Source organism: Sinocyclocheilus grahami, unplaced genomic scaffold (genome assembly GCF_001515645.1).
Source record: "Sinocyclocheilus grahami isolate Dianchi unplaced genomic scaffold, SAMN03320097.WGS_v1.1 scaffold211.1, whole genome shotgun sequence".
Taxonomy (NCBI): Eukaryota; Metazoa; Chordata; class Actinopteri; order Cypriniformes; family Cyprinidae; genus Sinocyclocheilus; species Sinocyclocheilus grahami.
This window is the reverse complement of record NW_015505390.1, coordinates 846,944-919,032: the sequence shown is the minus strand read 5'-3', so window position 1 is coordinate 919,032 and position 72,089 is coordinate 846,944. Positions and strand designations below refer to the sequence as shown.

At 36.6% G+C, this 72,089-nt stretch overlaps 4 protein-coding genes across 4 annotated transcripts in view; 3 read left to right on the top strand and 1 right to left on the bottom strand.

Moving 5' to 3' along the window:
• Window positions 1-19,179, top strand: part of LOC107595928 (ARF GTPase-activating protein GIT2-like) — a 31,029-nt gene extending 11,850 nt beyond the window's left edge. The window contains exons 7-21 of the mRNA XM_016286526.1: window positions 273-367; window positions 644-689; window positions 922-927; window positions 1,057-1,108; window positions 2,211-2,283; window positions 2,395-2,492; window positions 4,625-4,736; window positions 4,831-4,973; window positions 5,055-5,204; window positions 9,090-9,368; window positions 14,445-14,527; window positions 14,754-14,945; window positions 16,559-16,714; window positions 17,828-17,891; window positions 18,770-19,179. Coding sequence (XP_016142012.1) covers window positions 273-367; window positions 644-689; window positions 922-927; window positions 1,057-1,108; window positions 2,211-2,283; window positions 2,395-2,492; window positions 4,625-4,736; window positions 4,831-4,973; window positions 5,055-5,204; window positions 9,090-9,368; window positions 14,445-14,527; window positions 14,754-14,945; window positions 16,559-16,714; window positions 17,828-17,891; window positions 18,770-18,979 — 1,759 coding nt within the window. The 3' untranslated portion in view covers window positions 18,980-19,179. The remainder of the gene's footprint in view (window positions 1-272; window positions 368-643; window positions 690-921; window positions 928-1,056; window positions 1,109-2,210; window positions 2,284-2,394; window positions 2,493-4,624; window positions 4,737-4,830; window positions 4,974-5,054; window positions 5,205-9,089; window positions 9,369-14,444; window positions 14,528-14,753; window positions 14,946-16,558; window positions 16,715-17,827; window positions 17,892-18,769) is intronic.
• Window positions 19,180-22,212: 3,033 nt separating this feature from the next.
• LOC107595960 (trichoplein keratin filament-binding protein-like) lies at window positions 22,213-26,538 on the bottom strand. The gene is made up of 10 exons (XM_016286560.1): window positions 26,273-26,538; window positions 25,909-26,167; window positions 24,991-25,201; window positions 24,648-24,704; window positions 24,087-24,155; window positions 23,679-23,852; window positions 23,377-23,463; window positions 22,838-23,023; window positions 22,604-22,747; window positions 22,213-22,508 (listed from the first exon to the last, which is right to left on the bottom strand). Exons 2-10 carry the CDS (start codon window positions 26,097-26,099, stop codon window positions 22,476-22,478), a joined length of 1,152 nt encoding a protein of 383 aa, XP_016142046.1. The 5' UTR covers window positions 26,100-26,167; window positions 26,273-26,538; the 3' UTR covers window positions 22,213-22,475.
• A 5,078-nt stretch (window positions 26,539-31,616) lies between these two features.
• Window positions 31,617-40,533, top strand: LOC107595968 (glycolipid transfer protein). The gene is made up of 5 exons (XM_016286567.1): window positions 31,617-31,881; window positions 36,753-36,811; window positions 36,906-37,039; window positions 38,756-38,906; window positions 39,073-40,533. The coding sequence occupies exons 1-5, from the start codon at window positions 31,779-31,781 to the stop codon at window positions 39,253-39,255; spliced, it is 630 nt and encodes a 209-aa protein (XP_016142053.1). The 5' UTR covers window positions 31,617-31,778; the 3' UTR covers window positions 39,256-40,533.
• Window positions 40,534-41,593: 1,060 nt separating this feature from the next.
• LOC107595959 (transient receptor potential cation channel subfamily V member 4-like) lies at window positions 41,594-59,632 on the top strand. Its single transcript, XM_016286559.1, has 16 exons — window positions 41,594-41,803; window positions 44,993-45,092; window positions 46,738-47,165; window positions 47,233-47,243; window positions 49,098-49,238; window positions 52,276-52,574; window positions 52,680-52,859; window positions 53,158-53,316; window positions 55,229-55,321; window positions 55,522-55,595; window positions 56,083-56,248; window positions 57,250-57,316; window positions 57,405-57,709; window positions 58,153-58,280; window positions 58,378-58,490; window positions 58,850-59,632. The coding sequence occupies exons 2-16, from the start codon at window positions 45,084-45,086 to the stop codon at window positions 58,960-58,962; spliced, it is 2,286 nt and encodes a 761-aa protein (XP_016142045.1). The 5' UTR covers window positions 41,594-41,803; window positions 44,993-45,083; the 3' UTR covers window positions 58,963-59,632.
• Window positions 59,633-72,089: the final 12,457 nt, after the last annotated feature.

Here is a 72,089-nt window from a genome sequence, read left to right as displayed (position 1 = left end):
TTTAAATTAAGTTTTTCATCTAATACTTATATTTTATTTTGTTTCAGCGTTATTTCAATTACCAAACACAGTTTTAATAGTTTAATTTTAGTTAACAATAACATCACTGGTCTGTATGGTTTCCCATTTGTTATTTTATGTTATTGGTGCTCAATTCCACGGAAGACTCTTGAGAGGGACCACAAGGGCTGAGGGCAGCATTTGGCACAGGACCTTAAAGTTCAAAAATAAAAACCTATGTGTCATAACATCATTGTGTTGTTTGTAATCAGGCAAGCTGGCCATCAAGACCTGGCAGACAGACTGGTGGAAATACAGTATGAGCTCACAGACAGGCTGGCCTTCTATCTCTGTGGGCGGAAGCCTGGTGAGTCAGAGCGCAGAGCGATGGTGTGCTATCATGATGAGAGCTGATGTTTTGATATCCAGCTGTGGGGCTGCAGATGCTGATGAAGCCAGTTTATAGCACGCTCTTACTTCAGTGGGTTATGGTCTTGAGAGCGCCAGATGGTTCAATAAAATATCACAGTGATGTCGGAGTCAGCTTAATGTGTTTTATTGCTTTAGTGTGCATCTTTATCAGTGGATTGTCAATTGAAAATGTTAAACTATGTCAATAATGTCAATACGTTCTGTGTTTTAGATCACAAGAATGGACAGCATTTCATTATACCACAGATGGCGGACAGGTAGTAATAATCTAATTCATTCTAATGTTTTCCTGTGTGAACTGATGCCATTTTCTTCTAGAGGAATATTTTGGGATGTGCTTAGTCATGTTTTGGTCATTGGATAATACTGATCGCATCCCAGAATACTTCCCTGCATGGCTATGATAGCAATCCAAACAGGTTTTTAAGATTAACATAATTTAAACTTAATATCTTGCCATTTCCTTTTTTGCTGTCTTTGATGGAAAAGAAATGTGTAAGTATTTGATATTGAGAATGGCAATTGAAAATTTAATTTCACCTTTTATCTTTTACCATTAGTGTTTATAATAAATCTGTTTAATAAACAAACTAATATTATTTACCATTTTATTCCGTTTTATAGCAGTCTGGAGTTATCAGAGTTCGCAAAAGCTGCAAAAAGAAAGCTGCAGTCTGTAAGTCCTCTTATTTTATGCAATGCAATGCTGCTAATTTAACTACTTATTTCAATACAGTAGCTTTGGGAAGTCTGATTCTTTTTAGTGAATCAGCATGTTCAGACAGTTTATGTAAAACAATAAAAAAAAAATTAATGATTTATTTAATCAAACTATTATCAGAAGTCCCTCAATTTATTTATTGCATCTTTTTTTGCATAGCAAAATAATAAACTAACTTCTGCTTAATCATGACAAGTTGATATATTAAGCAGAATATTGAATTAAATAGTTAATGTTGTTGACCACATTTTAGAAATGACAGTGTTTCAGGTTTTATTTAGTGAGTTTTTCTGTTAAAATGTTATCACCATAACTGAATACAATCTACAGTCTGCTAAATTAATACAATCTACAGTACTACCAAAGTCCAAAACCATATCCTTATTGTTTAGTTGAGTACCAGATAAACACTACTGTGATTGGAGAGATAAATGATGCCATTTGATAGATGCATCTGATTCTGAAGATTACCCCTTTAAATAATATTAAGCAGAATATTGAATTAAATAGTTAATGTTGTTGACCACATTTTAGAAATGACAGTGTTTCAGGTTTTATTTAGTGTCAGTTTTTCTGTTAAAATGTTATCACCATAACTGAATACAATCTACAGTCTGCTAAATTAATACAATCTACAGTACTACCAAAGTTCAAAACCATATCCTTATTGTTTAGTTGAGTACCAGATAAACACTACTGTGATTGGAGAGATAAATGATGCCAATTGATAGATGCATCTGATTCTGAAGATTACCCCTTTAAATGGCTACATTTTGCTAGTAGAGTGTGGTGTAGGTTAGCTTAGCTTAACTGTAGTTTAACTACTGTAGCTTGTTACTTGAAAAGCCAACACAGCTAAGCACTGAGGAAACCGTTGGGCTTCTCTGAAGCAGATGTCCTTTTAAGTGCCGCAACACCCCCAAAACCGTTATCTGCCAGTCATTAATATAAAAGACAGCGTTTATGCTATTTAACCTGTCTCCAAACATGATTTTAAGCTGTTTTACAACCATTGAAAGCACAGATGGCTGATGCAACTCTGCTAATATCATTGCAGCTCAGCGATCATTTGTTTGAGGAATTGGCAATGGATGTGTACGATGAAGTTGATCGAAGAGAGACTGATGCAGGTGAGATGATCTGCATTTGATAAACAATGGAAAGAACTGACTCATGAAATGTACATTATACGAGTGCAAAGCGTGACACTTTGATGAGCACTTTCTTTGTATCTGGTGTAGTTTGGCTGGCCACTCAGAACCACAGCACCTTGGCAACGGAGACAACAGTTGTGCCTTTCCTTCCTGTAAACCCAGAGTACTCATCAACACGAAACCAGGCAAGTTCTGAACAGAAAGTTGTTATGCTTTAAGTCTTTTTACAGGAAATAAAGATATTGCACTTTGACATGTGACGTTTTATAACAGCTTTTATGTAGTTTGCAGCTGAAAGTGCAACATGAAAAAATGTGCCAGATGAACATGGAAACAGATGTCACAAAATTAATAAAAAAGGAAATTACATCAAAACACTATGCACTGAAGCATAGAACCAAACCACAAATGATAGATTTTGCATATTATAGATTTTAGAGAAGTTGTGTCTGTTGAGGCGCTGCCACTAATCAAGAAAGTTGTGTTTTTGGAACAAACCTCCACTTTCAACAATAAAATTCAAGGAAATTACTATAAACTTACTATAGTAGTTTCTGATCAGTGTACACATGCAGATGGGTGTCTTTGTCCATTGCTTTTTAAAGGGGTGGTTCATTGCGATTTCACTTTTTTTAACATTAGTTTGTGTGTAATGTTGCTGTTTGAGCGTAAACAATATCTGCAAAGTTACGAAGCTGAAAGTTCAATGCAAACAGAGATATCGTCTTTTAAAATTCTGGCAGTTTAATGCCTACAAAAACGGCTGGTAGGGACTACAACAAGTTACAAACCCAGATAAACCCTGCCCTCGGGAAAAGGCAGCAAAGGGGGCTAGGCCATGCTGCGCTGCTTTAGAGAAGAGGAAGAGAAAACTAGAGGTGCACGTAAAAATCTATTCATATATGAATTGTGATTCTGTCTTCTTACGATTCTAATGGATTCACAAGCTTCAAAATCAATGTTCTAAAGCAGCCATTCCCCTTAATACCGTTCCCCGTTTCCCTCTGCTCTGCACACGCTCTGCATCTCTCTCTCTCTCTCTCGCTCAGCTCAGCTCAGCTCAGCTCCAGCAATGAACTGTTACAATTATACACTTATTTTCACATAGCTATGAGAAGCATTAAACATGGACGTGCGTGCAGTTGCCGTATCAGGATAAAACTGTATATTAAAGGCTAACATAAGCAGTAACATTTACAAATAACAGCGTATCTAAAAGTATGAGACGACAACAAACAAAAAACATAGGCCTACCATTAAAAGCCGTGCTTGCACAGGTTCTGCACGATCCTCTTCAATAATATCCTCTACTTCTCAATTGGGCTCAAACTGATAAGCGATATTAACGATGCCTTTGTTTACAATACAACCGGAGCACATGCCGCTGAGGTGAGGGGCGGGACCCTTAGACATGCACTAGAGGCGATTTAGCCAATCACGACACACTGGGCTAGCTAACCAATCAGAGCCCATCGCCTATTTCTGAGGGAGGGGCTTCATAAAAGCAGGAAATGATCAGCGCGTTTCTCAGAAAAGGGACAGAGCGGTGTGGAATAAATGTAAATTATGTGAAAAATAAAGCTTTTTTAAAAAAACAAAGTATTAATACATGTTATGCACCCCATAAACACAATCAAGCCTAGAAAAAAAAACAGTGAACCACCCCTTTAAGGAATATCAAGTTAAAGGAATAGTTCACCAAAAATGTAAAATTACTGAATATTTACTCACCCTTCGGCCATCCAATATGTAGATTATTTTGCTTCATCATCAGAAAAGAACCGATTTGGAGAAATTTAGCTTTGCATCACTTGCTTACCAGTGGATCCTCTGCAGTGAATGGGTGCCATCAGAATGAGAGCCCAAACAGCTGATAAAAACATCACAATAATCCACAAGTAATCCACACGACTCCATCAATGAACATCTATCTATTAAAGGGGTCATGAAATGCAGTTTCAGATTTTTATATTACATTTCTTAGTTTATAAAGAGGTTCTCCCAATTTCAAATCTGGGCGTTTCAGAATAATAGAAAAGTATATTTAGATTTTAATCCGGCTTATTTTTGAGTTCTAAAACTTGCAAATGTTTTTTTTTTTTTTTTGTAGTGTAACCGCTTATATGTTTAAATATAAAGAGCATTTTGATTGGACTGGAATGTGTTGATTATTGTTGTTTTTATCAGCTGTTTGGACTCTCATTCTGACGGCACCCATTCACTGCAGAGGATCCATTGGTGAGCAAGTGATGTAAAGAGCAACTAGTTGTTCAGGCAATGAACATGCAATGAAATCATCACTTAATTCCTTTGACAGGGAAGACAAAAGCTGGCAAGGTTTAATGCTCATGAATTTGCCACACTTGTGATTGATATTCTAAGTGATGCAAAGCGACGCCAGCAGGGGAATTCAGTCTCAAGCCCTAAAGGTACAGCCTGCATACAGACACACCAGCCTTATGCCTTGATTTCTTTTAAAGTTCTTATTGATGTTTCATGATTGTTGTGTCTACTTTTTCATAGACAATGTTGATGTATTCTTCAAAAGTATGGGTAGTCGTCATGGAAGTGAAAGCCAGGAAATTGACCAGCCAGACTATGACAGTGTGGCATCTGATGAGGACACTGAAACTGATTTACGAGTGGGCAAAGCAGACAGAGCTAAGGTAGACCTGTAAAGATTTAGGAACTTTGTCTTGTGCCATTCTTGCCATCACAGTGTACCCAGCTACTTCTTTTCTCCTCAGAGTCTGGACTCTGATCTGTCCGATGGATCGATTTCAGTGCAGGAGTTTCTGGAGGTGAAAAATGCGCTTTCAGCCTCGGAGGCCAAAATTCAGACACTGATGAAGGCCAACAGTAATCTGAGTGAGGAGCTGAGATTGATGCAGAAAAAGGTACCAGAGATTCAGCAGTGAGCGCTGAATGCCCTGGTCAGAGCAGCTAAACAAAGCAAGACTGTCTAACCCCTACACCTGCACCTCTTCTCGCACATGAGGGGGCAAATTTGACTGAAAGATTAAGATTCTTAAAATCCCCTGGAATGCTGATGTCAAAATAATACAGTTATACCTGCTGTAGTGTTCAAATAACCAGCATGACGTTGACTTCTAAACCACTGGAAAAGACATACAGTATTAGAGACATGAAACCAAAACATACTGACTGTTTGGCATTTGAATGCAGATGATTAGTTGGCATGCTATCCTCCCTAACCACAAACCTGATTTATAAGCTGGCTCTTGCATCAGCATGACTCATTTTAATTGGCTGTGTTCTATATGTATTTACATTATACAAGGGTTTCCAGAATACAAATCAGAGCTAAAATTGATTGACTATAAAACAATTATTATGAATTGAATTTGGAGCCTTTCGGGCCTTTATTGTCATTTCAGTGTGAAAATCATATTCTATATGAATATTTATTTCTCTTTCACATTGACATTAAAACCCATTTAAGGATTATTCTGTTAGATGATAAATTGTAATTTAGTTGGAGAGAATTTCCTCACACTCACTGAAGTGTGTTTAATATAGTCATCCATAAATCAAACTCTAATTGTTTAGTAATGTTTTCTCAAATATAAAATAAGGTCAGTCCCTAAATGGCTCGGCATTTAAAGAAATTACAGTTCCAGCTTTCCTGTGGCATTTCTAATTGAATTCTAGCCAAAAATGGTGATTGATGTATATTAAAGATTTGGTTATGGATGGTTTTGACTGTTTACCACTTTCAGTCCTCTCATAAAAGAACATGTAACTAGTTTAGTTGTGTTGTTAAAGATTTGACAACTTGCTTAAAATGTATGACGATTTGAAAGTGGTTTTGGATTATATCTATGTCCTGCACAAAAGGTTATGCATGATGTTTCTCGGATGCTATTATAAATGTTTGTGATTTAGAAAAATTAGGCAATTGTGACATTTGTATGATAAACTGTGTGGCTTTGCATTGGATGAACATCTGACTGGATAAAAATAGAAATGGGCAAAATCATTTTATCATGAGTGAAGTCGTTAGGCTTTTTGTTACTCTCCGCATTTCCTTTCTGATCCTAGCCAATGTGTCTGACTCAAGCTCTTTGGCTTTTCTCTGAGCTGCAGAGTGAGCTTGAGAGTCTCTCTTTCTCTGTAGACTCTTAAGCATGTCTAACTTGCGCTTGTTCTGTGAGCATGTCTAGACATTGCATCTGCCAGTGCCTGCATGCTAAACTGGACTTTTTGCTGTTAAGAAGTTTGGATTTATTGAGCAACTCCTTATAATGGTTTCCTTGAACTTGATTTGTACTTCAAAATTATGATGAAAAAATAATTACAGAGTTAATTATTTGAATAAGATATAAGTAAATGTCTTAATTTATAGAACATTTTAAATTGGTTTTAAAATAAAAAATATTTAAAAGTTTAAGATGAATTTTAATTTGTAATTTGCTTTTTTTATTACAATATCACAAGCCCCCTGCAGTTTCATGGATCAGAAATTTTCTTCTAAAAAGATGGATATTATGCTAATTAGTATTAATAATATTCATTTCTCATATGCCAGATTTGAAAGCTATTACATCAAACTAAATAGTAGAAAATATTATGTTCATTTTTATTATTTTTTCACTACAATTTAGTAATTGGATTTCATTCACTAAGAATGTTTACACACAAATTTGTGCATAAAATCTGCATACAAACATTTTCACAAACAAATCATTTACAAAAATGTTGTACTAAAATGTATTCAAAAATTTACAAGAAAATGTATGAACAACTGAAACTACACATACACAAAAAGCACATACTTTTGGAGGTCTTACAAATGTGTTAAGATAATTTATATATAAATTAAATATATTTCATATAAACTGAAAGAGTAGAAAAAGCTGCATTGTAGCTCGAGCTGCGAGGTTTCTCTGAATAACAACTCTAATATCGAGTAGGAGAAAACATTTCTCTGAATCAGTTCCATTGTTTTGATACAAATTTTATTTATCAAATGGAAAAGGCAAAGACTGGTTTAATCTTTTTTTTTTTATTTTTTTTTTTTTGTGGCAAATATAAAAATTTTGTAGGCCTGTAGTGGGCGACACACACTTTTGAAACTGAACATTATTTAAATATTGATTAAGAGTTTTTCTTGTAGGCTCAGCTTTGCTACAGTTTCTGCTTTTCTCTGCGTTTCTCTGGCTTACTCCTGTTTCTCTTCAGCTGCAGTCTCTGCAAAGCGAGAACAGCTCTCTCAGGCGGCAGGTCTCCGCTCAACAACCCTATCAGGCCCCCGGCGGCCCTGACCACCCCAATCCCTCCAGTCCCTCCTCCTCTTCCTCCTCTTCCTCAGAGATTTGGTTATGGATGATTTTGACTGTTCAGTCCTCTCATAAAATAACATGTTACTAGTTTCGTTGTGTTGTTTGGCTTCTTGCTTAAAATGTTTTGTGAGTTGAAAGTGGTTTTGGATTACATGTATTCCCCATTTGAAATGATTGTGATTTGAAAATTTAGTCCATTGTGACATTTGTGGGATAAAACTGTGTGGCTTTGCATTCGATGCACATCTGACTGGGTAAAAATAGAGATGGCCAGAATCATATTATCATGAGTGACGTCTTTAGGCTCTTTTGTTATGCTCTGCATTTCCTTTCTGATCCTAGCCAACGTGTCTGCTCGAGCTCTTTGGCTTCTCTCTAAGCTGCAGAGTGAATCTCTGTTTCTCGATCCCTGTAGATTCTTAGGCATGCCTAACTTGCGCTTGTTCTGTGAGCATGTCTAGACATTGCATCTGCCAGTGCCTGCATGCTAAACTGGACTTTTTGCTGTTAAGAAGTTTGGATTTATTGAGCAACTCCTTATAATGGTTTCCTTGAACTTGATTTGTACTTCAAAATTATGATGAAAAAATAATTACAGAGTTAATTATTTGAATAAGATATAAGTAAATGTCTTAATTTATAGAACATTTTAAATTGGTTTTAAAATAAAAAATATTTAAAAGTTTAAGATGAATTTTAATTTGTAATTTGCTTTTTTTATTACAATATCACAAGCCCCCTGCAGTTTCATGGATCAGAAATTTTCTTCTAAAAAGATGGATATTATGCTAATTAGTATTAATAATATTCATTTCTCATATGCCAGATTTGAAAGCTATTACATCAAACTAAATAGTAGAAAATATTATGTTCATTTTTATTATTTTTTCACTACAATTTAGTAATTGGATTTCATTCACTAAGAATGTTTACACACAAATTTGTGCATAAAATCTGCATACAAACATTTTCACAAACAAATCATTTACAAAAATGTTGTACTAAAATGTATTCAAAAATTTACAAGAAAATGTATGAACAACTGAAACTACACATACACAAAAAGCACATACTTTTGGAGGTCTTACAAATGTGTTAAGATAATTTATATATAAATTAAATATATTTCATATAAACTGAAAGAGTAGAAAAAGCTGCATTGTAGCTCGAGCTGCGAGGTTTCTCTGAATAACAACTCTAATATCGAGTAGGAGAAAACATTTCTCTGAATCAGTTCCATTGTTTTGATACAAATTTTATTTATCAAATGGAAAAGGCAAAGACTGGTTTAATCTTTTTTTTTTTATTTTTTTTTTTTTGTGGCAAATATAAAAATTTTGTAGGCCTGTAGTGGGCGACACACACTTTTGAAACTGAACATTATTTAAATATTGATTAAGAGTTTTTCTTGTAGGCTCAGCTTTGCTACAGTTTCTGCTTTTCTCTGCGTTTCTCTGGCTTACTCCTGTTTCTCTTCAGCTGCAGTCTCTGCAAAGCGAGAACAGCTCTCTCAGGCGGCAGGTCTCCGCTCAACAACCCTATCAGGCCCCCGGCGGCCCTGACCACCCCAATCCCTCCAGTCCCTCCTCCTCTTCCTCCTCTTCCTCCTCCTCTGCCCTGAAACGCCACCTGTCTGCATGGGCGAGCCGCCCAATGTCTATGTATGAAACCGGCTCTGGTCTGAAGCCCTTTCTCCCCAAGGGAGAGACCCCTTACCCTGAGGAGACCTTCCCCACCCTGCAACCCTTCCCGACCTATGTAAGTAAAAACCTGCCTCTCACCTTCTCTCCTTTTTCTTCACCTTTCTTTTCAAAAGTTGCAGCATGCTGATGGTGCATTTCCAATTCTCAGCGCTTTATGAGCGATTCCAAAATACACGTTTTGGACTACTCAATGTATTTCTTCACTTTGTATCCTGTTGGCTCACATAGCAGCTATTTCACCATATTTTCTGTTTCCCTTTTTCAATTTCCTGTGTCAGTTGGGAGATACAAAACCATGGCCATGGTCTTTATGGCCAACTCAATGCATAAGTCACACAGTCTTATTCTCGTTGCTTTATGTAACTTAGTTTGTACATATAATTTTAATTTTTAATTTCAAGCTAGAAGGTGAAGGTGCACTTAGCTATTTTTTTGTGTTTTACTGGCCAGTATGACTGATAATGTTGTACCTGTGTTCAATAATTGGGATTTACTGAGATAAAGTGATTTTTATTTTAAACCATACAAATATCTGTTGTACATGTCACAGTTATTCAAGCTCACAAAATTCATCTTGATGTAAAATGCCCAGTATTTTATTTTCAGTTGTCTTTTTACAATGTATGTTCCTATATTCATTTCCCTTTTCACTTTTTCATTGACCTTTTGCATGTTGATATTAAAAAAATGTTTTAACCCTATGCCTTTTCATCGCTTTTACTGCTTATTAATGAAATGTATTATTTTCCAATGCATGTAAATGTTGCAGCTGTTCAAACTTTATTCATCAGTCGTTATTATTCAACACTGGGTTTGTGCTGGGTCCTTTAAAAATGTTTCTTCATGATTGTTCATAATAATGCAAATAACTAATGTGACCCTGGAGCACAAAACCAGTCTTAAGTCTCTGGGGTATATTTGTAGCAATAGCCAAAAATACATTGTATGGGTCAAAATTATAGATTTTTCTTTTATGCCAAAAATCATTAGGATATTAAGTAAAGATCATGTTCCATGAAGATATTTTGTAAATTTCCTACTGTAAATATATTAAAACTTAATTTTTGATTAGTAGTATGCATTGCTAAGAACTTCATTTGGACAACTTTAAAGGCGATTTGCTCAATATTTTGATTTTTTTCCACATGCAAATTCCAGATTTTCAAATAGTTGTATCTCTGCCAAATATTACATCAATTTACATAAATGAAAAGATTATTTATTCAGCTTTCATATGATGTATAAATCTCAATTTTAAAAAAATTGACCCTTATGACTGGTTTTGTGGTCCAGGGTCACATATTAATATATAATGTTAATAATGTATTGGTATACACTACCAGTCAAAAGTTTGGGGTCAGTAATATTATTAATTTTATTAATTAATAATAATATTAATACTTTTAGAAAGTGCATTAAATTGATCAAATTGGACAATAAATTTAATGTTACAAAATATTTCTATTTCAAATAAATGCTGTTCGTTCGAACCTTTTGTTCATCATTGAATATTGAAAACTGTATTGTGGTTTACATATTAATATAAAGCAGAACAACTGATTTCAACATTGAGAATAATAATAAATGTTTCATGAGCAGCATATAAGAATAATTTCTGAAGAATCATGAGGCTGCTGAAAATCAGCTTTGCCATCACAGGAATAAAACCCATTATAAAACTGTATTCTAGTAGAAAACTGTTATTTCAAAATGTAATTATATTTCACAATATTACTATTTTACTGTATTTTTGATCAAATAAATGCAGCCTTGGTGAGCATAAGACACCTCTTTCAAAAATATTCAAATATCTTACCAACCACAAACTTTTAAAGGGGTCATATGATGCTTTTTTTAAAGATCATTATTTGGTGTATTTGGTGTAACAGAATATGTTGACATGCTTTAATGTTCAAAAAACACATTATTTTTCAAATACTGTACATTATTGTAGGTCCTCTATGCCCCGCCTCTCTCAAACGCTTAGTTTTCTACAAAGTCCCTCCTTCCGACAAGCGCAGTCTGCTCTGATTGGCCAGCTGACCCAGTGCATTGTGATTGGCCGAACACCGCAAGCACTCGTCGGAAATGTAACGCCCCTTACCATAATCGCGAGCTTCATCTTTCAAAATAAATGTAAAGGCAGAGCCCGAGAGGGGAAGAGGGTCGCGTGACAGACAGTGATGAAGCTGGTATGTGTTTGCAGTACACAAGCCACGGTTAAGACAGCTGACTCCACTGTGATGTGACTCTCTCTCTCTCTCTCTCTCACTCTCACTCTCTCACTCACACACACACACACACATGATGTCTTAGTCTTTGCAACTTCAGGGATCTTATCTATGCACAATCAGCTTGTAACACTCCAAAGAAAAAAGAAAACTTGAAATCGCATCATATGACCCCTTTAAATGGTAGTGTGTATAAATTAATATTCAATTAGATTATTGTAATTTCGTGATAGCTTCTGCATTAATGGTAAAGAATCAAATCTTATTGTGAAATGTTATCAAATTATTACTATTGACAGACTACTATTTTGTTAGATTGTTACTGTTGATGACATGCTGCTTTACAAAAGTCAAGATTACTCTATCACCTTGTTCTCTAGTCCAGGCTCTCCATCATACACTCTAAAAAATGCTGGGTTGTTTCAACCCAATGTTGGGTCAAGTATGGACTAACCCAACTGTTGGGTTAAAAAGCTAATTTAAAAATGTAACCAAAATTTAACCCAACAGTTGGGTTAGTCCATATTTGACCCAACATTGGGTTGAAACAACCCAGCATTTTTTAGAGCGTAGCAGAGTATTTTAAGAATTTTGCATTTGTTTTTTCGTCAATTGTCTTTCATTCTCTGTCTTAAGTCTAATTTGCACCCCTTTTTAGATCAGAAAGGGTGTGTTTGTGGCCACCTCCTCTTCCCTCCCCTTCCTCCCCTCCTCCTCCTCATCCTCCCCATCCTGTTTGTGGGATGAGAGTGCGCAAAGGGTTAAGTACATCCTCACATGCTCCGTTCATCGTGGGAGCGGACAGAAGCACCAGGATCCCTTTACCTGCTCGCCACCCTCCTTCACAAACTCATCCTCTGCCTCCACAACTCCCATCCATCCCTTCTCGTCTTACACCTGTTGTGCTCCACGCATCACCATGTCCCTGCACCAACCCTCCAGGGGCTGCTGTTTTCAACTGATACGTATTTCTGCCTTCATCATCACCATCATCCTCATAGATAGCACAAACATTTCATGGCTCGTGTCTTCATTCCCAGGATGCACTGCTCAGGGCTTGTCCACTGCTGCTACTGCTTCTGCTCGCTCATCTCTTCAGGATGTCTTGCAATGCTACGTGCTCTGGGCTGAGAGTAGAAAGAAGAAATACACAATTATGAAACACTGATATGTAAATGGTTTGGATTAGCTTGGTCACTTTTGTGCGTGCAGATTGCAACCATATTTAGATTCATGTTTCTGTTGTCACTGAGTGTGTGTGTGCATTTTGGGCCTTGTTTATGGCGTTTTTTTTTTTTTTTTAATGCATTTATCTGACAATTAATCAATTTCCTTTGCTTTTTTTTTTACCCAAACGGTTAAATACACTACCATTCCAAAGTTTGGCATTGGTAAGTTTTTTTTTTTTCATTATTTTTGTTTGTGAAAGTCTCTTATGTTCACTAAGGCCGTGTTTATTTGATCAAAAATACAGTAAAATTGTGAAATATTATTACAATATAAAATATTTTCTATTTTAATATATTTTCAAATAGAATTTATTTCTGTCATGGCATAGCTGAATTTTCAGCAGCCATTAATCCAATCTTCAGTGCCACATGATCTTTTAGAAATCTTTCTAATATGCTGAATTGGTGCTCAAGAAAAATGTATTCTGACTAATATTGAAAGCAGTTGTGTTGCTTAATGTTTTTGTGGAGTCACAAGGATTCATAAAAAGTTCAAAAGATCAGCATTTATTTGGAAAATAAATCTTTTTAAATGACTTTTACTGTCACTTTTGACCAATTTGAATGCATTCTTGCTAAATAAATGTATTAATTTATTTCAGAAAAAAAAGCATTTGAATGGTAGTGTACTTGTAGTGTCACTTGAAGTCATCCGAGGATCTGGAATTTTTACAGCTGAGAATGTTAACAATTATATTGTGTATGGAATAGAATCTGCAATGCAGTACATCGGGCATTATTAATATAATCAATAATTAAATTGTATTGAACTTTTTTTAATTGTTAGATCAATACATCACAAATCGATGCATTTTTACATACTTGTGTACAAGGAGACGTGTGGAGAGCAGAAGCATAAACAAGTGATTGTGGAACATTCATTTGATTATTCTGACATGATGTGGCGGTTCTCCAAGCATCATGACCGGTGCTGCCTGACAAGAAATTGATAGAATACTCTGTTACACTAATTTAGTAATGCCCCAGGTTAGAGTGATGCTGGTATCTGACCCCATTACCGTATTATCCTTTGGCACAGTGAATCATGCTCCAGTGAAGCTGTCAAATATCTTTACTGTAAATGCTTTACTACACTATGAAGGAATACACTGATCAGGGCCATGATCTAGATTCAATTGTAATCCTAAATTAAACCCCTAAGGACACACAAGTTTTTTAATAGCTAGTTCACTTTAATTTTTGCATTTGCTGGCCATTGCTTCAAAACAGATGACCTACCACTGGATTCAAAAGTGCATTCAAGGTACAGTTGTAAACTTACTACAATGATTTCTGTTCAAATATTTTCAAAATGTAGTTTATTCCTGTGATGGCAAAACTGAATTTTAGTAGCCATTACTCCCGTCTTCAGTGTCACGTGATCCTTCAGAAATCATTCTAATAAGCTGATTTGGTGCTCAGGAAACATTTCTAGTTATTATCAATGTTGAAGATAGTTATGCTGTGATGCTTCTCAAAGATTAGTGCCTGAAATATCTAATGTATCTCAATACTAAAAGCTTGCTTATACTCTGCTGACCATTCAGTTAATGCAGATTGTTCAGTTTAATTTCATATGAACCACCAGACATGTTGATATTTCCAATGCCATCGCAGCAATATCATTGTGTGTTTTGTGTTATTTTACTCTATCCTTTCCTGTCTCTTTAGGTCTCCAAATTTGACAAGCAGAGCAGTGTGTCTGATGGTGACTACGATAACACTGTCAACGAATCTGATCTGGACGACTCCGGGTATGTGTCCATTTTCCTTTTTTATGACTCCTGGCTCAAATCCTGCTGGCAAACAAAACCAGCCTTTTTTCCCTCTGAAAATAAGAACTGCCTGTCCTCCACTTTTGGCCAAGTAAAGTGAGGAAACACACTAATGATGCTCTAAAGGCATCAAGTAATTGTGCATCAAGCATTACTCATTCCTGACGCCTTGGTTCCATTTATATGATGTCCTCCCTCTCTGCAGCTTTGGCCGAAGATGTCGTTTGCGCAGCAGTGGCTGGATGGGAGACAGTGGCTCTATACCCGAGCTGGATGATCACGAATGTGAGCCTGACCCCAGTCTGCCCAGCACTGAAGACGTCATCCGTAAAACTGAGCAGATCACCAAGAACATCCAGGAACTGCTGAGGGCTGCGCAGGAGAACAAGCATGAGAGGTGAGAGGACATCCAATGTCAACATCTCCAATCTCCTATTTCTTCATATTTGGCAGCAATAAATCTGAGGTCATTTAATTCCCTTCTTCCTTTTCTTAACTTCTGCCACATATTTAACAATTTCACATGTAAATCGTTGGCACATTCCATGAGTAGGGTACAAATTGTTTTCGCATTACTTAATTTAAAGGGATAGTTGATCAAAAGAAATCAAAAATCTGTTATCATTAATTCTGTATTCACCCTCATGTCATTCCAAACCTGTATGACTGACTGACTTCTACGGAACATAGAAGATATTTTGAAGATTGTTGGTGACCAAACAGGTTTGGTTCCGATTTACTTTTATTGTATGGACAGGAATTACAGTGTAAGTCAATGGGAACTGAAACTGTTTGGTCACCAACATACTTTAAAGTATCATCTTTTGTGTTCCACAGAAGAAAGAAAGTCATACAGGTTTTGAGTGACATGAGGGTGAGTAAAAGATGACAGAATTTTAATTTTTTGTTGGACTACCCCTTTAAAGCATTAGAGACACAAATCCATGTTTTTAGTTGTGAGAACATTTAGATATTTCAGATGAAATCTAACAATACCAAAGCATGAAAAGTTAGCACTTTTTTTTTTTACCTTTCCAACCTTTACCTTCTCAACTGTTACCAACAATTAACATCGTACCACAATGACATCATTTTGAAAAAGTGTTGAATTAATATCTAATTCACTATAGTAAAAATATTTGTTTAAAAATAAAAATGTTTAGATTCTTTTTGCAGCATGGAGGGGTGGAAAATAAATGCTTTTTACACAAATTTTAGTGTTGACGGCAAATCAAGGTATAATAGTATGATAAATATGGGAAACATAAGCCAATAGATCCAAGATTTAGTCTCAAACTGGCTAGTGTCCACTGAGTGATAGTTTAGTAGTTTAGACTATATTTAGTCAGCTTTAGTAATATACTGTACAGTATAGATTTATAATATTGAATTTATAATTTATACACATATATATATTTGTGTGTGTGTGTGAAATATTATTACAATATAGTTAAAAGAAGTTAAAATAACTTTTCTATTTGAATTTATTTTAAAATTGAATTTATTCTTGTGATGGCATAGCAGAATATTTGAGTCTTCAGTGTCACATAGTTCTTCAATAATCGTTCTAATATGTTTATTTGGTCAAAAAACATTTCTTATTATGATCAGTCTTGAAAACTTAAAAAGAACAAAAGAACACAATTTATTTAAAATAGAAATATTTTGTAAAATTATGTGTTCACTGTCAATTTACTGTCATTGTGGAATAAAAATATTAATTTATTTTTTTTAAATCTTTCTGACCCCAAACCTTTGAATGGTATATGTATGTATTTATATATTAAATATATATTTCTGGAAAATAAAAAAAAATAAAAAATCACAAATGAGGCTTTTTTTGTACCCTATCCATGGAAAGTGCCTGTTTATGAAAATCACTTCTTTTCCATTCATTGAATTAGTTTTTCCATTCGTACCTTCTCCTTTTTCTGTCTATTGTCAATTGTCGGTGTTCATCATTTGGGGTCTGTGCTATCGGGGGCCACGCTCTGTCTCTTTCCCCACCAGTGCACCATGTGAGCAGAGGGAGAGTGTCCGCAGACTTAGACACAGTCTGGGTTGTTTCAGCACTCTGGTGCCTTGGGCAGACAAGCCCCCGTCTCCCATGCAGTCCCTCGGCCTAAGAGCTGCCCACCCAACCAACCCCAACAACCCTGACTCCTGGTACTCTGGCCTCTGTCCCTGCCTCACAGGCACAGTGTCTACCTCTACCTCTCTCTTCATAACTTCATAACCCATTAGTCTGAACATGAATGGAATATGCATGATTACTAGTGTGCCGTAATCTAATGCCGAAGGCTTGTGTCAGTTTGCATTGTCTTCTGAACTTCACTTTTATTTGCAGGAACTCATGTTGGTGCACTTGGTTTCTCTTTTAGGAAAAGGCTTTGTACTGACATCCATTTAACTTTTGGCCTTTCTGTTTTGCACTGGTTTGTATTTCATTGCAAAATAAGCTGTGTGATTTTCAAGATATTTTTCGATTTGGTGAAGGGCGTCAAGCCCAGTTATTTTAAAACAAGTTTTACCCTCTTAAAAATGTATTAGCACTGGGGATGCATCATGTCTGCTGCACAACTAACATTTCAAACTAATTTGCATGTTTGTTTGTTTTTGGGTGGATTATTGCACAGAAATTGTAACACTTGTAGCATTTACAGCAACACTTAGTTAAGCCAAATGTATTCCATATATTTTCTATTTTTCACTTTTCTGTGAACTGTAATGTGAGTGGAATAAAAATCACTACTATTCAACAAAAGGTATTTTTAAAAAACAGTATGTATCTGTATACAATACAATATTTTGGACAAACTGTATTTTCCATGATAGTGTAAATGTCCAGCTTTAAGGCCCAATCACACCAAGAACAAAAACTATAATGATAGCTATATTAGCGTCCACATCAACTCACTATGTTTATTATAACTCTGCACTGCAGTTTTGTCATCTGCCGCTTTAAATGCTCAAGTTCTTTAAAGCAGGATGGATTCTGATGTCGATGGTTTTGCTATTCATCAGCTGTAAAAAATCTTTTTGAAAGTTATTCCAACGATATCATTTCTCTGTGTCATTATTGTTATAGTAGAGACTGCTATTATTTGACATTTTAAAACCATACCTTTATCGTTACAGTTATCATCTTTGGTGTGAACGGGCCTTTAAAGCTTTACCCTCTGATTGCTCTGTGGTTAGCTTGACTTTTCACTCTTCAAACTCTGATGGTTTTAATTTTGAGATTTTAATACAGTATCTTATCATTTTCTCCTCCAATAGCTTTATACCCTGCGCAGAAAGAATATATGTGGCTGTGAGTGAAATGGCTGCCCTGTTCCCCAAGGTGTGCACTGTCTCTCCACACTTCATAAATGCAAGAAAAATATCTGTAGGGTGTTTTTTAGATTTTTATTTGGATGTGTATTGGCCACAAAAAGTATTTGGACACTTAGGTCACACTTGTGATAAAATATTATTTATAAATTACATATATTTTTTTACATAATAATACAATTTATTTAAATATTATGTTTATTTTAATGTTATTGCAATTCTAAAATTCACTAAAATAAGTGACCCTGGACCACAAAACCAATCACAAGGGTCAATTTTTCGAAATTCGAGATTCATACATCATCTGAAAGCTGAATAAATAAGAAAAAATAAGTACAATATTTGGCTGAGATACAATTATTTGAAAAAGTTGTCCGAATGGAGTTTTTAAGCAATGCATAATACTAATCAAAAATTAGGTTTTGATATATTTATGGTAGGAAATTTACAAAATATTTTCATGGAACATGATCTTTACTTAATATCCTAATGATTTTTGGCAAAAAAGAAAAATCGATCATTTTGACCCATACAATGTATTTTTGGCTATTGCTACAAATATACCCCAGCGACTTAAGACTGGTTTTGTTCTCCAGGGTCACATATAAGTGTCCAAATACTTTCATCGGGCCTTCTGGACATTTATTTACTAGTTTATAGAGCCATTACAAAAATCACACTTTTGATCAAATATTATTTATAAACTATTTATATACATTATTATTAGTTGTAGTAGTAGTATTCACTAAAATATTTATATACATTTAAGTGTGGCTTAAGTGTCCAAATACTTTCTTGTGTAGTTTTTGTAGTAGTCTTGAAGTACTATAAAATAGTCTTAATGTATTTTCTGTATATTTATTTCTGTATTTTCACCTTTGTCCACAGAGACCACGCTCTGAGACGGTGAAGAGCTCTTTACGATTATTAACGTCCAGCGCAAACCGGCTGCAGAGTGAGTGTAAGAAAGCGTCTCCTCTGGAGAGCAGCCCCGCAGCCGACATGCAGTTGGTCACCCAGCAGGTCATCCAGTGCGCTTATGACATCGCCAAGGCTGCTAAGCAACTTGTTACCATAACCACCAAAGAGAACAACTGATCCAGCTTCCACCCATTTCCACCTGTAATTCAACCTGAACTCTTTCCCCCATTTGTTATTTTAGCAATAATTATTGGGTATGTCACATGAGTTTTTTGTGTATTTGCATGTTTTTATTTTTAATTTAAGGTGTCTGTTATCAGTGTTGTTTGGCTTAAAGCCATAAGATAAAGCCTGAAATGCTCTCAAGGGTTCGTGTATATGTTCGCAGCCTTATGAGGATTGTCAAGCAAAATCGATTCAAGAATTTGAGTGAACTTCACAAGGAATGGACTGAGGCTGGGGTCAAGGCATCAAGAGCCACCACACACAGACGTGTCAAGGAATTTGGCTACAGTTGTCGTATTCCGCTTGTTAAGCCACTCCTGAACCACAGACAATGTCAGAGTCTTACCTGGGCTAAGGAGAAGAAGAACTGGACTGTTGCCCAGTGGTCCAAAGTCCTCTTTTCAGATGAGAGCAAGTTTTGTATTTCATTTGGAAACCAAGGTCCTAGATCTGGAGGAAGGGTGGAGAAGCTCATAGCCCAAGTTGCTTGAAGTCCAGTGTTAAGTTTCCACAGTCTGTGATGATTTGGGGTGCAATGTCATCTGCTGGTCTTGGTCCATTGTGTTTTGTTTCCCCTCACTTTATTTACAAATTTTCAAGTATTACAATTTTTTTCAATATTTCAACAACACAGTTTAAATAACATTTTAACACTAGGTATAAAGAAAAGGGATCCGAATAAGAAATAGGAGACTAAGAAACTATCAAAATAACAGATACAATCAATTATCCCCAAGTAGTAAAGCGCAATTAGTTATCCCTAAAAAAAAAAAATACACAGATTACCCTCAGCAACCCCCCACCCCACCCAAATAAAAAAAAAATAAATCTAAAATAAAAATAAATAACACATTCTGCACTTGTGCCAGTTAGTAAGAGAAAATTAAACACTACCTAATACAAGTGTGGTCACCCACTAGGGGGAAATTGAATAAAATCATTATTTTCAGTTGAGCAGGGGGGTATACGTTTCCATATACTCAAGAAAAGAGCCCCAAATTTTATAAAAGTTCTTTGAAGAGCCCTTCAGTGAATGTCTAATCAATTCCAGTTTGATAAAGTGAAAAATCTCTTTAATCCACATTGAGTGGGTAGGCGACGTAGATGATTTCCAATGCATTAGAATCAAACGTCTAGCCAGAAGTGTTACAAAGGCCACAAAATCTGCCTTGTAACCTATGTGATGAACTGGTAAGGGAAGTGTACCGAAGAGTGCTGTTATCGCTACAGGTTTGATTATTATCCCAACTACCTGAGTTACTGTCTCAAATATTTGAACCCAATATCCATGTAAACTTGGGCAGAACCAGAACATATGTGCCAAGGTTGCGGGACTCTGACGACAACGGTCACAGATAGGATCAACATCTGAGTCAATTTTAGATAGTCTGACCTTAGTCCAATGAGTGCGGTGGAGTATTTTGCATTGGATCCATCCATGATTGGCACATAAAGATGAGGAATGTACCCTGTATAAGATACTTTCCCATAATTCCGTCTGTGTTGTTTTTAAATGGTTAAATCAAGCCTATTTTTCAGTAATCTCAGTTAAATCTATAATGTATAATAAAATAATCTGTTGTACAAAACATTCAGTTATTGTGGTCAGGTAGGCCAAGTTTAGATCCAGGTACAATAAACTTGTAATTATAACGATGTCATATTAAATATGATTTTAAAAAGATGCCCGAGGTTAAATACCTTTTTCTCAGTTGGATAAACCAGGTGGCTGTAATTCAGATTTACAGTCTGCATTAAAGAAAAAAATATATATATAAAGTGAGGAAATGTTAATTAACCTTCGTTTAATTATATTTCATCAGGTATTTGGAGGTCACAGTACAGTATTTAATGACATCTTTTTTTTTTTCAATACACTGCAGATGCTCAACCTCCACCAGCAGATACTTTTTATGATGGTTTAGATGTGTGTGTGTGTTTAGATAGGTCATCTTATGGTACATTCAGTTCAGTGTTTGGGCAGCTCTTTGCAGATCTTTTTATTTCCTCTCTAAGTATTATGTTCTAACCTGATCAGGTTAGTCTTACCAAACAGTTGTGCAGTGGACAGGTAGCTCAGTGTTATTAGAGCTTGGAGTCAGTGTGACTTGCAGCTCAGTGTTAAAATTCCCTTTGAGTGTTTGTAGTTGTTCAGATGAACTGGTCTTCCACTCATTAATATTATTGCTATGCCTGTGGTTAAGAAGAAAATGTGTTCTTTATTTTCTAAATAAACTTAATTTATAATTTTGAGCTTCAATTGATGCTCCAGGGTTTTTGCTAATATCAGAAACTGAGTCATATGAATAAAGTGAAACATAAAAGACCAAGACCTCATCTCAAATGATTTCAACTATCAAAAGCTTCTGCTTGTTCTTTTTCTGTTCGTGATTTTAAAACATGTTGTATGCCAAAATACATTCTCTTAACCCAGTTTATTGTTCATTGACTACTATAAGTATGCCATGCATGTGTTTATCTCACCCCAAAGTGTAAACAATCAAAACATTAGAGCAGGTCTGCTAAGATCTCTTTCCCGCTCAACCCTCAGTCAGAGGGTGTTTAGCTGGTGTGGGAATATATGTGGGAACACACTACATGGGAAACGAAATTCAGGTTTGGTTACAGAAGTGCAAGCCAAAATACCTGAGGATTATTGAATTGTTTTTATCAGCTGTTTGGACTGTCATTCTGACGGCACCCATTCACTGCAGAGCAAGCGATGTAATGCTAAATTCCCAAATGTTCCAATGAAGAAACAAACTTACCTACATCTTAAATGGCCTGAGGGTCAGTACATTTTCAGCAAATTTTCATTTTTGGGTATTCCATGATTTAATTAGCAGTCTTACTTGCATTTTTAATCTTAAAACTGATATGCACTATAACTGTAAAAAAAAACAAAGTGTCCGTCAAGAACACAAATGTAATAATTGAATTTTAAAAACGTATTACAATAAGTGTTAATTATAATATAAGCAACCCACTCACCAAATCTCTTTCTTGCAGTTTTGACTGGGTGTTAATTTTATTTAAATAGTTTTTTACATATTTATAGCATTACTTTTTGCACACATTGCTGTCCAGTTAAAATTTTTAATTATATATGAATGCAGGAGACAATGGATAACGTTTTCTTTATTGAAACCCTTATCAGCATTGAAATCTATACAAAACAATCTACATATAAAAACAGACCTACTGAACATGCAAACCTCAGCACTAGTGCAATGGAAATTTGAGGTTTAAAACGTACCTATATAATCATTTATGGAAACCATAATGTAAATCATAAACGTATATTAAAAGCATCTCTGAGGGGGAACCTGGTTATCATTTAACCACAAAGTGGCCGAGATCAACATGGACATGGATATCCCCAATTCTTAATGAAAAACAATGCATCTGATAGGGGATGTGGCACAAAGACTCTTCCTGTGAAGTGCTCTCACGTCCATGCTGACCGGGGTCTGCTGTGTATCTGCCATGGTGAAAAATAGATCAGTTATTATTATATTACACGGCGCTTAAGGTCTAATTTCATATAATTTCATTTACACTTTAATCTTCACTCACTCTCTCCTTGTAGCCCTGTCCAATCATTCTCTCGGTCTCAAAACGAAGTTCCTCCTCCTGCTGTCTACGCTCCTCCCTCTCTTGTAATTCTTCTTGCTCTTGTTGTTGCTGCTCCTCCCACTGTTCCTTGCGTCTGTGCTCCACCTGTTGGACAAATACATCAGTTGAAGACATCCAGAATTTATACTTTATAACCCAAGTAAATCTAGTACGTAGTGTTAACTCTATACAGACCTGTGCATTGATCTCCTGCATGCGAGCTGTGCGGGCTCCCTCCTGCTGCTCCCTCTCCTGGCGTAGGGTGAGTCTCTCTTGTTCCAGCTGCTGGATGAGCTCTTCTCTCCTCTGCAGAGACTCCTCCCTTGCCAGCCTGTTCTCCTTCATTCGTTCCTCCAACTGCTGTTGACGTCCTGTCAAGACCTACCAAACATTGATTAAAAATATATCATAGCATCTAAACGCAATCTAACTGTCAGCTATTTAACATTTCTTAAAAATGTACATAGTATGAATTATATTATCATTACATAACTGTAGTGTATAATTTAAAATCCAACGTAAAGATTAGGGGAGTCATTTTTCTGCCATTGCAAAAATAATGACTGTTTTCAAACACAGAGGTCCACAGAGGCTATAAAAGAAGTCATGATTTCAATAAAATAAAATAAGTAAACCATTCATCTTTAAAGGGGTATTATCATGCATTTTTTTACCTTATTTTATACACACTAACAAAACACCATCAAAGGTTTATGGTCAGTACAATTTTAATTTTCCATCCTCTTCCTCTCATCCTCTAGCTTCTCAAGCTCCCAGCGTTGAGACATTAGAGCCTCCTGTTCCTGCTTAAGACGCTCAGCCTGGAACAAGAACAAAATGGAATGAAAGCCTTACATTTGTGCAATATATATATATATATATATATATATATATATATATATATATATATACACACACACATTAATAAACACACAAAGTTGAATTTACTTGATCTTTATGGTGTTTGTTATTTGTCACATGGTTGTTGTTGTAGCAATGCATTACAAGTATAATCTATTTTACAGTAATTCCATACTTCCTGTTCCCGTAGTTTGAGCTCCTCCATCTGTTTACGGAGATCTTCAGCTCGATTTTTTTCCTCTTGTTTTCTCTTCTCCTCTTCTTCTTTCATTCTTTCCAGAGCCTCACGTCTTGTCCTCTCATACTCATTCTCAAAATGCCGTTTCTCCTCCTGAGTTCTCTCATCAGCCTGAATGATACAGAACAGAGTTACATTTCAATGCGATAACATTACAGAACACTGGCCATATTAAACAAACAAAAAAAGTCAATTTCTTAAAAAAATGAAATGTCCTTCTCCAAGGACTCAACTACTATTATTTGTACACAAAAATTCAAGATGTTAATGTTACATGATGCTCAACTGGTATGCATGAGCCAACATGGCAGCACTGGCATTTAACACCTCCTGTGAACATCTCACCTGTCTTTTCTCCTGATGTTGAACCTCCCACTGGCTCACAACATGATCTTTGTGCAACTCTGACTCCACCTGTACGCACAAACATTTGAGACACTGAGATGTCTGATTAAAAAATGCTCCAGAAGTGGTTGCGTGTGTGGAACCAAATCCCCAGCTTAGAGTTACAGATCAGTCATGGAAGAAACGCATCCCACGCACTATTAACTTACAGTCATGTCTGGTTCTTCTTAAAAGAAAGTTTTTTTCGTAGCAGGAATTCTGTCGATTACCACAGAAATTCTGACTCATCTCTCATTTTTTTTTAGTAACAGTAAGGCAATTTTATTTGAGGTATATAGGCAAAATATGTAATCTGAGGGATTTAAAAGCAGAAATGTGAAGCTCTGAAATAAGTCTCTTAAACTCATCAAGGCTGCATTTAATTGATCAAAAATACAATAAAAACAATAATATTGCGAAATATTATTACAATTTAAAATAACAGTTTTCTATTTTAATATATTTTAAAATGTAATTTAAAAAGATTCCTATATGATATATTTTATTTGATATATGACTGACCTTCCGCAGTCCTGGGTTGTTCTGCTTCCAGTGTTCCCTCAGCAGCTCCTGTGCAAGCTAAAAAAATTTTTTTTTATAAAAAATCAGACACTTTCAACTGTATAACACAGGGGTAGGCGAGTTCGGTCCTAGAGAGCCGCAGTCCTGTAGAGTTCAGCTCCAACCCTAATCAGACACACCTGAACAAGCTAATCAATGTCTTCAGGATTACTAAGGCTATAGGCAGGTGAGTTTTTTTTTCAGGGTTGGAGCTGAACTCTGCAGGACTGCGGCTCTCTAGGACCGAACTTGCCTACCCCTGGTATAACATAACATCATTTTAAGACAAGAGTTCATACTGTACATTTTTCCTCCTCTCTTCTCTGGCAGACCGGAGGGCATCTGTTTTTCCCTCTAGCTGTCTGGTCAGTGTGGCTCTGTCTGGGCGAACATTTCTGAGCTCGGCCTCCAACTGGTCTCTCTCTTCCTGGAGCATTAACCTCAGACGCTCCCTGCGTTCCTCCAGTTTCCGCCGCTTCTCCTCCTCCATTCGCTCCCGCTGAAATGCTGACATACTAAAAGGCCAAGAAAATAAGTTTTGTAACTTTGTTATAGATACCAGTATTTCCTCTCTCAATCAGTAGAAAATATGGTTAACACCCGGTCATGCATGAAAAAAAATACCGTCATGTACCGTGAAACCGGTATAATTTTGAAAAATACCGTGATATACATTTTTGGTCATACCGCCCAGCACTAATACATTGTCTTCATAATTGGATGCAAAAGCCAGTTCATATATATGGATTTTTTCTGATAGTTTTATCCACTGTATTAGTGAAATCAGCCAATCATAGTAATATTCATATTAAAGTAATAATAATAAAATCGTAAACAAATTGATTCCAAAATGCAGTTTCACAATTAAACCTGTCCATTAAATCACATTGTCTTCTGATTGATCCATATATTTACATTAATAACTTACTGTAATAAGTGTTCCAAAGATTTTACTTCTCAGAAGGAGTCTTAATAGAGTGAAAAGTACCAAATAATTCACATTCCAACATGTCACATTTATTAACTTTATGAATGACTTTAATACGTGTTTTCTGCTGTTCTGAAATGTTTGTCTTAATCTTAATGTCTTGATGATTTGAAAACTTGGCGGCAAAATTATCACATAGACTGATCCCAGAACAGGCCATGCATAAGCTCAAACAAATAGAGGGAATAATGAAACAAATTCATCACCGGAGCCAGACAGATTCACCATCAGTACCTGCGCTGGAAGGACTGCCGTGAGCTCCATTGCGCCTGTTTGCTGCTGCGGACCTCCTGCTCTCTGAAGTACTGAGAATGCAGCTCCCACTGCTGCCTCCAGCGAGCCTCCTGCTCCCGCTGCCGCACCAGCTGCCTCTCCAGAGCCCGCACACGACCCGGCCAATGCGCTGAAAGCGTCGGTAAAGCCATGGAGTGACAGTCGAAGAGTTTAGTTCTGAAGCTTGATTTCTAACCGGACCTTTATGATAGACCTTGACCTGCAATCATTGAAGCAGTCGGGTTTGATTCACAAAATGCTGTGATTATAAAATATGATTACTGCAGATGAGATGACATGCTCTAATGCTGCGTTTGAAGCTTACTGTAATCGCTGGCACTGCAAAAGACGTAAAATAGGCTCTGCTTGTTTGAGAATTTCCGCTGAAAGCTTTTGAATTTACCGCACTGAAGCGTTTAGCTTCTGGTGCTGTCCTGATTCAAATGATTAATATGAAAACAAAAACTGTAGTTAAGAAGAAAGCAGTTAACGACAGCGGACGCTTAAACAAAACACCATAAGAGAAGCGATCCACTTGGTTACGGCGCTACTTCCTGGTTACCTACGGCGAGTAGTGAGGTACAAACAGGTCTGAGTTGACAGAGCGAAGCGGAGGATAAGCTGTGGATTTCTACGCGGGCTGTGTCCGAAATCGCCCCCTTATACCCTCATTCACTATTCTCTACATTAGGTCACTACTTCAGTTCACTAGAAGGAGTGAATGGAAACGAGTAGTGAATTCGGACACTGAGTGCACCGGAAGGAATAGTAGTTTGTGCTTGCTGTTTATTAAACACTGTTTTCCTACCAAATTATATGTAATATCTAATTATTATATTAATATTTAACTTGCATTGGAAAGGTTTCCGTGACCTCTCGCGAGATCTCGACAAAAAGTCTCACGATTTATTTCCAGAACAGGATGCATGATGGGATACACTAAGCCTCGAATAGCGCTCTGGAGCGGTATTCGAGATAGTGTGGGTTTAGTGTGCTTTAAGGGCACTGCGCTCTGGCGTTTTTAAGACCTGGGACAGTCTTGCGCACTTACTTCCTGTCGCGCGCACGCGCTCTCAAGTGGCCAAGACCGCAAGTGTGGGTATTTGGACAAGGGGACTGCAGAGTCAAATGATTTCCAGCTCCATCTCTCTGGATGTCTAATGGGGTGGAGGGATAGAGTTGTGGGTAGGGTTAGGGTGTGGTTGGCTATTCTAGCTCCACCTGTTAGGCACAAATTACATTCGCTCCTCCCCGCTGGAGGTCTAGCGAGGGGGAGCTACACGTAAGCTCCACCCATTTGCTCTGCAGCGAGCAGCCTCTTGTTGAGCGTGCACCAGTTGTACATTCGTTTTTGCAGTGCATTGTGGGATTGAATGAGTGCACTCGAGAACGTCCACTATGGTTTCGGACACCACTAAAAATGGCTGTTCCCTCAAATAGTGCCCTATTTAAGGGTATGGGGGCGATTTCGGACACAGCCACTGATTTGTAGCCTACAATATGACATCAACACTTACAGTAGCAGATGTTTAAGAAAAATGTGGTAAATCAAGTTTAAGTTTCAAAAAGTATCAAAAGTTGTTCAAATACTTATAATTCACAATAATAATAATTAACAATAATATACAATAATGGCTTGTTTTGTTTACTGTGTGGAGACGTGCTGATATCGCGTTTGGTCTCGTTCTGTATCGCGTATCTTGTCAGTGTCTGCGCTTGCTTGGCCATTTGTTGTGGAGAAAATAAGGAAAGTGTGTCCACCTGAATGAATTTAGTATTTTGTTAGACGGGTATAAAAATTAGTTTACCGCGGCAGCCGTCGCGTGAATGCCTCCTCGTGTGAAGACCAAAGAGTGTAAAGACTGCAGGGACACCGGCAAAGGATACGTAAGTATCGCTTTTTATTTCTCCTCTTTCCTATTACTTGTTTCGCTTCTGTTTCAGTTTTTATAACCATTTCTTACTATGTGTAAGTAAGTTGTTGTTTTTTAGCATGTGTGTTTGGCTCAGTGTTATTTTTCAGGATTACTGATAAACTATTGTCATTTGATTTGTATTATTTGTATTTGTTTATTTTAATTTTAGTTAAATTATGTCTGAATTTATTATTTTAGCAAATGGCTGCAATATAACAAAGAGTGAAAAATTTAAGGGGGTCTGAATACTTTCCGTACCCACTGTATATGTATGTGTGTGGTTGTACATACAGTATGTAGTTGTTTTTTTGGTGTTTGGCTTAGTGTTATGTTAGAATCATTATTATACTTTATACCCTTTGTTCTTTAATATTTTGAATCGTTTTTAGCTTTATTTTTTGTTTTTCATTTAAATGTTAAGTTTTTAAATTTTGTTGTATGCATTTGTAATTTTTATTTTTAAAATGTGTATAGGTAGTATTTATGAATTTTTAGCTTTTAGTTTTGGATCTATTTTTAGTTGTTTTAATACTACAATTGATTGCTTCTGTTGTCCTCATTTGTAAGTCGCTTTGGATAAAAGCGTCTGATAAATGACTAAATAAATAAAATTCAGACATGCTGGCCCTTCAGTAATATTCGGAAGGATTTTCAGGGGTATTCCTAAAATGATCAAGATCTGCAGTGAATGTGACTAACACTCTGCTTTAGAAGATTAAATATTGATTAAAAATGTGCAGTCTGCTGAGGTGTGAGTTAAATCTGATTGGAATCTGATGGCAGTACTAATAAAGAGAGAATGACAAGACTTTCTGGGTCATTGTGGGTTAAACCTACTGGTGGATGAATTAAACATTGCATGTGAATGTTTAATGGTGACCAGATAATCGTGTCTAATCGTCATCAGAAAGACTCTCCGCTTAAACCTCTAGTGTCAGTAACAGGGTAAAGGACATTTTAATTATTAACAAAATGAGGCCCCTAAACTTTCAGCAAAGATTCAAACTGGAGCCGCGGTTTGACTAATTTATTCCATTTAAATAAACCACAAAGAAGCAATTGTGAGAAAAAACAGAAAAACACTTTTAGAAAAAAAAAGAGATTTTAGATGATTAAATGGTCAGCCAAACGGAACCTTTTAAGCTGTAAGTAGATGTAGGCCTAGGAATATGCAATTTCCTGATCAAATCCCTACTGGAAACAATTATACACAAAATCGGGATATCATTTCTTTAGGGAGTAGCGATCAAGAATCAAGTAAAATAAATATTGATTTTGGTGATCTCATCATTGAAGGATTGCAGGTGGAAGAAAGTCGAAAAAGCAAGCGAAAGTGGAGCGGCGCCGCCGGACAAAGAAGAGACCTGGAATATCAACAGAATATGGATTTTAAGATGAGAACTATAATAAAGTTGATGAATAAGAAACTTTGAATAAGAAAATAATGAAACTGTTAAGAGAAATGGTTGAATATAATAAGTTTAATCATGAGTTGCAAGCATTAACCAGTGACTTAGAAATATTGAAACTTAATATAGAGGTTTCAGATGCATGTTTGATCACACATTTTGTTCCCCAAATGTATAAAAGTTGAAGGCTGGTGGTTTAGGTTGCTATATGTTTTGTTTTCTGAGATGATGAAAAGAAAGGGGCTGCATCTTACAGTAGAATTGTGAGATGGAATCTCGAACTAACAGTACTAATTTTATTATATTTTTATATGAGTGTGACTTGAGAGATGAATATCTTTGTTATACGTAGAACCCCTGCAATTCTTCTATTTGAACTTTTGATACTCTGTGCTGAGTGTGATAAAGGTTATGTATCATGTCTATGTACGCAAAGAAATGACCAAATCAGGAAAGAATGCAGGGATGGCTTTGATGATGTTAATGCAAATTGTCTGCAAGGCTATAAAATGCCAAGGAGAGCTTCAGACAGGGCCGCACTTCGATGGTGAAGACTTACTCGCTGTTACTTTCATTTTATTACTTATGAGTTACTGTGTACTAATAAAGCGAAACCATTACAGATGGTGATGCGTTAAAACTTTAAGGAAAAGTCTCTGAGTAATTTATTTTTGGGGTAACCTATTATTCTGAAACTGAAGGACTTCCTTCAAGCCTTATTAAGCTCAAACTCAGCTGAGCAAACTCGGACACCGGGGGAGATTCCAGGTCTCTTGACTACATTTCCTGATCTCAGAGGTAAGGGCAAATTAATTGCATCTGTTGATGAGAAAAAGGGATGTGCATTAGGGACTTTATGGAGTCTATTCGGTATATCAGGCACAACAAAGCCTAAAGCTAAACCACAATAAGAGAAATAACATCTACAGAGAGCTGGTTGTTCAATATTTTACTTCACTAATTATCAGCATTTTGCACCGACCATAATTATAAATGGACCGGTCATTGGCAACGTATAAATCCTACAAAATATATATGAAAAAATGTATGTACAGTACATTTATAACACCATACATTGCATTATAGTACCATTGCAGATTACAAAATATTTAATGCTGCTCTGAGAGTGTTTCTAAAACAGCAGCTGTGGGAGTGATGGTAAATTTGATCTCGTTCTCTCTTCTGACTGCCATTATCAATCTCTCACTATCTTTTCCTCTTTTTTCCTCATTTACCACTATAGATGATTACCCAACTATGACAACTTCTGCTTCTGAGAAACCCGGAAATGTGAAAAGGGTCCACAGGTCTGGGAAAATCAAACTCCGTGGATGTGTTACATGTGATAACAGAGTCATGAGCAGAGGCCTATAACCTCCTTAAATGACTGGTGTGTTGGACAAACTAGTTTTAGATTCCCTTAATATTTTTTAACTTGCATTTTATCTGATAAATCTGTTTTAATGGTTGGAGTAAAAAAAACAAAACTTTAAGCATAATAAAGAAAATAGCAGATTTAGGTTCTGTAACAGAAAAAATATTTCATTTGGCTATTGTGCAGTAACATTTTTCATAACTGTACACTGTAAAGTGTGGGTACTGAAAAGAATATATGTGACCCTGGACCACAAAACCAGTCTTGAGTCACTGGGGTATATTTTTAGCAATAGCCAAAAAAACATTGTATGGGTCAAAATTATTGATTTTTCTTTTATGCCAAAAATCATTAGGATCCATGAAGATATTTAGTAAATTTCCTACTGTAAATATATTAAAACTTAATTTTTGATTAGTAATATGCATTGCTAAGAACTTCATTCGGACAACTTTAAAGGCGATTTTCTCAATATTTTGATTTTTTTGCACCCTCAGATTCCAGATTTTTAAATAGATGTATCTCGGCCAAATATTGTCCTATCCTAACAAACAATACATCAATGGAAATCTTATTTATTCAACTTTAAGATGATGATCAACAATTGATACTCAAGACTGGTTTTGTGGTCCAGGGTCACATATTATAAGCTTCGGCCCCGCCCCCTGCGATGTGATTGGCTCCTCCTCACCTACCTGCCAAACGTTTCGAGATGGTCCTCACTGCAGAACACAAGATCCAGGGGGCGTGGTTGGATCCACATCTAGGGGTGGAGATTGGTAAGTTAAGGGGTGGAGATGGGGGGGTTTAGGGATCAGGGGGTGGAGACGGGTAGGTTTAGGAATATGTAAGGTAGGAGGAGTTGGATCTAGATCCAACCACGCCCCCTGGATCTTGTGTTCCGCGGTGAGGGGCTACTGAACGTTTCCGCTATGAGTTGCGTATATTTGCATAGAGGGGCGGTGTAGGGGCTGTCCAGCTGTGCAGTGCAGCGCTAGTACTGTAGAAGTGGAATAGTAAACACTGTGCCTGTCTGTCCGGTGGTAGTTCCGGGTTCTGTCTTAATTTCTGCTTTGTTGTCCTCGTCTTATGTTGTAGGCAAAAAGTCACTTTCGCCCACTTTAGGCAATCATGGCTCTTCTAATGGAGCACCAGTTCCGGCAACTTCCAGCCGACAAACAAGTGGAAACCCGGCCGTTTCTCGAGGCGGTGTCTCACCTTCCACCTTTCTTCGGTAGGTTCTTCCGTCATCTCTCATAGTTTGAGCTCAGATTTGAGCATGAACTCTGCTGTCATGAAACGGCCGGATGGGCTGGGCTTTCAAATGAACTGTAGGGAAATCGTTTGATGTTTTAAGGCTTTCAGCGTTCAGTGTAACTTGTTTTTCATATTGCATATTTCAATATGCAAATGATAAAATAGCCAATGTTTGTTTGAATTCCCTCCCTCGTAGATCACTTCAAACTGTCATTTTCTAAATTAATCGTAAATAAAGTGAAACAAAGTAACAGCGAAACGCGTGCATGTTTATAGAATAAGAGTTTTAAACTAGTTCAATTACATAATTAGCTATACACATGTTACAGAAACCTGTAGTCTGATTTCCTGAGATATTCCAGCTCCTTGATCAGGGGTGAGATTTTCCACTCCTGATCAAGATCTTCAGTGTTCTGCAGAAGTTGTTAGTAATTTACTGTCTGACAAAGCCTAGCTGTCAAGCAGAAGCCATTGTTTGCTGTTGAGGGCTAATCTTTTTTTTTTGGCTCAAATTTCTTTTCACAAAGAAGGCCACAAACCTATTGCATGCATAATTTAATCTGCTGTCCTCGATTTTGGAAGTTGAGAAAATTGATTAGCATGGTGTTGAGTTGCCCTGCTCTATTCATTGGTGGAACGGAACATCAGAACATCTTTGTTCAAAGCCTCATTTAGTATTAGTATGTAAAAATGCATTTGAAATGAATTTGCCACTTAAAACGCCATGCCAGAGGTGTTCACATTAGCTCTTGATATACTCTTCTTGTAATTTTTTTCAGCTGTCACTAAAATGCTAATTTTCTTGCTGTAGTTGTAAAAAGAACTGGATATGATGGAGAGAGTTTAAACTAAACCTCACAGTGACAATTCAGAACTACAGTGTCATCAACAAATCTGAGACCACATAAAAACCTAGGATTAAAAAAAAAATCTAAAATGGATATGAAATATTTTAGTTTCTGCTCTATTTTTGGTCACTAATTAAATTGGCCATGTTGAGCAAAAGACATTTTAGCACAAACTTGTGGTGTCCATTATGATATATTATTTAAACATTTTTTTTGCTCTCTTACATTTAATTTATTCTACTCACATGATTATGCTGATAGTATTATTTTTAATGAACATGTTCATTAAATTATTGAAATTAAATCGTGTTTAATAAATCTTAGTATTTTCTAATTTAATAAACATTTTCATTAGAAAAAAATAATCATTTGAATAAAAAGTAAAAGTTAAAAAATAAAAGTATTATATTTTATATATATATATATATACTGTATATATACACACACACAGTATATATTAGTAAGAAGCATTTTCACTATTGATTTCAGACTTTTGGACCCCACTGTTTGTTCTTCAAGAAACTCCTACAGTCTACAGATTAAGATCTAATGATATGATAGATACTGGAACTTAACCTTGATAGACAAACTTTAACCTTGATAGACAAACTTTTTATGGCAGGCTGTGATTTGGGACGCATTTATGATCATGTGATGTCATAAGGTGATTGAGGACACTGGTATTTCAAAATGTTACTGCTTTTGGTGCATTTTGGATCAAATAAATGCAGGCTTGGTGAGCAGAAGATAATTCTTTAAGAAACATTAAAAATCTTGCAGTTCAAAAACCTTTGACTGGTAGTGTAGGCTGATTATTCTTGTCGCTAAATCCCACAGAAAGACAATTAAGCTTCCCAATTAACTCTTGTTTAGTGTTCACACTTTATCGCAAAAAGCCCTGTGTGGAGTACCAACACCAGAAAGAACAGGAGGGAGGGCCGTTCGCGCGTGTGTGTGTCTTCTGTAATTGTAAGGCATTCATTCAGACTTTGAGCTTGTTTGGAGTCCTCTGTAACCAGAGATGCTCCTTTTGCTAACGGTAAAAAATGCTGATGACCCAGATCTTTCCTATGCGCTATGCTGGTTTGAACCCAACACTGTTGAACATTTCTATGTTGGGAAATTCTACTCGGGTGCTACACTCACTTGAGGAACACATACTGTATATCACTTTCTAAGTCTTTTCTTGTTCAGGCATTTTGATTGTATGGGGCTTAGATCCTCGGCCTGCATAAAATGTTGGTATACAAGGATGTCATGCATCTATTTTTGTGAGGGGGGCACCAGTGGCAGTCCTGGTTTTCTTGGTGCCGTTTCTTGGCAGGTTTGATTTTTTAAAAACTAACTCTGTTGCACTTGCTCTGTTAGTATGGTTCCTCTGAATCTGAATAACCAAACAAGTGGACCGAGACCCATCTTTTCAGGCTTTCAAATGAACTCTGGTACAGTTCGACTAATGTGAACACAGCACGGACCGAAAAATGAACCAAAAGCATTCTCTTCTCGTCACATGAGCTATGACTAGCAATATGCCCATTACAGTCAGGGTGTAGCTAGGGAATTCTGGGCACCCTGAAAAAATATTGATGTGCGCCCCCACTGCCTTCTACTCAAATCATACAGTATAAGATATGGGTTATTTTTTTTAATGACATAACAAAACAGAAAATAAATAAATACATACATACAAATAATGGCTTCCTGATAGCACACATGCAATATGCTACTGCATAATATTTTATTAAATAAACTGATAAATGTATCCATCAGTGCAGTGAGTTGTATTCAGCTTTTTTTTTTTGACAGTGTTATCTTAATTATAGGCCATCACATCAGCAACAATCCATGTGACGTGCATTTCTCTATGGATTATACAATATAACAATCTACATAATAGCACAGAAAGAGGGGAACTTTGAGAGTGCAATCGTTTGGCCGGTGTGTCCTATTCCCACAAAAGTAAATTGGGCAGCGAAATGATCAGGTGCGTGGCATCCCATCATAATGACATCCTTACAGTGCACTAACCTGTCTTGCAAAAGAACGTTTTGATAGACCGATTAAGCAGTTCTCCTGGCCTCCCTCTCCTTTTCATGACGTTACTGGTACCCAGATTTCCCCCCCAGCATTTTCACTTCCACTGTAACTTTACTTCTAACTTCAGCTGTTCTCGGAGCAGTCTCAACTCTGATTGTTTTTTTTTTCACTAGCTGGGGTGGGACCTGCGATATTATTGGGATCTTATCTCCTTTTTGTAGCTGACTAAGCTGAAATGATTAATAACCATCAGACTAAACCATTTTTTTATGGAGGGGAGATAGGAGATATTTGGAAAGCATTTTAAACTAAATGTTTTTGAGGTTTTCATTAAACTCATACAAGCTGACCTTGTACTATATATACTAAAATGATTCATATAAGAGTAGGGGAATATATAGCATAACTACTGGATTCAGTGGGCCCTTTGGGCAGTAGGGGCCCCTATAATTGTCACCACCTTTCTCCTCACTAGCGATGGCCCTGATTACAGTTCTGTACAGGTGTCAGAACTTCTGTCTCTGTTTGCTGTTTTGACTCCTTTACACATTTTATAAGCTCTTTGTGAATTATCAGTTGGTAAAAATGCCATCATATATACCCTGCACACAGTTTGCAAAATATACATCATAAATGCTGACCAATCAGGTTGTAACTTTATCTTTTTTTGTTTTATATTAAGTTTTTTTTATATAAAAAATTACGGTGTGAACAGTAAGTGAACCAGAAATAAATGTATTATTTACTCTTTTGATCCGGACCAATAAAACCAAGAGAAGCTAACTACAAGTGTAAACACACCCTTAATTTATTAATATTGATCAATATTTTGATATATATTGACCGAAATTAGATATTTAATTTTGCATGTTCATTTCCTCTATTTTTACATTTAAATAAATTACCTTTGCCATCATTTTAACACTAACTAAAGGCTAATCTTTAAAAATTATAATGTAATAACACTGTTAAATGTAATCTTAACAAATCTCAAAATGAATATCCAGATGCCTTAATTCACTTTAGGCATTTAAAACAATCGGTTTTTGTTGATAGTGTTTTCATTTGATTTTGTTTAGGCAAAATAGTAAAGAGCTTTAATATTGTCCATTTATTAATGGTCATAATAACATGAAAATAATTATCAGGTTATATTGGACAGAATTTTAATATTGATGTGTTGATCGTTTTAAACAAGTAGTAATTAGGTTTTTAGTCCAATTAGATCTGCAAACTAATTATTAAAGATACGGTCTTTAGGAGTTGCATTCAAAATCTAATTTGCTCAGTTGGCATGACACTTCTGTCGGTATGTGTAACCCACCCAAAGAGGTCTCATTTAAAGCAGCATGGTATGTTTACAGAGTTAGGCAGTGCATGCATGCAAACAACCCACAGTAAATCATAATCAAACCACTTTTTTTAATGAAGAAGTCTAATACAAAAATTGAAAAAGCATATACAGTATTGATTGGCTGCAGGAATGGAAACCGAAGTGATTCAGTGTGTTTCCATTTCCACAGGTGTTTGTTTCATTATCATACTCGCAATACATTTGGTCTCAGTATGATAATGGGTGGTGCTGAAACTTTAATGAACCGCATGGGTGCTTTCAGAAATCTGTCATGCTCTCTAAGCACAGTTAATTATTCAGAGCTCTTTTTTAAGGCGGTAATGCCAGAGTTCACTCAAAGTTCTAAGGGATCAAAGGTGGCAATACTTTTTCCGTGTATCTGCTACATTCCTGTAAATATCCTAGTATGTAAAAAGAGGATTACCGCACAGCTCTGTGAAAGAATGTTGCATTCTCACATGTGCATAACAATCTACTTTTCATGTGTTTAGTAGGTTGCCAGGCAACCTTTTCAGGCAACATTTCAAATACATGCAAATTGCTTAAGTGTTATTAAAATATTTGCATGTACTCAAGTATTACTCATCTGTTCTCTTTATCTCCTCTTAGATTGCCTTGGCTCTGCTGTTTTTTCCCCCATCAAAGCTGATATTGTGGGTAACATCACTGTAAGTTCACCACGTGATATACACGGTTGATAAGCATCGAACAATATAACTTTTACAATCATTACTCCACCCACCTCTCTGCTTTTTCTCACAGAAAATCAAGGCTGTGTATGACAGCAACCCTACCAGGTTTAAAACCCTGCAGCACATTTTGGAAGCAGAGAAGGAGATGCATGGAACCGAGTGGCCAAAAGTAGGAGCAACACTTGCCCTCATGTGGCTGAAAAGGCAAGGCTGGGCCTGAAAAGTTTTTTTATTTTGTAGAAGTGAAAGTGAAAAACAGTTGATTTTAAATTTAAAAGTTGCATAACGTAAACATGGACTTTGATACTTCCTGTTTCTGTCTTTATTAAATAAATAGTTCAAGTAAAAATGAAATTTTGCTGGAAATGTACTTACCCTCAGGCCATCCAAGATGTAGATGAGTTTGTTTCTTTATCGGAACAGATTTTGAGAAATGTAGCATTACATCACTTGCTCACCAATGGATCCTCTGCAGTGAATGGGTGCCGTCAGAATGAGAGTCCAAACAGCTGATGAAAACATCACAATAATCCACAAGTAATCCACACGACTCCAGTCCATCAATTAACGTCAAAATTAAATTGAAAAGCTGCGTGTTTCTAGTAAACAAATCCATCTTTAAGACTTTAACTTCAAACCGTTGCTTCTGGCTAAAATACAAGTCCTCTATCCATAATATTGCTTTCTCAAGTGAAAAAATCATCAAAACAGAAGCAGAACAGGTATGTTGGTGGATTTTCATGTGAGCGGACAACAGGGGATGGACTTTGTCACTGGAGGAAGGAAGTGTTATCATGGATTATGGATTCCAATAAGCGACTATTTTGGCCAGAAGCAACTGTTTGCTTAAAGGTGCAATAGGTGATTGTCTTCAGAAACATTTTTTGTCATGCTGGTTGAAAGTCTCTTCACATCCCGATAGCAATCATTAAGTTAAGTGGTCTAAATGTATTTATATATTCTGTGGAAGGCATAGGACCATGAAATGTTCGTCCAATCAAAACGCTCGGTCCGAGCGTTTTAATTGACTTTCCTACCTGCCTGTCAACGTATGTATCTGCATACCTCTGTGCACCCGGTTCGTGCAGACAGGATACGTCATCAGCGCGTTCACGCACGCTGTGCAGACAGAGCGAGGATGGCAGACAAACATCAACAACCCGATCTTCCTTCCTGGTATTGTAGTACTTTTAAAGTTTTCTCACCGGTGAATGACACATGATGTAGGCAGCCCAGCGGTTCCCAATTCCAGTCCTCGCGCATGTATTTTGCTTGTCTCGCTTCGATTCAGATAACCAGCTCGTTAGAAGAGAGCTACGAGAGCTCCGATTGACATGCTCCCTACACAGTGTTCATTGCTCCCTACTCCCTGAGCAGGGGAAATCCGTTGGAGTTTATTTAACTTCGGAACATGGGCTGGAATTGGGAACCGCTGATGTAGCCTATTGTAGTAATGTTGTCTCTGGTATTCTGGTCTGTGAGTGAGCGTATATGCGTTCAGGGGGCGTGGCTTTGGACGGCGATTGCAGGGAGGGTGGGACATTCGCTTTCAGTGCTATCAGGCTAAAGTTAGCATTTTCCAAGATCTCCTACTGCACCTTTAATGATGGATTTTTTTCTTACAAACAATCTCTTCACTTTGCAAGACATTAAATGATGGACTGGAGTCGTTGTTATGTTTTTTTATTATTATGTTTTTATCAGTTGTTTGGACTCTTAATTCTGATGGCACCCATTCACTGCAGAGGATCCATTGGTGAGCAAGTCATGTAGTGCTCAATTTCTCCAAATCATTCAGTTTCATTCTGTGAAAACGAGCACTCAGAACATTCTGTGAAACTACTTGAATGTGAATGAGAATTTTTATTTTTAGGTTAACTAAGCCTTGAAATAAAACCTTGTGGTTTTTTTTTCTGTTAGGGGGCTACGCTTTATCCAGGCTCTTCTCCAGAGTCTAGTGGATGGGGATAAAGATGAAAACAACCCTAACCTCATCAGAGTCAACATCACCAAAGCTTATGAGATGGCATTGAAGAAGTATCATGGCTGGTTTGTCCAGAAGCTCTTTCAAGTAAGTTTCTTAAAAAAAATGTATGTATGTATTCAAAAGTTGTTTTTATCCAAGTTAAAAATAGTTTTTCATCATCTGAAAGTGAAATGAGTGAAATGTAGACATTTCTGTTGTGATGACTGTAAATGCTTGGAAAAACCTATTGAGGTTGCCCTGTCTTTTTTAGGCAGCACTATATGCCGCACCATACAGATCAGATTTTCTCAAAGCTCTTTCAAGAGGGCGAGAGGTCAAGGAGGAAGAATGCTTGGACAAAGTGCGGCAGTTCCTAGTAAACTTCACAGCTACTATTGACGCCATCTATGAAATGTACACCAAAATGAATGCAGAGCTGGACTACACTGTGTGATCTCTCATTCACAAAACAAGCAAACTTCAGACCTCATCTTCTGTCCTCCCACTGGATCACTGTCGCCTCCCATTAGACACCTCCTTAGTCTCCTCACTGGACTGTTCTTCTATCCTACTGGATCCTGCATCTCCAGCAGTATACTGTTGCATTTTCTCTAGGGGGACAATTATGGTCCAAGCTGCTGAAGTCTCTGACGGTTTCAGAAGGGAGGATGTCTGTTATTGTTTGTTCTGTTTGTGCTGACAGTTTGAATGCCTTGGCTTTTCTTTAGAAGAGTAGTATTCTTAAAAAAGACAGTTTGTGAGTGTTTTATAATTTTAACTACTAATCCTTTCTGTTTGATTCTTAATACATGTGCACTTTAAGTATGTGTATGGAATGGTTCTGTATGTGCTCCTTTAACAATAGACTGCAAATGAGGGTTTTAATTTTACTTATATAAATTATACCAAAAACAAAAGTCTGCAGACTCTCTAACCAAATATCTGACATTGACTGTACTGCTGTTTGCTTTGGATTCTATTTTATGAGAAAATAATGCTTGAATATGACATAAAATATAAAGAAACCACTTCCTTAGAAGTGACAATGAAGCCACTCTATTGAGTTGCGAAACAACATATTCAGTAAATAGTAAAACGTCTGTAATATTTTCTTAGATTTACTTCTACAAGACATATTAAGACTCTTATTATATGGATGACTGAATCTTCATTGACGTAATTGGTCTGATGTTCTATTTATGTCATATAATGTATAAGTATTGTTGGTTTGTAGGTTTTAATTTGTCATTCCCAAATTATCAAAGGTTAAATTCATTCACACTGCTTTTTAGAAATAAATGTTAATTTATTTCAATTATTTGCTCTTTATTCCAGCTGCCTTGTGCTTAATTTTATGACATTACAGACTTATTTCACTTTGCTTTTGCTTAGTCAGTAGGCAAACACTGAACAACATTTCAGTTCTATCCCAGGTTACACCACTGCAACAACACTAATACATTTCACAGTACAACATACAGTGCATTCTGAAGATGTTATTTTAACCAGTGGACTTTGTCTGTTATCAATAAAAGCTGATTTCTTTGAATTGTTTTTGTTAAAGAGTGAAAATCTCACTGGCGTAGAGGACGGACAAAACTGAAGCAGTACATCATGATGACCATGTGACGGATGCCTTCTGGTGCTGTTTTGCTTTTCCACTGTAATTTATTATCTTAATGTGTCTCACATTGATCATAGTTATGTGTAGTCTCTTTAAAATCTCATTAAAATCATGACCTTGTGTAAGTCATTTTGTTGTGTGCTTTCCATTTGGCGGCGCAAAAAAGACCTTAATATTTTGTTCTGTTTTTTTCTAGTATAACAATACTTTCCCCCATATGTAAACACATATTAAGCCATTGTATAACTGTGTTCTTCAAATCCAGATTTGAATACATGTACATAACAAATAAGTCATGAATAAACAAAAGTCTTGGGGGCCACAAGGGGGTCTGGGATTTTATAAAAGAGAAATATATTACATAATGTTTTTAAGGTCATCTAATTTAAAGTGTAAACTTATTATATAATGTTTAAAAACATATATAATACATTTAACACTACTTTGTATATTGCTACATATAAATCTGAATTGAATTCAAAGAAGCAGGAAGAAAAAATATACATTGTAACTTAAAAAATGCAAAGTATTTATTTTGGTAATAGTATTTAAAAATGATTTAATTTCTAAAACGACATGTTATCTTTATAATGTCACTAATATTAAAAACAAATATTACGATAAGCGCGTTTCAGTCTCTTAAACGGCTACCTCGGGAGAACACCAGAGGGCGCTGTTCCCAACATTTTGCATTTCAGTATATTGAAATTATTTTAATTTTATTTTCATGAACTGTATGACAGCATTACATTTACATTATATATTTTTTAATAAACTTTTACAACCACGCACACACAAACAGATTAAACAGTGTATAATACAGTACTATAATATGTAAAATATATTATAATATAACAGTAAAATATGGTGTATGTTCTCAAGGCGTTAAAAGTAAAAAAGAAAAAAAGCTTACTTTCTGCTAACATTACCGTTAGAAAGTGAATAGTTTGTGAAGTAACTTCTAGAAGTTAGACGGTGAATATTTCGTTTGTCTACAAGGCTTTCTAAGTAAAAATGGCTCAAGTACAAAAGTTAGACAGTGAATATTTTGTTTGGTTACGCTTCAGACGTAAAACTGATCCCAGTGTCTTTCGTTTACGTGTCTGAATGAAGACTTCCACAGCCCTAACGCTCATTTTCTAAAGGGCTCATTCAGTCAGTCAGTGGGCGGTGGGAAATCAAAAGTCTACTTCTGCAGTCGCTCTGTCCCATTATCAGTTTGAAACACCCAGGTGGAAAGATGAAGCCGTTTCTAAAGTTTACCTAAAGAGCTATACGGATTCCACCTGAAGAATAAATGGACGAACCTGACCTCATACACGGAGTAACTACTGATTCTACGTTTAAGAAGAAACGTCTAGCAGTATCGTGTTCACGGGTGAGATCCATGACTTTTGATGCAGTTTTCTATCTGTGTTGTGGGAATGTTGAGAGATTGAAATTCATCTGAACAGTTTAGAACAATTTCAGAGTAACCATTTAGAATTGAAAAAGTAACAGAAATTCATTCTAAACTCTTGAAACAGTTTAGAACAATTTAAAAGAGTTTAGTAGAACCAGTTAGAATTGAAAAAGTAACAGTCCAGAAGAACTTCTTGCCTATACCTGATTATCTCTTAATCAGTGTTGTCTGTATCCACATAGAACCTGTTTGACATGCACAGATCTGTTGATCCGAGCTTATTGTTTTTTTTGCCTCTCAAAGGTTTTACAGTCATTTCATGAGCTCAGAACTGAGGTTGAACTGTCAGCATAACCAGCACTGAATGCTATTTGAGTTACATTACATACAAAGATCACAGCTGTTTGACTCTTTGCAGAATTTGTGACATGGAAAAGGAAGTGTAGATCTTCCTCTGGGACTATAGAGATAGAGTCTGTCATTTCCAGCTGTTATCTAATGCTATTCTATGTAGACAGGCCTTTTTCTCCATCTGTTACATTTCTCACTAGGTCTCCCGGTTACGTTGTCTGATGCACCACCATCGCACCCTCCAATTCTCAAAACCCTGATAGACTTAGGCCATCGCACTTTCGTGTTATCACTGCTTATCAAAACTTTCACTGTTCTGCTTTTTCACTCTCTGTGGTGATATGGACTGTATTGGAGTCGGGTCAGAGCAGAGGTAATGCTGTAGCCAGTATTTGGATAGCGCTTGCCAGGCCAGGGACAGTTACTGTGGGGGCTTGTGTTTGACTTTCCACCATCCGCTTAAGCAAACATGAGGACCAGATGAAAACTTTCATACTGAACTGCATGGGGAAAAAAAAGAGTAATAAAAACCTCCTTCAGTATATCAATGGTGTAGTCTTAAGGCTGAAATTCAATACATGACTTTTGAAATGCCTGTTTTAAAACAATATAAGCATCATATACTTGCCTATTTTGTGGTTACAGAGAGAAACTCACACACTAAATAACTGAGGATCACCCAGACTTTAAAGTCTGAACACAAAGATTGTCCATACTTCTAAATAAGCTATATGCCAAGGTGCATCTCAAGTGGTCCAAAAATTGTAAAGTTGGTTGATTCCGAACACAACAAACTCACAGAGAAGCATGCGCCTTGCTAGGAGATGCATGACAAAAGAAAACAATATGTGTTCTAAAAGCGGCTCATGTTTGATATCCTCCGACTGAATGGAATCATAGTCTGAAGCTAAAAAAAATCTGAGTCTGTGCTCATTACACTTCACAATTTTCATTGAAATCTGCCAACTCCAACTGCTCAAAACCTACAGACCGGCTCTGACTTGTGACAGCTGACGTCAACACGTCCAGAGTCAGTCTGTAAATCAATGCCAAAATCTGGGCAAAAATCTAAAATTTTAGAATTTGGGATGTGACAGCATTAATTCTAAAATAAGTAAACACTTGTTGGAGATTACTCTTAAACTTTCTCTCAGAGGAGTTGTGGAGTGTCTCAGACATGTCTGAACAGGACCAGTGATTGTTACTGTGGCAATGAACTCTTGGAGAATCCGAAAAACAGATGACACTCTCCCAGGTTGCCAAATTATGAGTTAATTTCATTCATTGCCTAAACCTCATGTCATTTTAAACCATATGACTTTCCATTTTATGTAGAACACAAAAGTGGATGTTTTTCATAATGTTCACACTGCTGTTTTCATACAACAGTATGTAGTATCTAGGGAATTTTTTTTTTAACTCAAAAAGAAATATAAAAAGTATCACAAAGTTAGTCCATACCTCTAAATATTCTGCATTTGGTTGATTTTTTAATTTTCCACTTTTTTGAGTGATTACCTTTCTGTATTAGTAGCAGAAACACTTTTAAACATTCTTGTTATTTAGAAATTAAATAAAAAAGGTCAAGCAACCTCCATTGGACCTCTTTAAATTGATTGACCCTGGTGTTTTTTTGTCATATTTGGTGCTTGTCCACCCCTTTTCACTGTCTACTGTGGTTGTATGGGCAAGAGCAGTTTGAATGTTCTGTAAAATTTCTTCTATATTGCACAAAAGCAAGAAACTGGGTTTTGAAACAATACGACAGAGTTTTCACTTTTGGATTAAGGGTTTTAAGCAGTACTGGAATTAAATGCAACATCAGCAATAGTGGTTCTTTGATGTGATCATCATTCATTGTCTCAGTTACTGAACTTGGGTGCAATTGAGGAATTTCCCCTTGGACTGGGAAGAGCATAGGACAGAGGGAGTGTGAGTCATGCCTTTTCTGGGAAATGAGAGAATCAGTTTAGGACTTGAGATGAATCCCACAATGGATTGTGACATGTGGACAAAGGGACGGGAGTGGGATGTGTGTAGGTGGGTGTGGAGGGGATATATGGGATGAATAGAGGGATGTTTTATTTTTTTTTAGCTGTGACGAAGTGCCTTGGTTCAAAACATTACATGCATGGGCACCAAACTATATCTTGTCTGTGCCTAAGTGTCCATTTAGGGCAAAAAATTGTGTATTAATAAATTTGAATCTTTTTATATGATTATGATGCACTTAATTTCTTTCTTTTTGAATTGTTGGTGTTGCATTCACACATTTAACATTTGTTCACCTGTCTGGTCAGTTCAGTAGTGGTACTTATCATATGGTGTCGAATGACATTACGTGTGTTGATTCAGATTCTGGAGTAGGATTGAAATACATATGCATAATTAAAAACAAACCCAATCCAAGGTTTCACAACAACAGTACCAGGCAGTCAAAATCCCAAAGTCAGTTCAGAACTCGTGTAACAGATTAAAAAAGAAATCTAAAGCAATCGATCTTCAGGTGTGAAAGCACCCTAAGACTACAAGAGGGTGGGGCAGAAAACAGTGAACTAGGACAAAGTCAAAGCCACAGCATTATACAAATCAACTCTCAGAGCTGCATGTGGGCTGACAAGATTTCACAATGTGCTGAGTATTTATACATAAACAGGAAATATGAACCAGGTGTAAATGACTGAATGGTTTCAGAAACCTTGGGAATATTGTGGGAAGATGGGTCAGCAGACATGGATCTTACAGCATGTTTCTTGTTGAGTTCCAGTTTGACAGTTGTCTTCTGTAAACGCAGGTATTGTTTTTCCCCTCCAGCTCTGTTTGTGTCCCTGCAATTCTCCTGACACTTTCCAGCTCCCCAGAGGAGTAGCTTGGCATTGGGGAAGTGCACATAGTATACAAAGAAATGACTGAAGTAAGTAGCCTATGTATTTCTATTTAATTATGTCCAAGCCTGACTTCATACTTTCCTCAAGACGTCATTGCAGTGCAAAAGTGCTTGCAAAATTGTTTAAGGCTTTCAGAAGGTCAGAAATGCTTTTGATTAACATCCCAAAGTTACAGCAGATGTTTGGTAAGAGTCCTTATTGGCGATGCCAACTCTTACGTACATACTACGTAAGAAAGAAGAAAAAGCCATTGGTCTGCTTGCAGTCAGAGTCATGAAAAGTTCTTTAAGATGTATTTTGCTGTTACATCCAGCTCGTTCTTGACTGCAATTTCAAGAGGGTCATACACAAAATGTATTAATAAATAATAGAATATTTTATTAAAATGATTCCATTAAGCTACACTGAGAAAAGCAGAGGTGTGTAGTGGTTAACTTGCAAAAGCAACAAAGTAATATAGAACCGTTAATGAAAGTCAGGACACATGCAAATAGCCTTGACTCTGCTGGAGAGATGAACCTACCTGGGAAAGATCCCTGTCAGAAACAAAAGAGACACACCCAATTGAACTAATTAGTCACTATTGGGAGAAAGAGAGAGAGAGGAAGGCCAGGGTCATTTTCTAGGGGTACCAGCATTCCAGGAGCCTTATTTCTGGTATGTATCTTCCATTTCAAAGTCCAGTGCAGATTGATTCCAGGAATGCTTTTTTTCTGGAATGCATCTCTCCTGCAGAGTTCTCGATGTTTAGTTCTATTCATGCTGAAATGGATTTTCTCAAGGTGAAACCAGAAATTAAGATTTATATAGTGCTTGCCTTTATACAATACAGATTGTGTCGAAGCAGCTTTACAGAGATAAACAGAAAAATAGCAGAATCAATAATAGAAACAACTATGGAGACTAGTCAGGTTCCACTGTAAATCAGCTCTTTTATGAGTTCAGTTCAGCTTTAAGCAGTTCTACAAAATTCAGCAATGTCTTTATCCAGTTCAAGTCAGTTCAGTGTTGACTCAATTTAGTTTAATACCAGTGTCGATGTTGCATGAAGCTGTAAAGCAGCTCCACAGAAGATGATAGTGCCATTAATTCCGTTCAAGTTTTGTTCTCATCCGATGGTGTCAGTCAGTGCAGTCATATCGATAAATTTCTTAAAATTAAGTGACTTTAAGACCCCAACTCAGCAAGCCAGAAGGCATCAGTGGCAAAGTAAAACTGTATTCCATTTCCTTATGTTTGGCCTTTTTTGATACTTGAAAAAAGTAAAATTTATCAAGTAACATTTGAAACTAACATTTAATTGAACAACATAGCATACTTCCTGGAAGCAGCAATGCTATTTCGCGTCATACTTGCTGTATAATATAATTTATATATTCAGACCAAGACAACAAATAATCAAGGTTCAAGCTTACTAATTAGCCTACAGTTGAGGAAATAAGTAACTTTAAGTAACTGTATATTTTAGATAGTTTCCAAAGCCCTGGACAAAATCCATTAAGCAAGCATCTAATAAAATCTGACATATTGGTTGAGATAGTTGCCTAGGTGCAGTTTTAATTACTTTCCATTTAAATGATCAACTTTTGAAGGTCCTGATGTAGAGCATATTCCAGAATAATTGTTTTATCTTGCGTTTAAAGTTCACTCAATCCATTTTTGATTTTCTAGCAGGGCTTCTCCGCTTCCACTCTATTAAAGCGCTATCGTCTGGCCATGACAGAATCAAACTCAGTCTCCTCACCATCTGGTACTGCTGCTGAGGACCCGTCAGAGGGTAAGGACCTTTCAGCAGATGGGGATCCCAACTTCCCCTTGTCTTCACTGGCAGAACTTCTGGACAATGATGATGGATCACAGCCGCCCCAGGATTCAGCTCGACCTGGACAACAGAATGATAACAAGCAGAACTCACGGATAAGATTCCCAGGAGCCTTTAAAAAGGGAGTTCCTAACCCCATGGACCTTCTTGAGTCCACCATGTCTGAGTATCCAGTGGCACCTGGGCCTAAGAAAGCACCTATGGACTCCCTGTTCGACTATGGCACATGTAGAGAGGTCAACAACCAGAAAAAACGCAGGAAGAAACTTCCACGAGGGTGAGAGACATATAGCTTCAGTGATTTTGGTTTATATTAGGGCTTTTTGCCACTTTTGTTGATACAGTAGCAGAAAAGGTACAGGAAATGATGAAAGGAGGGAATGAGATGAGGAAAACCAAGCACGTGTACTGCTAAAAATGCTTTTTGGCTGGTATATAACCTCTTACCCTCTGAAATATTTTTCTTTGTTGCATGATTTAAAAAATATATAATATAATATAATTCTAAAATAACATTGTACATTCTATCTTTTTGTATACTTAAAAAAAATACTAAGTTGTTAATAAGTGTTTATTCTCTGGAGTTGTGTTTCATTACCTAAGACAGCAAGTAAGCCAGGACTGCCACTGCCAAAAAAAAGTAAGATTTTTTTTTTTTTTTAAAGAAATTAATACTTTTATTCAGTAAGTACACATGACATTGATTAAAAGTGACAGTAAAGACTTTTACATGCTACAAAAGATTTCAATTTCAAATAAATGAAAAAAACAGTATCACAATTTTACAGTTTTGCTTATTACTATTAATGTTGAAAACAGTTGTTTAATTTAAGAAATGTTTCTTGAGCACTAAAATGATTTCTGAAGGATCATGCGGCACTGAAGACTGGAGTAGTGTCTGCTGAAAATTCAGGTTTGCCATCACAGAAATAAATTAGATTTTTAAATATATTAAAATAGAAAACAGTTATTTTAAATTATAATACTATTTCACAATATTATTGTTTTTACTGTAGTTTTGATCAAATAAATGTAGCCTTGGTGAGCTTAAGACACTTCTTTCAGAAATATTAAAAAATCTTACCGGCTCCAAGCTTTTGAATGGCAGCATATTATAAATATAATACAGTAATTTCATTTTTATTTATATGTTCTGGCAGTAGACTCATATATAAACCTAATTTTTATTTTTATTCCATTGTAATCTTTGACATGTTGTACATGCCAGGTTTGTAATAGCAGCATTATTAATAAAGGGAAGTTAGAGTTCTCGAAATACATAACGTACTTGCAGCAGACTTTGTCTAGTCTGCCTCTCATTTCCTCAGGAAACAATCACTCACACATTGGTTCAGTTTGTTTACTAGTGTTGGTTCCAGTCCTCCAGGCAGTTAAGTGTATATGTCAGATAGGCTAATTCTGTCAGGCAGCAGATTTCCTTGTGTAGACCCACTGCCAAAACGCATACAAATGCACTGAACTACTAAAATCAAGTCATTTAAGATGATTCAGTTCTTCTCAGTTCAACCAAGTATGTGATAAAATGCTTCCTTAAATTTAGACTTTAGGTTTAGGCATCCTTTATTAGTGTATTAAATCTAAGGACAATAGAAAGAAATAAAGTTAAATGTAGTCTCTAGTCACACACAAATGTTAATACCATGCGCTGGTGACACATTCGTTGTTCATACACACATTAAGATACTAAACGTAATTATTTTGTAAATATGGACACAGGGTGGCGGTCTGTTCAAACTGATGACACATGGGTCACTACAAAACATAAATGTTAATAGCCAAAGCAAACAGAACTCAGTGTATTTTCGTTAATCTAAAATATATCTAAAAACGAAAGTAGCAGACGACCTTAGCAGAGAGAAAAAAGTGTTTTTTTTAATGTCCTTTAGAGCTCTCACACAAACACTCAATACAAAACTACAGGCTCTGGGCACAACATGAGCCGTATTGCCTTATTTTCATATTGCAATATTTCCTCTTGTGTAAAATAAGTTGATTGTATCTAATAATATCATGCTGGTTCCCGCTGCTCTGTCTGATAAGATGTGTCATAGATAACAGTTTTTTTTTGTAACATTACAGAGCGCTTTGGTTTGGATGTTGTGCTCAATTCATTATCATGTGATGAACTGCTTCTAACTGATTCTTCACCGGCATCTGCAATTATAATAAAAATGTGGTGTGTCCGTAGGTCAGACGGCACTGCATATCGCCATAGAACGACGATGCAAACAGTATGTGGAGCTTCTGGTGGAGAAGGGGGCTGATGTTCATGCCCAGGCCAGGGGCCGATTTTTCCAGCCCAGAGAGGAGGGTGGATACTTCTACTTCGGTGGGTTTGTTGATGCTAGTTTTGTTCTAAAGGTTTAAACAGTCTGTGTTGCGAGTGATAAGGAATATAGTTCAGGATCCAAACAGTTATTAATGTACTCTGAACTCTGTTGTGAAACATCTGGCCCAATGATACAGTGCTAACCTCATTACAACCATGCTGGAGCCTTTAACTCCCAAAGTGATGTGTGGGAAGCTCCATTTCCTGTTTTATCAATATTTTTTGACAGAAATTAATATTTGAATGAGTAATATACTTTTATTTAGTAAGCATTAAATTGATCAAAAGTGACAAATTTAGAGACACGTATAATTGTAAAAAAAAAAAAGAGAATGTAACATTGAAAATAATAAGAAATATTTCTTGAGAACCAAATCAGCTTATTAGAATGATTTCTGAAGGAGCATGTGACACTGATGATCTGGAGTAATGGAAGCTGAAAATGCAGCTTTGCCATCACAGGAATAAATTACATTTTTAAATATACTGAAATGGAAACGTTATTTTAAATTATAATAATATTCCACAATATTGCTGTTTACTGTTTTTGATCAAATGCAGCCTTGTTGAGCATAATAGACCTTTCCCCCCAAAAACAATGTTGAAAACAGAGTGATTTACTGGAGGTCTTGACATGTATTTCTTCTGTTTGAGAGAGTTAGAAGCAGCAGTCCAGCCTTTATAACTTTGCCAATGCATACACAATACATTATACAATACATTTGGCCCAGTGGTTCCCATAGTAACATCAAGTGATTTTCTTTCCTTTTTTCCTAAAACCCTCCCTATAGTTGGCAAATGTAAGGAGCATTACACAGTTTACATTCATTAGCTATGAATAAAAAGGTTTCTGGAGCTTAGAGGAAAACCAACAAGACATTATGTCACAAATAAAACAAGTGTTGGATGTACTAAGGATGTAAGAGATTGAATGGAGCTTCTGTTTTTGCAACGGAAAATACAGTAAAAGGGTCTTATATTTGGAGGCCTGATGATGTACACCAGAAAAGTTTCCTCCTCATCTGCCTGAACACATTCTACCCCCTGTTGACCAGAGTGTGTTATTACAGCTGTGTGAAAATTGATTTTCTTAAAGGGATAGTCCACCCAAAAATTACTCACCCTCATGTTGTTCCAAACCTGTATACATTTCTTTCTTCTGTGGAACACACACACACAAAATATTCTGAAGAATGTTGGTAACTAAACACTTTTGGTTCCTACTGTATTGACAAAAAAATACAATGGAAGTCAGTGGGAGCCGAAAGTGTTTGATCTTAATGCATACAGGTTTGGAACAACATGAGGGTGAGTAAATAATTTTTGGGTGGACTATCCCTTTGATGCATGCTTCTACATGCTATTGTGCATGATTCATTAGTGCATGTAATTACAAAGAAAAGAAAAGTTTGTTTTTGTAATTTTTCATCAAAATGTAAGCTTTGCTTTGCTTCTAAAGTGAGTGACATCTTTGGATAATATGTGTAAGTCCTGCCCCTACATTTCTTTTGTCATGTCAAATATTCTAATTAGTTTATCCTCCCAGGACGTTAGTGGTTACAAAGCTGTGATTTTGAAATCAAGCTGAGAATTTGAATTCCCTATTTACATCTCACGAATTTTAAACCCCAAAACAAGACGTCTTATATGGAACTGATTGAAAGATGCAAAACTATTTTAAAATAATCCAAGGATGACAGAATAGGATTATCTTTTCTGGTGCCCTGCCAGGAGTCTCTATCTCTCTTTTATTCACCTGTAAATAATTTTAATTTGTATTAGACACAGCTGTCAGTGTTTAATCCCTCCTGATCTGAGCACGAAGGGAGTCATTCGCCGCGGAGCTTCCCGGTGACGCGAGCATGAACCTGTGAGCACTGACAGCTAATGTGATTTAGCAGTCACGCTAACCGCTCTCTGAGCGCGTGCAAATCAATGAGAGGGAAGCGTTTCTATAAGAAGTGACATGAAAATAATCTGTCACCCCTGGCAACAGCTCACTCTCAAGTCTCTCTGTTTGGTTTTCCTGTTTGAGATGGTTCTCATGAGACGAGCACTAATTGAATACAAATAGTGACATTTAGATCAAAGCATATTTGTCATGTGAGCCATGCAAAGGACTGATTGACTTTTAGTGGCTAATTGTATTTCTTCATCGTGGTGTTTAGTAAAGGAAAATAATAGATAAAGGGGACATCTGGAGGTTGGAGTCTAATAGCTGGGCAGAGATCCTAGAGCATTTTTGTGTTTTGGATGCTGGTGCTCGTCAGGCTTTTTAAGTAGCTTAATCAGCAAGACTACCGTTTGGAACCAGATTTATCAGACTATGATGGTCAGTCAACAGCTGAACCAACTCAAAACCAGCATAAACCATAATGCTGGTCTAAACTGATCTTTTCAGTTGAACAGTGGAAAACACTTACAGATAAAATGATGCACTGAATAAAAGTGTCTGCTATAAACACTTCAAAAGTTAAGGGATTGGTAAGATTTTTTAAATGGTTTTAAAAGAAGAGTAAAAACTGTAATATTGTGAAATATTATTACAATTTATTAATAACTGTTTTCTATCTTTATATATTCTAAAATGTAATTTCCTGCTGTGATGGCAATGCTGAATTTTAGAAGCTATTACTCCTGTCTTCAGTATCATATGATAATTTTAATAATTTAATTAATTTAACATGATCCTTCAGAAATCAAGAAACATTTCTTGTTAGTATCAGTTTCTGCTGCTTAATATTTTTGTGGAGATACATTTTTTTTCAGGATTATTTGATGAATAGAAACTTCAAAACAACAGCATTTATTTGAAATACAATCTCTTGTAGCATTATAAATGTCTGTCACTTTTGATCAATTTATTGCATCTTTGCTGAATAAAAGTATTCATTTCTTTAGAAAAATCTTTCTGACCCTAAACTTTTAAATGGTAGTGTATGTAAAGAAAATGTTGTTATAATGATTTTGTTTAGAATTACAATTTAGACAAATTGACAAAAACTGTTCATTATATTGTCTCTTTCTCATTATACAGGTGAGCTGCCTCTCTCACTCGCAGCTTGTACCAACCAACCAGACATGGTGCATTACTTGACTGAGAATAGCCACAAGGCGGCAGATCTGCGGAGGCAGGATTTAAGGGGAAACACAGTCCTGCACGCCCTGGTCCATATCGCTGACAACACTCGGGACAACACGCGTTTCGTCACTAAGATGTACGACTTGCTGCTCATCAAATGTGTCAAACTCTACCCAGACTGCAACTTGGAGAATGTACTCAACAATGATGGCATGTCCCCTCTCATGATGGCTGCCAAGCTGGGCAAAATTGGGGTAGGAGATCGCCTTATACTGGCAAAGCGGCTTTAGGAACATGCATTGGGAAAATGTGGTAGGAAATGGCAAAGCAAACTAAAATTAAATGTTTTTTCTCCACAGGTGTTCCAGCACATTATCCGGAGAGAGATAAAAGATGAAGAGGCTCGACATCTTTCCCGGAAGTTTAAGGACTGGGCTTATGGACCCGTCTACTCCAACCTGTATGATCTGTCTTCACTGGATACCTGCGGAGAGGAAGTTTCTGTTCTGGAGATACTCGTCTACAACAGCAAGATTGAGGTGAACATGTGGATAGAAAAAAGTGAGAAAGATAATCTCTGTACTGGATGGCGCTCCATATTTTGTCATGTTATCACATGAGATTAGAGGCCTTGCAAAGTACATAAACAGCAGGAGGTGAATGATGTGACATAACTTGTGCAAGTTGTTGTGAATGTATAGAATAGCATGTATGGAAATGGTATAAAAATACACAAAAAATAATAATCACCAAGAATTTTCATTAAGTTGATGGCTGTTTCAGTGATCAGCTTTATGACATTAAAGCTACTGATAAAACTATCGGTTGTGCCCTCAGAATCGCCATGAGATGTTGGCGGTGGAACCCATAAACGAGCTGCTGAGGGCCAAGTGGCAGAAGTTTGCCGCTGTGACCTTCTACATCAGTGTGTTTTCCTACCTTGTCACCATGATCATCTTCACTCTTGTGGCCTATTATCGTCCATCAGTGGGTACAGTGAGTACAGTCTGCAGTCAGTTCACTCAGTTTCCAGTCAGACTAATCTTCCATCTGCTTCAATGGGGAGATAATGAAATCTCCTAAATTGTTAGTCAAGATTACATTTTGGTAACATGTCAAATTACAAAACTAATAGTATTATAATTAAATTAAACCTTTAGCTCAAGTCAGGCTAAAGCACACTATATAATTTGTCTAGCAGGTATATTGAGCGTTCTCGTGTTCATTTTTCTATGAGTAGACAATATTCTCCTTATATGAGAATATAATGTGAACATGGTGTAGTTGTAGAAGTGTAGTAGGAGGGTAAGGCATAATGTAATATTTAAGGGAGTGTAATGTATATTGTGTTTTGTTTGTGTGTGGATGAAGTGCATGTTGTTGTTTAAAGGATGTTGATTGTTGTAAACACAGATACTGTCATGCAAGAAAAATTTCAGACTGGTCTGACAAGAAAGTGTTATATCATATCATATCATATCATATCATACACTACCGTTCAAAAGTTTGGGGTAAAGGAAATTTTAATTTTAATTTAATTTTTTTAAAAATATTAAAAAAATATATATAGTTTTTTGCAAGGATGCATTAAATCAATCATAAGTAACAGTAAAAACATTTAAAGGGATAGTTCACCCAAAAATGAAAATTAGCCCATTATTTACTGACCCTTAAGCCATTCTAGGCGTATATGACTCCCTTCTTTCAGATGAATCTAATCGGAGTTATATAAACAATTGTCTTTGATCTTCCAAGCTGTTTAATGGCAGTCAGCGGGTGTTGCAGTTCATCAGTCCAAAAGAAGTGAAATAAAGTGCATCCATCCATAATAAAAAGGGCCTCACACGGCTCCGGGGGGTGAACAAAAGGCCTCCTGTAAGGAGCAAGCTAATTGAAATCCTCCGACATTTTTCTTTACAAATCCTCGTTTTGTACGTCTAATTAGTGACCGTTGTTTTGTTTTGATCTCTCTGCTGCGCTTCCGCGTTCGTCACTTCAGAGCAACTCATGTGCAAAGCCGACCTCATATGTCATCTGCCCGGAGCTGCTTCCGTGTACAACAGTGAGGGCAAGCTAGATTATATTAATTATTACGTTTTAAATATGTTATTTTTCTTATAAAAACGCATCAATTCGCTACAGGAGGCCTTTGTTCACCCCCCGCAGCCGTGTGAGGCACTTTTTATTATGGATGGATGCGCTTTATTTCACTTCTTTTGGACTTTTGAACTGCAACACCCGCTGACTGCCATTAAACAGCTTGGAAGATCAAAGACCATTTTTAATATAACTCCGACTGGATTCGACTGAAAAAAAAAAGTCATATACACCTAGAATGGCTTGAGGGTGAGTAATTCATGGGCTAATTTTAATTTTTGGGTGAACTATAATATTTCAAGATTTCTATTTCAAATAAATGATGTTCTTTTGAACAAGCAGCACAGTTGCTTTTAACATTTCCTATTATTATCAATGTTTCTTGAGCAGCAAATCAGCAAATTAAAATGATTTATTAAGGATCATATGACACTGAATGAAGACTGGAGTAAGGGGCTGCTGAAAATCTGATTTGCCATCACAGAAATAAAAAATAAAATATGAAAATGGAAAAGTTATTTTAAATTTTAATAATATTTCACAATATTACTGTATTATTATATTTTGTATCAAATAAATGCAACCTTGTTGAAAATAAGAAACTTCTTTCAAAAACTTAAAAAAGTCTTACCGACCCCAAACTTTTGAACGATAGTGTACATGTGGGTGTTCATGGTTTTTATATAAAAATACAGAGTAATAACTCCTTTGGCAGATGGGCCCTCCTGTGTGATAGATAGTTCATGTGGTAGAGATACTTTCTGGGAATGAACAGGTCTGTAGTTGATTCCTGAACCTTATACCTCCACAGCCCCCTTACGCCTACAACACCACAGAAGACAAGGTGCGTTTGGCAGGGGAGATCATAACCGTGGCTTCTGGAGTCTTTTTCTTTGTAACAAATGTAAGCTTTACATACACAATAACCAATCATTTTTAGTACTTTTTTTTTTATTTGTAAGATCACACTTCCATCTCAGCTTGCTAAAAGCAACAGTGGTTTGTGTTTTAGTATGCAAAATCACTTTTTCCTTCCCTATCTTTCCTCCTTAGCTATCACTAAAAACCTTTAGCAGCATTTCTTGGTTTTCTCCCCTGATTTAGATTAAGGACCTTTTCCTGAAGAAGTGCCCGGGGGTGAATTCTTTATTTATTGATGGATCCTTTCAACTTCTCTAGTAAGACACTCGGTCCCATTCTTTGTGTCTTCCTTTACTCTTAAATGTCTTTCCCTAAGGCGATTTTCTCCCTCTTTTTAATTGAGCTGTCTTAATTAATTCCAGAACCCTTTCTTGGCATGTTTTAATAGTTAATCTCCTTGCATAAAAACAGCGCGATCTAAGCAAAGATGACTGCAGTTCACTGATACGTTTATGTTAATTATAATTAATAAATGACATTGGTAAACCAGTGAGGCATTTTGCATTTGAAAAGCAAATCTTACATATTGAAACTCAGCAACAGAGTCAAATAGAAACTGAAAGACGTTTTATAACCTTCACAGTAACTAAATCAGAAAATAGCCAGAGGCCACAGTATGTTTAGTTATCAATTTTGAGCTGATAATAAACCACCAGTAAACACAAAGCAAATGGTAACCTTAATAGTTGAAGTATGTTGATGACAAGTACATTACCTGTTGACCAATCCCTTGTGTTTCCATAGCTTCATCTACTCCGTGTTGGTGCTGGTGAGTGCAGCGCTGTATCTATCAGGGATTGAGGCCTATGTGTCTGTGATGGTGTTTGCTCTAGTACTAGGTTGGATGAACACCCTCTATTTTACCAGAGGCCTTAAACTCACTGGAACTTACAGCATCATGATTCAGAAGGTATGAAAAGAGCAGGTTAAGGACCATGTACAGTAAATTTAATTTAACAAATCTAAATGGTGAAATCACTTTGATAGTGATATTTGTTTTCTTATTCTTCTCTTCGCCTATTTTTATGATTTTACTGACAAGTCTTGTGAAGTAAAACAAATCATAGTTTGTTTGACCCCCCCCAAAAAACTTATATTTTTGTAGTTGAATTGAAAAATTAAATATCACATATACTACTGTTCAAAAGTTTGGGGTCAGTAAGATTTAAATGTTTCTGAAAGAAGTCTCTTATGCTCACCAAGGCTGCATGTATTTGATCAGAATTACCTGTAAAATTGCAGAAATATTATTTATTATTACAAAAGTGTTTTCTATTTTAATATATTTTAAAATGTAATTTATTTCTGTGATGACGAAACTGAATTTTCAGAATCATTACTCCAATCTTCAATGTCACATAATCCTTCAGAAATAATTCTAATATGATGATTAGGTGCTCAGTTTCTCTTTATTATCAACATTGAAACAGTTGTTCTGCTTAATATTTTATTATTTTTCATATGTTTTTTTCAGGATTTTTTGATGAATAGAAAGTTCAAAACAGATATATATACATGCATAAACACAGACACACACACACACACATATATATATATATATGCACTGTATATTATGTGTATATGTATATATAAATCTATTTTAATGTTTAGTAAGGTCCACTGGAAATGGGACCTTGTGTGGTTTTCTTTTTCTGTAAATATAGTGAAAGGTAGAGATGGTATTATATACTGATGAAACATATCCATATGTTTGTATATAGTTAATGTCATATTATCCCCCCATTATTTTCCAGTAATGACTGCATCCTGATAGTGTACACTGCTGCTAGAAACTACATAAAACCTTTATAAAAACTATCGTCTTTGCCAGTCTGCTTTCTTCTCATATTATCAGTGTAATTAAGAGACCATTACGTTTACCCAGTGTGTCTTCAATTTGGGTATTTTCAGATTCTAATCAAAGATTTGTTCCGGTTCCTGCTGGTCTATGTGCTCTTCATGATCGGCTATGCATCAGGTATTCTAGTAATAATAGTTCATTTATTGGTATTTTATGGAAACATTTGTCATAATTAGGGAAACTTTCGTTTTGTGTTCTGCACCAGCATTAGTGTCACTGCTGACCATCTGCCCTGATAAGAAGACATGTAATGATAGCTGCCCCAAATACCCAGAATGCCGAGATACAAACACCTTCAGCGAATTTCTCTTGGACCTGTTTAAGCTGACCATAGGCATTGGAGAGCTGGACGACATGCTTAAAGGCGCACAGGATCCCGTCGTCTTCCTCATTCTCCTGGTCACCTACATTATTCTCACCTTCGTCCTGTTACTCAACATGTTAATCGCTTTGATGGGAGAGACGGTGGGACAGGTGTCCAAAGAGAGCAAGCAGATCTGGAAACTGCAGGTGAGGTGTACACAAAAGGTCAAATGTGGCAGTCTGTTGTATAGATAGTATTAAAATTGAGGTCATTTTATCATCATTTACTCTCCTTCATGTCATTGTCATTTCAACCCCATATTTTTTAATGCTTCTGTGAAACACGAGATGTAAGGCAGAATATCCAAGATTTTATTTTCCCAAAGTATTATAAAAGCTCCATACAAATCTCCTTTTGTGTTTTCTGGGAAGAAAAGGAAATACTGGGTTGGAATGACATGAGAGAGAGAAAGTGAATGATGGCAGTTTTGGGTGAACTATTCCTTTAAGTTTTTGTTTCAGTGGTTTATTTTGGTGCCCATCTGACTGGAAGTTTTTTGTTAACTTCTGTCCAAGGCTTTTACCTCAGTATTCGGTGGTTATAAATGCCTTTCATCTCCAACATGTAATTTTCCTTTTGTTTGCATCAGTGGGCAACAACTATCCTGGACATTGAGCGGTCCTTCCCTGTGTGTCTGCGGAAGTCTTTCCGTGTTGGAGAGATGGTTACTGTGGGCAAGGGCTTGGATGGAACGCCAGACAAACGCTGGTGTTTCAGGTACAGCTACAAGATATCCACCACTCATATATTAAATTACAGCATAAGCCTACATGTAATTTACAGGAGTTCTGGGCCTTCATTCTTCATGCTACAGGGTGGACGAGGTGAAGTGGTCTCACTGGAATCAAAATCTGGGGATCATAAATGAGGATCCAGGCCAGAAAGACCATTACGAACAAACACAGGGTGGACGGGGCCTTCGAAGAGGTTGGTAAACAAGCAGACATGATTTTTCACAGCCACTATGCTGCATATATAAACCCATAAACAAATATATTTTATGACTTCTGGGCACAGAATTTGCCCAGTTTTCACTCAGAAATTGCTAGTAAAGTAATACATTAGATAAAACATGAAACTTTGAAGTAGAAAGAGTGAAATAGTTTTTTCTTGTAAAACGTACTCCAATAATTTTTGTTTTATTTATAACTTTGAAAAATCTTTCTTTCTTTTTTTTTTTTTTTTTTTTTTACAGTATAGTAACACAGAAAATACACAGTAATACACAAAAATGTATGTTTCAAAAATCAGCTAACAGCTGTAATTTCTCTCCTCTACTCCAACAGATCGCTGGTCCACGGTCGTCCCAAGAGTGGTTGAACTGAACAGGGGCTCCAGAGACCATACCGTAGAGATGGAGCCTCTCACAGGCAGACACAGACATAAGTCTGAAAGCTAAAGCTGAACGCTAAGGACTTAAAAGAGGGTCAAGCCCTTGAAACTTTTATTACTGGGCTGACAGTTATGTATTTTATAAAAGCTGACAATAGTTCTACAGTTTTTAATCACTATTGGGAGAACAGCTCTCTCTCTCTCTCTCTATATATATATATTATGACTTTTAAAAGTATCCTGATTTTTTATGATGATGATTGTGTTTTACATGTATATTTGGACCCATGAGACACTCAGGGACATATTTAATGTGTAATGTTGTAGTGTTTTTCATGGAGTGTGCAATAGATTTTTTATTTTTTTTTGATCAAAAAACAATGTCTTGGATTTGAGTATCAGCGTCTGTCTGCTTTGATTTCTGCTGACATTTTTTGTGGATTATGTGGAAAAGGTTACATTTTAATCAATAATCATGTCAGATTACCTCAGTGTTAAATGTGCCTTGTGATAAAGTACAGTCTTTTTTTTTAATGAAAAATTATTTTGTTATATTGCCAACCCATAATGGAAGGACAAAAATGCTGCTCTGATTTGGCCTTTGGCTTTGTTTTGTAATAAAGGTCATGTAGAAAACAGATGTGGCACCCACACCAGGAGTGTGTACAATGCCAGACAGCAGCAGTTTGCTATTTTCACCTCAGTATGCTAGCAATAGTGTGACACTGAACTTAATTGGTGTGATAGTGGTAATGATTTAAAGCCACCGGTTCAGTTTAGAGGTTTCTTATTTCACTGATAAACCAATGCCAAAAGACGCATATTTTAGGGGAACTATTTGATGTATTTTTTAAATATATTTTAATATATGTATTTTTAATATATATTTTAGAGTACAAAAAGCATTGTCCGTATACTGTAGTAGTACATGATTGACAAATCTTTTTTTTTTTTTTTACTGACCATTTCAATTTTTTTTTATTATTTTTGAAGTCCATGAAGTGTGATTTATAGAGGGCTGGAACAGGGCTGATTTCAAGCCTGATTTCCACACTCTGGTCATTGCAAATATCCTTTGTCTTATATGAGACACTACGTATTGTTTAAGCATCAGAAGAATGTACAGAAATAGATGGTAATATATTCTTGGTAGCAAATATTATCCCTCCCGCATGTTAGATGATTGATGGTGCTGTTGATAAACATTATTTTATGTACTGGATTGGATGACTATTCCAACAATCAGAGAGATTTGTTTCATCAACAATAAAGAGATTTTGAATCACCCACTCTTAACTATCTGAAAGAGCAGCTTCGTCTTATTTGTAGTATTTTAATTTGTGTCCTACTTACTGTATTTTTAACTCATCTCTTGCTTCTTAATCACTAATCTGTTTACCTTAAAGGAAAGAATTGAAATTCATTACTTGACTAAGGAATCTTCAGAAGTCCTATTTAACTTGCCAGCAGTTATTTTACATCGTGTCATAATAGCTCTAAAACATTTTTAATAAAACTTCTGAAATATATGGCTGTTTTTTTTAATAAGTATACATGTATCTCATTTCAGCTAATTAAAAATTCTAGCACTAATTCAGAACATTAGATCATGAATGCATTTTAGTCACTCAACTTCATTACTGAGATATCATTATTTTATGTACTGGATTGGATGACTATTCCAACAATCAGAGAGATTTGTTTCATCAACAATAAAGAGATTTTGAATCACCCACTCTTAACTATCTGAAAGAGCAGCTTCGTCTTATTTGTAGTATTTTAATTTGTGTCCTACTTACTGTATTTTTAACTCATCTCTTGCTTCTTAATCACTAATCTGTTTACCTTAAAGGAAAGAATTGAAATTCATTACTTGACTAAGGAATCTTCAGAAGTCCTATTTAACTTGCCAGCGGTTATTTTACATCGTGTCATAATAGCTCTAAAACATTTTTAATAAAACTTCTGAAATATATGGCTGTTTTTTTAAATAAGTATGCATGTATCTCATTTCAGCTAATTAAAAATTCTAGCACTAATTCAGAACATTAGATCATGAATGCATTTTAGTCACTCAACTTCATTACTGAGATATTCTTCTGAAGAAAGACTATTATGGAAAACGCATTTTTAGAAAAAGAAAATCTGTTAAATGAATACTGTTGTATTAAATGAATGTTCCGTTCTTTGGTGAAAGTCTGCAAAAGTGTAAAAAAAAAAATACTCAAGACTAGCTGACCTGTCCTAGGCGTTTTTTTTGTGTGTTTTTCTCTTGACCGCTAGATGGCCACAGAGTGCCATATGTTTACTACTGCTGTTCTAACACACATCAACTGAAACTTACAAATTGCACCCGTGTACACACAATCAATACTGTAGTTTCATATTTTATTTTGATTTGTATTATGACTATTAATTGGTCATGATTGAATAAAGTAGTAAAGTTGTAAATATGTATTCACATGATACCCCAAAGTACTATAATGCTACTATGCTGTCAACATTTTTTACTTACATTTTTTTACTTTTTAGTACAACCAACAAAAAAGTACAACTTTTTTTTGCATTGTTGCTGTAAACGCATGACAATGACACACCTTCAGATCAGACCAGTAAAGTCACAATACAAATAACAGAATATACAACCGCCATGCACAAATATTCACTCCAACTGAGGCATACATGAACAGCCATGACTCCATGACACTTGCTAAAGATGGTCCAATGCACCGTCCACTGCAAATCAAATCACTGCTGCAGTCACGATTTGCAAGAACAGCTGCTACACCTCCCTCATCTTTGCCGTCATTTTCCACCACTTTGGTGACAGGCGACCTTGTGTCAACCTGCAAGATGTGATTGTTTTTTGCATGCTCAGTAGCAACCTACGAACTCCCCCTCTCTTCCCCTTCATCCTTCTCCTCCACGTCCTCCTCTGCCTCCCCCGCTGAAGGACATGCTGAATCTATTGCCACCTCTCCGAGGAGGCTAATCCTCTTTAGCTCCAACTTTAACTAGGCCATTAATCCCACAGGAGTTTATCTAAGCACTGAGGCACCTCGCACTGCTGACACTTTAGCCTACCCATCCTCCTTCTTTCCCTTCTCTCTCTCTCACTCTCTGTAAGTAGGGCACGGTCTGGGCCAGCAAGTGTCACCGTCAGCACCTCTGTAACCACAGCAGAACCTAAGCGGCTCAGCACCCAGCCGCACACTCCTCTATGTGAGACAGCGAGAACGACAGACCACAGGTGAGAACTGCAGGAAGAAGAGAATACAATAGAAAGATGCAGGAAGGAAATTAAAAAGAAAAGAGATGGAAGATACAAAGAAGAAAGATGAATCCTTGGCCTCAGAATGATGAGGCAATAGCTCGGTGTTGTTTGTCAGTGCTGGACTAACGTTGATTTAACTCTGCAGCCCAGGCCCGAGCAGATGGCTTATTTGCCAGTGCACTGATACTGTGAATATGAGTGTGAGTTTGTACTCAGAAGCTAAAGAAAATGGTCCTTTTTGAACACTGCAAAAAAAACATTTTTACTTTTGTTTTTTCTTGATTTCCAGTAAAAATACATAAACATCCATAAATCTATTGAGGTTTATGCTAATACCATTTTTTATTTTAAGTGAAAAAAGGGCAAAATCTATTCTGGGGGACAAAAAAATTAGCAGAACAGTACAATAAAAGATTTCAAAACGAACAAATGGCATCATTTTGCAGAGTATGTACCAGCTAGAGAATGGCTGGTTGCATAAACTGCTTAGACTGGGCTTAAAAGCTAATGACTTTTTTTTTCTCTGCAAGTCTGGTTATAACTTCTTAAAGTGAGTTACATAAAAACATAAATTGGTCTAATTTGAATCCAAAAAGTAATACTGATTACCGCGTGGTTACCTGCTCTATGATTAGTCAAACTAGTTCTTAAGACATGGTGAATATATTTATGCAAGCATACTGATTAAGAAGAGAATATTTTGAAGTGAACGTGTGGGTTGCATTATAAAACACTGCACACTGGGATCTTTTTCCTTCAGAATGAACCATACAGTATCAGTCAGTCTTATTTAAAAGTAAAATCTAACTGCCCATGGGTGTATTATCGGATCCATGACTTATCCGAGCACTCATTTGCTCTAACATATGGCCAAATGGCTGGGCTAATGGCTAACATCGGCCGGAGTCGGCCCTGCTGACCTAAGGGCGGGAGATAAATGAGGTTATGGTATTGACACTGTTTAACCCCTCTCTGTTCTTTGCTGGTTCAGACATTCCTCTTCTCCCAAGTAAATTTGTTCTTACTTTGAAGAAGGAGGAAGGCATAGCTTTCAGACACAGTGGTGAGATTCGTCGCCAATGTGAGACATTTCTGAATGAATGAGATTTGCAGTATGAGACAACAGAGGTGGGAGTTTCCTTGTTTGGATTGGAAACAGATTTTTGTGTTCTTACATCACCACTTTGAAAACACTAAAGCTTTGAAAGTCTTAATCTGTTTATTGCTAAATAAAATGTGTATGTATTGATACAAAATCAACACTGTGCTTCACACAGCAATATCTATCATTTTATCATATATTTATTTTTATTATTAATATTATCAATTTTCGCCTGGCTGAGGTCTACATACAATGTAACTTAATTCATATTTTTCTTCTTTCTTTCTTTTTTTTTTTTTACACAAAATAGGATTTAAAATACAAAATAACTATCCAAGATGACAACTCGGTGCTATGCAATCATATTAAAGTAATTTTTTTCAGTGTGGTAAAAACTAGGACAATTTATCTGAATGAACTACTGCCATATGATGGACACTTTACTATCTCAGGATGAGGCATTACCATATTTGTAAATGGCAGGAAATAATAACAAAGCTAATGTCACAGGTGACATGGCAGATTAGTATGACCAGACTGTACTCATATTACACACTTCTGATGCTTACAGAATGTACTCTATTAATGGTCCAGTAAATTCTTCATCAAATGCATTACATACTCTGACAGTATGTGATTTTAGGCACAGAGAAGTGGTGAATTCGGAATTTGGAAACTATTTATGCAATGTCTTTATATATGCAGAAATATAAGTCTGCTAGTATGCTATTTTCCAAATTTAGTCTGTGTATTTCTTACTAAGGAGGATGTTTTGTCTTCTAAGAGTTACAAGTATGTTTTCATAGTCCAATGACCAAATTTATCTAAGAAAAACATGACTCCTCACGATGCTTTCAAAACAACTAATATACTAATCTGCCACACGTGACCAAGAAGTATTTATTTCAAGTAGTAAATCTAGTCAAAGCCTAGCAAATACAAATTTATCTAGTGTACCAGTTTAGCCTTCATCTTTGTAAATGTAGCTCAATTCTTCATTTTTGACAGCCGTTGGTTTGCTAATTCGCTGCTGGCTAAAAGGCAGGAAGATGTGCAGGTGAGTGAGTCTGGCTGATAAAAGGCTTCCTGCTCACTGAATTTGTTCTTCTGACTGATTAAGTCAGAAATCATTGCAGAGTTAATCAAACACACTCATGTGCAGCTGCACCTTCGCTCACAAGCCTTAATGAAGTCAGACATTGCTCGGCTTGGGTGGAGTGCTGATGGCACAATTTTGGGTGCTTAAAGTTGGATTTGTGAGAAATTTCTGCACAGTTGAATTCTCACACTGTTATTTTTCCACGTTCATGGTTATTTGCATTTTTCCCTCCAAGCCCCACATACATCTACCCTCCATCCCCCAAAAAGGAGGAGGGTTTTTCACTCTCTCTCTCTTTTAATAGTCTTCGCACACACAGACTGATAAAACCCATTTATTTGTACACCCACCAGCAGAAGGGAAGCTACTTTAAAACTGTAGCTGGTTTATATTAGTATCCTTTTAAGTATGTTGCTATCCTTTTTTTTTTTTTAGCATATTTACACTAAACACCACCAATAAACCAAGAAAAAACTGTTATGAACAGCAATATTTAACTAGATATAATTTTGTAGAACTGCAGAATAAGCAGAACTGTCCAAACAGCTGATAAAATGAGCCAATTAAGTAATTGACAAGACTCCAGTCCTTAAATGAACACCATATGAAGCGAAAAGCTGTCTGTAAGAAACAAATCCATCAGGACAGTTTGAATTTCAAACTTTTGCTACGGCTAAAATACGAGTCTGAATCAGGAGAGAAATATGCACCTATCAAGCACCATTTACAAGCAAAACAGTCTAAAACAGTTCCAATCAAATACGCCTGTGTGGTTTGATGTGAGAGGACAACAAGGGAATTTTCACTGAAGGAAGCATTATTATGGATTATGGACTCGATTCTGGCCAGAAGCAACAGCTCAAAGGTAAAATGCCCTAATGATGGATTTTATTCTTTCAAACACGCATAATTGTGGATTATTGTGATGTTTTTATCAGTTGTTTGGACTCTCATTCTGACGGCACCCATTCACTGCAGAAGATCCATAAATGAGCAAGTGATGTAAAGCTAAATTTCTCCAAATCTGTTCTGATGAAGAAACATCATCTATATCTTGGTAAATATTCAGCTAATTTAAATTTTTGGGTGACTTATTCCTTTAAGTTAGTTGCATTGCTTACTTGAAGTTAATTTCTCCCAGTAAACATACTGTAGCGTTCTCAGACAAGGACGAGGCGTTTTGATGTACAAGGGGTGTTTATTTGGGCTGTTGTCGGCCACAACCCACGCTGTACACACCCCGACTTCTAAGAGAACCGTACTTGAACCATCGAGGCACTCATTCTCCCCCCTCCTTCTCTCTCTTTCCCCTTACACACACACAGGGGCGGAGCCTCTTTTCATATCCAACTCCAACATCCAATAACAGTTCGCAACACAAAAATGAATACAGTGCAACACTAACATTAAGCACATTGTTGTCTATAACACAACATGCTTGAACATGCTACAATACAGAGATATTCATAAAGGTGAAATAAAGCAAGGAAACAAGCAAAGGCTAATCCTCTTTAGCTCCAACTTTAACTAGGCCATTAATCCCACAGGAGTTTATCTAAGCACTGAGGCACCTCGCACTGCTGACACTTTAGCCTACCCATCCTCCTTCTTTCCCTTCTCTCTCTCTCACTCTCTGTAAGTAGGGCACGGTCTGGGCCAGCAAGTGTCACCGTCAGCACCTCTGTAACCACAGCAGAACCTAAGCGGCTCAGCACCCAGCCGCACACTCCTCTATGTGAGACAGCGAGAACGACAGACCACAGGTGAGAACTGCAGGAAGAAGAGAATACAATAGAAAGATGCAGGAAGGAAATTAAAAAGAAAAGAGATGGAAGATACAAAGAAGAAAGATGAATCCGTGGCCTCAGAATGATGAGGCAATAGCTCGGTGTTGTTTGTCAGTGCTGGACTAACGTTGATTTAACTCTGCAGCCCAGGCCCGAGCAGATGGCTTATTTGCCAGTGCACTGATACTGTGAATATGAGTGTGAGTTTGTACTCAGAAGCTAAAGAAAATGGTCCTTTTTGAACACTGCAAAAAAAACATTTTTACTTTTGTTTTTTCTTGATTTCCAGTAAAAATACATAAACATCCATAAATCTATTGAGGTTTATGCTAATACCATTTTTTATTTTAAGTGAAAAAAGGGCAAAATCTATTCTGGGGGACAAAAAAATTAGCAGAACAGTACAATAAAAGATTTCAAAACGAACAAATGGCATCATTTTGCAGAGTATGTACCAGCTAGAGAATGGCTGGTTGCATAAACTGCTTAGACTGGGCTTAAAAGCTAATGACTTTTTTTTTCTCTGCAAGTCTGGTTATAACTTCTTAAAGTGAGTTACATAAAAACATAAATTGGTCTAATTTGAATCCAAAAAGTAATACTGATTACCGCGTGGTTACCTGCTCTATGATTAGTCAAACTAGTTCTTAAGACATGGTGAATATATTTATGCAAGCATACTGATTAAGAAGAGAATATTTTGAAGTGAACGTGTGGGTTGCATTATAAAACACTGCACACTGGGATCTTTTTCCTTCAGAATGAACCATACAGTATCAGTCAGTCTTATTTAAAAGTAAAATCTAACTGCCCATGGGTGTATTATCGGATCCATGACTTATCCGAGCACTCATTTGCTCTAACATATGGCCAAATGGCTGGGCTAATGGCTAACATCGGCCGGAGTCGGCCCTGCTGACCTAAGGGCGGGAGATAAATGAGGTTATGGTATTGACACTGTTTAACCCCTCTCTGTTCTTTGCTGGTTCAGACATTCCTCTTCTCCCAAGTAAATTTGTTCTTACTTTGAAGAAGGAGGAAGGCATAGCTTTCAGACACAGTGGTGAGATTCGTCGCCAATGTGAGACATTTCTGAATGAATGAGATTTGCAGTATGAGACAACAGAGGTGGGAGTTTCCTTGTTTGGATTGGAAACAGATTTTTGTGTTCTTACATCACCACTTTGAAAACACTAAAGCTTTGAAAGTCTTAATCTGTTTATTGCTAAATAAAATGTGTATGTATTGATACAAAATCAACACTGTGCTTCACACAGCAATATCTATCATTTTATCATATATTTATTTTTATTATTAATATTATCAATTTTCGCCTGGCTGAGGTCTACATACAATGTAACTTAATTCATATTTTTCTTCTTTCTTTCTTTTTTTTTTTTTTACACAAAATAGGATTTAAAATACAAAATAACTATCCAAGATGACAACTCGGTGCTATGCAATCATATTAAAGTAATTTTTTTCAGTGTGGTAAAAACTAGGACAATTTATCTGAATGAACTACTGCCATATGATGGACACTTTACTATCTCAGGATGAGGCATTACCATATTTGTAAATGGCAGGAAATAATAACAAAGCTAATGTCACAGGTGACATGGCAGATTAGTATGACCAGACTGTACTCATATTACACACTTCTGATGCTTACAGAATGTACTCTATTAATGGTCCAGTAAATTCTTCATCAAATGCATTACATACTCTGACAGTATGTGATTTTAGGCACAGAGAAGTGGTGAATTCGGAATTTGGAAACTATTTATGCAATGTCTTTATATATGCAGAAATATAAGTCTGCTAGTATGCTATTTTCCAAATTTAGTCTGTGTATTTCTTACTAAGGAGGATGTTTTGTCTTCTAAGAGTTACAAGTATGTTTTCATAGTCCAATGACCAAATTTATCTAAGAAAAACATGACTCCTCACGATGCTTTCAAAACAACTAATATACTAATCTGCCACACGTGACCAAGAAGTATTTATTTCAAGTAGTAAATCTAGTCAAAGCCTAGCAAATACAAATTTATCTAGTGTACCAGTTTAGCCTTCATCTTTGTAAATGTAGCTCAATTCTTCATTTTTGACAGCCGTTGGTTTGCTAATTCGCTGCTGGCTAAAAGGCAGGAAGATGTGCAGGTGAGTGAGTCTGGCTGATAAAAGGCTTCCTGCTCACTGAATTTGTTCTTCTGACTGATTAAGTCAGAAATCATTGCAGAGTTAATCAAACACACTCATGTGCAGCTGCACCTTCGCTCACAAGCCTTAATGAAGTCAGACATTGCTCGGCTTGGGTGGAGTGCTGATGGCACAATTTTGGGTGCTTAAAGTTGGATTTGTGAGAAATTTCTGCACAGTTGAATTCTCACACTGTTATTTTTCCACGTTCATGGTTATTTGCATTTTTCCCTCCAAGCCCCACATACATCTACCCTCCATCCCCCAAAAAGGAGGAGGGTTTTTCACTCTCTCTCTCTTTTAATAGTCTTCGCACACACAGACTGATAAAACCCATTTATTTGTACACCCACCAGCAGAAGGGAAGCTACTTTAAAACTGTAGCTGGTTTATATTAGTATCCTTTTAAGTATGTTGCTATCCTTTTTTTTTTTTTAGCATATTTACACTAAACACCACCAATAAACCAAGAAAAAACTGTTATGAACAGCAATATTTAACTAGATATAATTTTGTAGAACTGCAGAATAAGCAGAACTGTCCAAACAGCTGATAAAATGAGCCAATTAAGTAATTGACAAGACTCCAGTCCTTAAATGAACACCATATGAAGCGAAAAGCTGTCTGTAAGAAACAAATCCATCAGGACAGTTTGAATTTCAAACTTTTGCTACGGCTAAAATACGAGTCTGAATCAGGAGAGAAATATGCACCTATCAAGCACCATTTACAAGCAAAACAGTCTAAAACAGTTCCAATCAAATACGCCTGTGTGGTTTGATGTGAGAGGACAACAAGGGAATTTTCACTGAAGGAAGCATTATTATGGATTATGGACTCGATTCTGGCCAGAAGCAACAGCTCAAAGGTAAAATGCCCTAATGATGGATTTTATTCTTTCAAACACGCATAATTGTGGATTATTGTGATGTTTTTATCAGTTGTTTGGACTCTCATTCTGACGGCACCCATTCACTGCAGAAGATCCATAAATGAGAAAGTGATGTAAAGCTAAATTTCTCCAAATCTGTTCTGATGAAGAAACATCATCTATATCTTGGTAAATATTCAGCTAATTTAAATTTTTGGGTGACTTATTCCTTTAAGTTAGTTGCATTGCTTACTTGAAGTTAATTTCTCCCAGTAAACATACTGTAGCGTTCTCAGACAAGGACGAGGCGTTTTGATGTACAAGGGGTGTTTATTTGGGCTGTTGTCGGCCACAACCCACGCTGTACACACCCCGACTTCTAAGAGAACCGCACTTGAACCATCGAGGCACTCATTCTCCCCCCTCCTTCTCTCTCTTTCCCCTTACACACTCACAGGGGCGGAGCCTCTTTTCACATCCAACTCCAACATCCAATAACAGTTCGCAACACAAAAATGAATACAGTGCAACACTAACATTAAGCACATTGTTGTCTATAACACAACATGCTTGAACATGCTACAATACAGAGATATTCATAAAGGTGAAATAAAGCAAGGAAACAAGCAAGAAAGCTTGTTTTTTGGTTTATTTGTTTCTTTCTTTCTTGCTTGCATTACTTCACCTATTTCAAAGGAAAAGCAGTGGGTGAGCCGGTATGGCCTTCAGTTTATCAGAGCTAAAACTGGGTCAGACTAGTTTGGAAAGATCTTTACTGCTACTGTGACTCCATAACTGATTTAAATGGGATTGTGCCTTTTACAAGCGTACAAAAGGCCATCTCCATCTATATTCCTCTCTTCCGCCCCCTCCATCCTTACAGTCCTTCACTATGATGCTGAATATGATGTTGAAGCCCTGAGCGGTTTTCTTCTGTGCAGCTCTGTCCCCTTCTCGTTTGACTATTACACAGAGAAAACCAACTAAAAGCTCACAACGAATCATCCATAAGAGCAACAGAATTCAACACCTGAGACAGTCAAATGAAAACAATTAGGCTAAAATATAACGAACATTTACAGTTACGCATTAGATGCTTTCAGAGGAGAGTAAGCTATCGTTCATGTCAGTGTCTTCATATTTTCAAAAAGTCAGATTAACAAGGTACATCTCAAATTTCAAAAGATTAAAAACAAAGTGTTTTTGAAGCGGCTTGTCAAGCATTAAACTGCATGTAAGACACGCACAGCCGATTCTCTGAATTTCCAGATTCATTGTCTAAAGCTTTTGATTGGTTCTCTCTTGTTTTTATCCACCCATTCTTCTTCCTCTCTTCCGCCCCCTCCATCCTTACAGTCCTTCACTATGATGCTGAATATGATGTTGAAGCCCTGAGCGGTTTTCTTCTGTGCAGCTCTGTCCCCTTCTCGTTTGACTATTACACAGAGAAAACCAACTAAAAGCTCACAACGAATCATCCATAAGAGCAACAGAATTCAACACCTGAGACAGTCAAATGAAAACAATTAGGCTAAAATATAACAAACATTTACAGTTACGCATTAGATGCTTTCAGAGGAGAGTAAGCTATCGTTCATGTCAGTGTCTTCATATTTTCAAAAAGTCAGATTAACAAGGTACATCTCAAATTTCAAAAGATTAAAAACAAAGTCTTTGTCAAGCGGCTTGTCAAGCATTAAACTGCATGTAAGACACGCACAGCCGATTCTCTGAATTTCTAGATTCATTGTCTAAAGCTTTTGATTGGTTCTCTCTTGTTTTTATCCACCCATTCTTAATTTAAGAGCGCTGAAAACATTGCGGAACTGCTTCTGCTCAATCACAGATGTATTCTCAGTATGAGCCCAACAAAACAATACAGCAATTAATGGGAAATAAAACTGCTGAACTAATCTCCAGACTGTCTAGTGCTCTTCTTACATTAGACAGTGAGAGAAACAGCAGCGTTGTGAAATTTCAAAGTGTGGGAAATTTGCCAAAAGTACAGTGAAGTGTAGTTATGGTAACATTAAAAGGAAACTGCTCATCCCGTGGAGATTGTGTTCAGCGCGGCTGAATGCACTTTGTTCGGTTTCAGTATTAAAGCTCTTTGAGTGAGAGAGGCTTCTGAGCAGCGTTTAACTCTGCATACATTACTACAAATGATGCCAGCTAAATCTTTAATCCAATTTAGTGACAAATACAAAGCTCTTTCACCCTCCCTCTCGCTCTCTTTTCTGTGTCTCTTTCATCTGTGGCTCAGCTATCTTCAGTTTTACTGCAATTCCTCTGAGGAAAGGCCAGTGAAGTCCATGCTGAAATCTTCTGGCTGGCAACTTAGCAAACAATGCAATTGTTCTTTTTGTCTTTTAGTTTTGCTGACTGTCTGACTAAAAAGAGATTGCGCCTTTCAGTTGCCTTGTGTTAAAGATATCAGTACAAGAAGGAAAAGGAGAGACTTTCAGAGTATGTACTGAATTCAGTGAACTTTATGACCATTCATAAATACATTCCTGCACGTACTATATCTGCCATGTTGACATTGTCCTTTGACCCGTGTTCAACAATTTACTTTTTAAATGTACAATTGAACCACAAGGAATATTTTTCTTGCTCCTCAGAATGACTGGGTGTCATGACAGGAAGAATGAACAAACAGCAACAGATATGATTATCGTTAAAATGTGTGCCACATGACGCAAGCACTGCATCCTAAATACAGTCCTACAGGGAAGATGTATGTTTGTAAGTCAAAACCCGGAAACAATTTAGCATTTTAGCACTTCCAGTTCCATCTTCCTGAAGTCAGTGTTTTTTTTTTTAAATGGGTTTTTAATTAAATGCCTGAAATAAGGTCTGTGT

Excerpts from the sequence above, each read along its gene's own strand:
- LOC107595960 (XM_016286560.1), bottom strand. The coding sequence starts at position 26,099 with ATGGCTTTACCGACGCTTTCAGCGCATTGGCCGGGTCGTGTGCGGGCT. Across the intron at positions 23,024-23,376 it reads ATGAGAGGAAGAGGATGGAA|GTCTTGACAGGACGTCAACA; the intron begins AATTAAAATTGT and ends AATGTTTGGTAG. Across the intron at positions 22,748-22,837 it reads TGCAGGAGATCAATGCACAG|GTGGAGCACAGACGCAAGGA; the intron begins GTCTGTATAGAG and ends TTTGTCCAACAG.
- LOC107595968 (XM_016286567.1), top strand. The coding sequence starts at position 31,779 with ATGGCTCTTCTAATGGAGCACCAGTTCCGGCAACTTCCAGCCGACAAA. Across the intron at positions 31,882-36,752 it reads TCACCTTCCACCTTTCTTCG|ATTGCCTTGGCTCTGCTGTT; the intron begins GTAGGTTCTTCC and ends ATCTCCTCTTAG. Across the intron at positions 38,907-39,072 it reads TTGTCCAGAAGCTCTTTCAA|GCAGCACTATATGCCGCACC; the intron begins GTAAGTTTCTTA and ends TGTCTTTTTTAG.
- LOC107595959 (XM_016286559.1), top strand. Across the intron at positions 57,317-57,404 it reads CATGATCGGCTATGCATCAG|CATTAGTGTCACTGCTGACC; the intron begins GTATTCTAGTAA and ends GTTCTGCACCAG. Across the intron at positions 57,710-58,152 it reads AGCAGATCTGGAAACTGCAG|TGGGCAACAACTATCCTGGA; the intron begins GTGAGGTGTACA and ends TGTTTGCATCAG.